The 72089-nt window shown below is 33.3% G+C and overlaps 6 protein-coding genes across 7 annotated transcripts in view; all 6 read left to right on the forward strand.

Moving 5' to 3' along the window:
* The first annotated feature begins 8635 nt into the window (after positions 1-8635).
* LOC136997508 (uncharacterized) lies at positions 8636-15948 on the forward strand. The gene is made up of 2 exons (XM_067348413.1): positions 8636-8735; positions 9209-15948. The coding sequence occupies exon 2, from the start codon at positions 11309-11311 to the stop codon at positions 15110-15112; it is 3804 nt and encodes a 1267-aa protein (XP_067204514.1). The 5' UTR covers positions 8636-8735; positions 9209-11308; the 3' UTR covers positions 15113-15948.
* A 1117-nt stretch (positions 15949-17065) lies between these two features.
* On the forward strand, positions 17066-21970 carry LOC136997509 (THAP domain-containing protein 5-like). The gene is made up of 6 exons (XM_067348414.1): positions 17066-17353; positions 17478-17680; positions 17756-17863; positions 17947-18054; positions 18138-18245; positions 18413-21970. The coding sequence occupies exons 1-6, from the start codon at positions 17274-17276 to the stop codon at positions 19027-19029; spliced, it is 1224 nt and encodes a 407-aa protein (XP_067204515.1). The 5' UTR covers positions 17066-17273; the 3' UTR covers positions 19030-21970.
* Positions 21971-22676: 706 nt separating this feature from the next.
* LOC136997510 (uncharacterized) lies at positions 22677-25703 on the forward strand. Its single transcript, XM_067348415.1, has 4 exons — positions 22677-23645; positions 23712-23991; positions 24175-24301; positions 24386-25703. The coding sequence occupies exons 1-4, from the start codon at positions 23574-23576 to the stop codon at positions 24393-24395; spliced, it is 489 nt and encodes a 162-aa protein (XP_067204516.1). The 5' UTR covers positions 22677-23573; the 3' UTR covers positions 24396-25703.
* A 20033-nt stretch (positions 25704-45736) lies between these two features.
* LOC136997480 (uncharacterized) lies at positions 45737-47790 on the forward strand. The gene has a single exon (XM_067348388.1). It carries the CDS (start codon positions 46001-46003, stop codon positions 47693-47695), a length of 1695 nt encoding a protein of 564 aa, XP_067204489.1. The 5' UTR covers positions 45737-46000; the 3' UTR covers positions 47696-47790.
* Positions 47791-60488: 12698 nt separating this feature from the next.
* Positions 60489-71540, forward strand: LOC105668848 (homeobox-like protein HDP1). The gene is made up of 7 exons (XM_067354480.1): positions 60489-67341; positions 67443-67682; positions 67816-67929; positions 68201-68284; positions 68639-68877; positions 69072-69231; positions 69517-71540. Exons 1-7 carry the CDS (start codon positions 67089-67091, stop codon positions 69675-69677), a joined length of 1251 nt encoding a protein of 416 aa, XP_067210581.1. The 5' UTR covers positions 60489-67088; the 3' UTR covers positions 69678-71540.
* Positions 71541-72050: 510 nt separating this feature from the next.
* The window catches only part of LOC105668839 (telomerase reverse transcriptase-like), a 2918-nt gene continuing 2879 nt past the window's right edge, over positions 72051-72089 (forward strand). The window contains exon 1 of one of the 2 annotated variants that reach the window (XM_012361461.2): positions 72051-72089. This exon is cut by the window's right edge and continues 295 nt beyond it. The gene's annotated coding sequence lies outside the window, so the exon portion shown is untranslated. The other variant, XM_012361459.2, reaches the window with a different exon arrangement.

A 72089-nucleotide genomic window follows, 5' to 3' on the forward strand; every position in this document is an offset into this window, starting at 1 on the left:
AGCTTGTACTGGATTGCAATCCAGTTCATCGTCATCAGATTTGTCTCCGTCTGCTATTTTTAGATCATTTTCACGCTTCTCGATCAATTCAGTAACATCCTCAAAAGCTTTCTGTATTTCTTCGAGCCTTTCGTGATATTTCATTGCCTTCGTCAATCCAGTCTCTGAATTCTTAAAGGCATCCGTGTAAGTTTCGTACGCACCTTTGAGTTCACTCGAATCTCTCCATGGTTTGAACAGAAGAAGCAGCGAGTAAAAGTACTTTTTGGGTTCAGTTTTTACATTGAATCGGTAATGGTTTATTAAACTACACTTTTTTCGTTTCTTTACAAATAAACGCGATACCAGTTCGTAATATTCGACCTCGTCACTTTTTGGCATCTGTTTTACAATGTCCCAGAATCTTGTAAAATCGTACAAATTCAATGATTCTAGTTCTTTAGGTCTGTTTGGATAATGATCATCGATGAGCGACGGACAATAGATATTCGTAGAATTTTTATCGAGAGCTGTAATTTCATTGAATGTTTTAACTTTTCTGTTTCTTACTTCATTGACGTCGATCCATTTGATAATGGTATCACAATCCGTACCATACAAGGGATGCCCTAATAGGGTATCCGCAGCTTCTAAAGCACCGCATTCTCTGTTATTCAAACGACGCATCGCAAAATTCCACAATTTCGATGCCAAAGGCTTATTGGAATCTATCATTTCAAAGTCTATGTTACATTTTTCCGACTTTGTCGTGTATTTTGTTAAATACGAGTTTAAAAACTCTGATTTTTCTCCAACAAATTGTATGTCCATATTTCCCTCCCAAGCCAATTTGATAGCCGGATTATAATCATTAATAAACCTCTCCGACTTCTTGCGAGGAAGATCGTACAACCTGCTTCTACTGCGTAAATTTTTTCTACCCACTATTGAAGTGACAACGTCTCTTAAAACAAAATTTGTCGTAACTGATCGCGGAAAATCAAACCGACACTTTCTGTAAATATTTGTTTCGGTTTTCTTTGTACGCATGCAATACGAGTTATGTTTATGATTCTGATCACTTGTAACCGTTTCGTACAACGTTGGCGAAACGTTTTTATCTGGAATTTCGCACGTCACGTATTTTTGAATAAACAAAACAACTTCTTCATCCGGCGATTTTCCTAGCACAGGAGCATCTTTTATCCAAATCAAGCAATGCATGTGCTGGATACCTCTAGTTTGATATTCTAATCGCCAGAAGTAGTGGATTACTTCCCCTATTGGGTTATCAACTGAACGAATAAAATCAATCATGGCTTTGAATTTTATGCACATGAATCTAGACGTGCTAACAGGGTCGTATGCGATTAGTTCGTTAATGCTTAACTTCTCTTTATCGGGATTCATGTCTCGTAAATATTCACCCAAATCGGACCATTTCCATTCACTAGGACTCAAAGTCAAAAACCACGTTGCTGGGCCGTAATGCAGAGTCATGCATTTCACATTATTGAATGGTTGTCGCCAAAATTGATCCGTATTTCTCAGTTTTCCAAAAATACTCATTAAATTCGATTCCAATTGTTCGTCTTTCAATTCGTTCAAGTATCTATCAGCAGTATATCTCTCTCGTGCGTTAGCAACCATCATCGTATAATATATACCGTTTTTCAATTGTCGGTTGTTAGTATCATGAAGAAGGAAAAACAAGTACTGCGGATTCAATCTGAATCTATTGTGTTTCGACATCAATCGCGTTCTGATGAATAAATATTCCGGTAATGCAAAATTTCTATCTTCTCGTTGTCCATTGATACCCTCTGGATATAAATCGGGGAAACACATGACATCCAGATATTTATAACGATTATTCATTGGAACATCTTCGATTTTTAACATTTGATAAAGTTTGAGTGCAGATTCGTTATCAATCCTTTTCACGCGCATTGGGTATATCGTATACTGATCATTAATACCCGAGTCTTTGGTAATTTGCGTCAGGAAAGCCTTACGTTTCAAAACGATTTGGTCATTATCTTTAATCTGCTGTACGGTGTCCTCAACCACCTCATCTATTTCGTCATTATTGCTCTCCTCGCCCCCATTATCGACGATCTGATATTCTGTTTCTTGCAACTTCTCATTTAATAAATCATCAGATGACGCTGGAAGACGAATTTCCGAATAGTGCGGATTATTTTCTTTTAACCATTGCAAAGCCTTAAACACTTTATTAATATCCACCAAATTTTCCCAAACAACTTTTGATTTTTTAGGCATACCTCGAACGAGAATGTGCAACTCGTGTTTCAAATTTATAGGATTTTCCGGAGGACATATCTTATCCAATGTTTCTTGTAAAGAAAGTGGCAAATGAAATATTCTACCTTTTACTTTACGGATCATTTGTCTGTGCGGCAAATGTTTGTTCGAAACAGCGCCCATTGTTTGCACTACTTGGAAGCTACTCATTCTCTTGATTAACATTTTTTCGTAATCATTGAAATCCGACAAAACATCCGGTAATGGTTTTACGGCAAGATTATTCAAAACGCAAGTAGAAGGCAACATGCCTTTCCGAAATTTGCCCAAACAAAACTTACAAATTAATCCAGTATCGCTATTGTGTTCTGTTACGTAAGTCATCAAGTTTTTCCAAAAAGATCCCTCTACTGGTTTTTTCAGCTTTTTTAGCTCAGAAACGTCACTATTCACACATAGTTTTTCGCAAGAGACACAAGGGAAACGTGGTGTATCCAACAATCTCTTTTTTATAACTGTAAACGCTTCGTAATTTTGCGACAAAATTTTTTCCTCGTCCAAACTAACGGTCAAATTGTTTTTGTAAAATCTTGCTTTAACCTTTGCATCATTGGAAATTTTCAGCAATTTATCCATATTGACAAATCTCAAAGCTGAAAACAAATGATGAAATTTTTTATAATTGCCTATCAATTTGTAGACATTTATTCGAATATTTCTCACGAGAGGAAAATGAGGCGATAAAGTGCTTATCGTTGCAATGTATGATTCGCAAATATTTGGATTTGCATAACAGTCCGGAGGATGTCCCAATCTGCTACTCATATGTGAAACAGAACAATTTTTGAGCCGCGCCATAAATTTAGCATTCATTATCTTCTTTATAGTAGCTCCTTCAAACTCTTCCAACAATTTCACATACTTTTCCAAGGAAATATCACTTATGCGGCATCGTTTCTCGTCACAGTGCCATATTTTTGACTTTTTATCATTGTTATCCATTAACGGTAAAACATTTATCACTCCATGAGAAGAGGATTGTCCTATTATAAGTGGTTGCTCAAACTTTTTCCTTTGCTCGTAAGCAGTTTCAAAAAAGTATGCTTCGGAAGACGAAGTATGTTTGGATGAGCCACAAAGAGCTCTAATTCGATCGCTTTTTGGATATTTCAAAGTCTTACATTCATTGAATCGCAATAGTGCGGTTTCAGCAGCATTTTTCAAATACAAAAACACTTTTCTTGCTGCATTGACGTACGATTTTTTTGCTATCATGCACCACTTGAATATATATTCGGCTTCCAATCGAGCACATATCGCCGGTTTATTAATTTTCCTCGATATCCGTCGAATATAGAACTCTGACCATTTTGGAAAGTTAAAACACTTTTGCCAAGATCGGACAGTACTGAATTTTTCTTTTACTCTCTCGATCGTCTTTGATCTTTGTACGATAGACTTGTTACCACGTTTTGCATAATACTTTTTGTTGTACAGTTTTTTTGAGTCAGAATGTTTGTGTTTAAATTTTCTTCGGCGATCTCTTTCACGTGCAGCATTTTTAAAATAATTTTTTCTTTTGATTTGCCGATTGTACAGCAATTGGTGTGAGTAATTATGGCGTTTTTGAGCTCGTTTATTTTCTAAATCTTTTTGGTACTCGTCGCGTTTTCTTTTACATTGTTCCTCAGGATTTTTTTTGTACTGATTACGCACTCTCTGACGTTGTGTTTCGGGATCTTGTATGTACTGATCACACATTATCTGGCGTTTCAGTTTGGGGTTTTTTTTATATACCTCACACATTTTATAACATTTTATTTTAGGGTCCTGTTTATATTTATTGCGCTTTTGAGTGCATAAAAAATCAGCGTTTTTGGCATATTGTTGTTTGTGAGAAAAAGCATCTTTCTCGAGTCGTTTTGAACGCTGTTCTTCAGTTTCCTTGCTACGTGCAAGCCTTTTTCTCAGTGCATCCGCCTCTCGTATTTTCAATGTCTCCAACGGTAATAACATTAATGGAGCAGTTGAATTACAGAGGTACGGAAAATGAGTGATTGTTTGTCCTGCAAACATTGCAAACAAATGAGGTCTTAGCAAAGATCGATCGTACGTCACAATACAAGGATTTATGCCAAACAGAATCGATGTAGCAAACGCAATCGCCATAGGACCACAATTACAACCGTCGACTTGCGACTGGACTGTAGGAAAGACTATCGGATTGTTTTGAAAATCATGAAAAGGAAATAATCTCTCCACAAAAATTCGAATTTCTTCATTCAAATTTTGCTTATTAGCATTACGACTGCCTTCATGAGAATCATATATAATAACAGACTTTGCGTCGTAATGACAAGTAACCCAATGTCCGCCCGCAAAATTACTGTGCAGTATTTGCAAATGCTTCTTTTTTAGATTTTCGAGTGGAACAATCTGATCAGGAAATATCGTCAACCATACAGGTCGAGGTGCATATTCAGAATTTCTTTCGAGTAACGCATGGAAACTATCTATCATCGTTTCTGTCAACCATTCTTCGGAAATCAAAATGTCTTTTTCTTTATTGCCATAATAGAACTTGTGACACTGATGATGCATTTTGAGCTGGCGCTCGGGGCAGCCTTATACAGATATATGGCGCTTAGGGCAGTCTTTTAGTCATGCAAGTGTCACAATCACCTTAAACGAATAATTAAAGTTACAGAATTCTATATCAGATTTTTTAATTGGGCGCCTAGGACAAGCCAGCCAGGGCCAAAACTCAGCGCTATTGCAGCCGATATTTTAATTCAGCGCTTACGGCAGCCGTTATACAGAGCAGCCGATTATTTTTTCTAATTTTTTTCTGGATCTGAAAAATAAAAAAAGTGTATTAATACGTAAAACGAACAAGTTATAAATTTTAGATTAATAATTGTAAACTTTGTACAAGTTTTTTTGCAATAAGCAAGCGAACAGTTTAAAATAATTTTAATAAACATATGCAGAGATTTAAAATTATTATACTAAATAAAATATTGCAGAAAATTTGCTTATAAAGAAGTGAAGCTACATTTATCTTCTGTATAGTATTTCTGAATAGTTGAAAATCAAGTAATCACATTAATATTTAAAAATAATATTTATTTATTATCACTAAATCATCAATGCAATCTCCTAAAAATTTTTGCTGTTTTTTATTCTATATAAATAAATCCTGTTTATAAACCTTGCTTATAAAAAAAAAATTATTCCATAAATTCTACACTTATATTAAATATCTCGAAAATAAAACATTTTATAGGAAAATGTGTTAGACAAAAGATGTTTGGTTCGAAAAAGGAAAAAAGATGGACATATTAATTTGGATGAAAGCGCTTCAGAGATTTGAAAGTCAATCTAGTTTTTTTAAATGAAACTCTATCTTAATTTTTTTATAAATTGATTCCTTGCAATATCCAGTGTTAAAAGTTATATAGATAGAATGGCCACAAATTAAATAGTTTATGAGATATTTTATACGTTGACATAATTTTACTAAAACAATAAAATATCTTGTAAAATAGTCATTTTTCCATTACCTTATCTGCATACTTGTATGCACAAAATAATAAAAAGAATCAATTAGTGTAAAGAAATAAATAGTTTAAAAAAAAAATATGTACCTGCTTGTTGCAAATTCATGTTTTTTCTTAAAAACAACTATGTGTTTCCTTTACACCAATTTGTTCCTCTCATTATTTTGTGCTTATAAATATTCAGGTAGAAATATTATGTCAAATGAAAATAAACATACGCATATAATATATCTTGAAAACTATTCTCAACTCAGGGAACGCAACTCGGGGAAGTCGAATTCGTCGACTCTTTGCACCTAGTGCGAAAAATTCCTGTAGCGCAACTCACAAAAGTCAAATTCGTCGACCCTTGACACCTGATGCAAGGAATTCCCGTAGCGCAACTCGGGAAAGTCGAATTCGTCGACCCTTTGCACCTAGTGCGAAAAATTCCTGTAGCGCAACTCGCGAAAGTCAAATTCGTCGAACCTTGACACCTGGTGCAAGGAATTCCCGTAGCGCAACTCGGGGAAGTCGAAATCGTCGACTCTTGGCACCTGGTGCGAGAAATTCCCGTAAATTTTAATGATAATGATAATACTCTGGGCCCCGTAAATTCTTCATTCGTCCCTGCGGACAGAGGAGAAGAATAAGGAGACGACGTTTCTTAATTTTTTGCATTACCAACATCACTTTTTGACCGCTTGTATCTCTGAAACGGCTGGACCAATTTAAATTTTTTTTGGCTTAAATTAGTCGTGGCGATGCCGCCTTTAAGGATATACTATGTGTTTTTATAAAATTTTTTATATTTTAGTTGCTACAAATCCCCGAAAAGTCGACTTTGTGCGCGCAGGATAAGAGACTTAGTAGTGTCATTTTCTGAACTTTGCCAGAGATTCTTTTCCTGACTTAGTAGTGTCGTTCTTTGAACTTGGCCGGAGACACTACCGCGTCTCCTGATTATTTGACAACATAAAAATGATATTTATGTTATCTTTGGAACATATTAATTTTGTTGTAATAAAAATTTGACAAGAGTTTTCATCTATTTTCAATCTGAGGGTTCTTAAACTCAAGCTACAATGTACAGTAAATTCACTATTTCTTCAAAATACTAAATTCATTAAATATTATTAGTACAAATATCAATAAAAATGAATGCCCTAAACATATTTTTAGATAGATTAAAGTGTAAAGAATATAAAAATATGTTAAAAATAAAAATTTATGCAACTTTTTTTTTCCGCCCATTGACCGATTTTTAAAGGTTTCGCCCCACTGTGCGTCGTTTCACGAAGAATCGACGCGTTCACGTAGATACGATTCACGGTTGTTCGTTCGAATCGCCACGGATAATATCGTACCTCGTAAGAACAAGAATCCACACGCATGATCGACATCGCGAACGACAATGACGATAAGATCGATAATGTCAATAACAATAATGATAATTTTATCGCGACACACGACATCGTTATCACTGTTAATCGATAGAAACGAGCCACGACGATCGATACCCTTGGACGAATCGATCTTTACGTCGTGGCTGGGGAGCGAAAGAATTCTTTTTAAAGTCATCGGCGTTCCGGCGATACTAGCAACAACGTTGACTGATAACGATGCGAACGACACCACCTCGAGTGGTATGATCGTGGCCGATGATTATTTGGAAGCGTTCGTCGAAAGTAAACTCTACGATTCGCTCAATCGAAACAACGGTTTGTTCAATTTGTCGTTCGACGTTGCCACGGCTGCACAGAGACATCATTTTGTCGTAAAATTTGACGACAGACGGAAACGCGTTCGATTGACGAATGACAATGTCGTGTCGTTACCTATGTGGCGTATATGGAGTTTCGAACGATCGTCTTCTCGATCCCGACAACCGATCGTATCATTGATCGTTGAAACTATCGAGAGATTTGTTCCGACGTTGTCCGGTTTGCGTGCGAACGATCCGTCGTTGAAACGTTCATACGTAGATGGTGTTCTGAAACATTTGAAGAGTGGGAATTGGAAAGCACATTTCTTTATGCTAAATTACATATTCGACGTAAAAATGAACGAATTATTAAACGGGATGCGACGACGCATCGACGTTCTCATTGACAATCTAACAACGATCGATAATCGTTAAATACATATTCATCGCGAGTGTATAACGCCGCATCGTTACCAGTGTACAGTCCTTCGATCGTGGGCGCGACTATTCTTCTTCCGTCGATATCGCTGAACGTTACGACGATTTCATCGCATTCGTTGAACGCGTCTCTGGCTCGAATATCGTATTCCATTTCGTCGTTCAATCCGCGAACAACGTAATCGTAATCAACGTTGTCATTACTCGCGAGCGAAGATATGACGCGTCGGTTAACGATAAAAACCTCGCAAAATTTGTTGGGTGCGTAAATAAAATAGTTTTTTGCGGAATTGCAAACTAGCAACGACGACGCGTTCACCGTCGTTGTGGCGGTGACGTCGAATCTTTTGAAAATCACTCTGCTTCTTCGAACATTCGCGAAAACATTGTCGGTCGCGAAGATTGGCAGAATGTATGGTTAAGTAAATATCTATTAGAATCAAGTAAATATTTATTAGAATCAAGTAAATATTTATTAGAATCAAGTAAATATTTATTAGAATCTAGTAAATATTTATTTGAATCAAGTAAATAATTTTCTTTTTCAGTAAATATTTACGGTAGAAATTTGCCAGAGAAACCTACATGTGCAGTATTCAGTAAAGAAGTGCATACTAGTTCGGTAGCAATGCTCGATAAAACTGATAACAATGCAAAACATACAAATTTTAAATGTATTTGTTTTGACTTGTGTTTTTAGATGCAGATGTCCAGCGCATAAAAATCCAGGAGCTACCAATGTACAGAAACATGGGATTGCTCGAAGCACCGCGGCAAACGTTACGCCTAATAAAGAATATGCTTTCGAGGTAAAATTGTGAGAAAAGTTTACACAAAGAAAGAAAAATTATTAAGTCACGTGTATGATAATATGTCGATTACATCGCACACTTTAAAATTATGAAATCGAAGACCTTCCGCGTATTGAGGAGAATTAAGATAAGGATTGTTTTTAAAGTAGCTCTATTCGCTGTCGCATTTTTGAGTTTCTGATAATCTGATAACCTGAATATTGTAATAAACCATATCAGATGCGTGATTTATATAATGCTCTAATAAATTATTTCTATAAACTATTTCTAAAAACATTCACTCATATAAAATAATACGTGTTTTGCAAAAAATATTTTAAGTAATGCCAAAGTGTAAAAAATTAGAAAAAAATGTTAAATATTCCGTAATCGCTTATTTTCTTGTGCTATTTTAAAATATTTAGTAATGTAATAGTAACAATTTTAATTTATATATTATGTTATTTAGTAAAATTTATATAAAATTTTAGATGGCTTGTTCTACGATAAGATATGGAATAGGTGTTACAAGAGAATTGGGGATGGACATACAAAATATGGGAGCAAAGAGAACATGTCTGATGACCGATCCAAATTTGGTAAACTTAGCTCCTGTAAAAGTTGCTATTGTAACGATAGAATCTCGTTAAATATTCATTTTTCGATTATCTTATCTCAATACTTTTATGCACAAAATGATGAGAGGAATCAATGTTTAAAAAAAAATATGTTACTGCTTGTTGCAAATTATCATACTTTTTCTTAAAAATAACTGTGTTTTTTATATACCAATTGATTCCTCTCATTATTTTGTGCAGAAGAGTATATAGTGTTGAGGCAATAGTCTTATCTCACACTGTATTTTGATTTAGATTATTTATATTGTGTAGCGCTTATAACGCACTCTCTTTTAAATGTGAGGAACTAATTTGTAACGCCCTCTCTCTCTCTGAAGGAGCGCGTGTATTGCGTCACGTAAAACGATACCCGTGTAAGCCAACAAATAAAGATTTACAATTACTACAAATTTTACACGAATTCTATCACCAAAAAATACACGGACAAACACGTCCCCCAACATTGGTCCTTCGAGCCGGATACGGAACAAGATTCATCTGGAATCCTCGGACACAGCAGCCGGCGATTCAGGAAGCTAACCTCTATACACGTGGCCGACAAGGAATCAACGCCATATCGAGACAGGCGACGCAGCTTGCCAAGAGGCCACGTATACGCCACGTTGGAACAAAACGTGTACATCAATATTTCAACAAATCTAATATTCACACAGGAATAAACAGGTTTTCCTACATTCATTTAACACAAACAAATACACGCGATGGCCGACATAAATATCCTCACGCGTCGTCGAGGAACCGAAAAGGGGAAATTGACACGATTCAAAACTTATTTAGACGCGTTTCATGCAAATACCGACGATATTCATGAATTACAGTCGCAGATTAACTCAGTCAAAGAGACCTTTTGCGAATTAGAAAAAATACAATTTGATATTGAAGGCATAGATAATTCTGATGCACAGATGATCGAGCGAGATAATTTCGAAACAACATTTCATTCTTTAATAGGACGCGCAAACCGAATTATTTCGATGAGACAATACAATCCTATTCAAAATGTTAACGCAGAAGAAAATCAAAATCCAAATCAACCAACGAGGAAATTCGCGGTAAAATTACCTACGATGAATTTGCCCACATTTGACGGAAGTTATGAGCATTGGCTCAATTTTTATGATAGCTTCACCGCATTAGTTCACGATAATACAACATTGCCCGATATTCAAAAGCTATATTATCTACGTTCGTCCCTAAAGGGCACTGCAGCAGAAGTAATTGACTCGCTCGAATCATCAGCGCAAAATTATCCAGTTGCATGGGATTTGCTGCAAAAACGTTTTAAAAATACAAAACTCATTACGAATCATCATATTCAAGCACTTCTTGATATTCCCACAATTCACAAGGAATCAGGTATTGTTTTACGTAACACAATCGATAACGTTCAAAAACACGTAAGAGCTCTAGAAATCTTAAAGGCTAATTCATGGGATGTAATCATGTTTATTAACTTTTCTAGAAAAACGCGCGTCAGTACTAGACAATGACTATTCACATAAGACGAGCAGCAAATTCCATGGTAACACGAAACCTCACGCGTCAAAGAAAGCCAATAGCGAAATATCATGTATATCCGTTGCAAATGATAAGTGCCCTGTATGCAATGCGTCACATCGTATCTACGAGTGCGCAACTTTTCGCAATCTCTCAGTATCCAATAGAGTTTCTGAAGCTAAAAAACATAAATTATGTTTCAATTGTCTTAGAAATCATAAAGGACAAGCTTGCGCGCTCGGAGGATGTCGAAAATGCAATAAAAAACATAACACGCTGCTGCATGATGGCGATGCGAGCGAGTCGAGTTCTAGCACGACAAATCAGGCAAAAAATAATCGCGCTGAACAAAAACTATCAGAAAATGCTATTTCACAAACACACTGCGTCACCAAATGTCAGTCTGAGGTCTTGTTGTCTACCGCAATACTACATATTCGTGACAGTCGTGGCCTCATGCATGAGTACCGAGCTTTACTCGATTCGGCATCGCAATCAAATTTCATTTCGCGTGCATTATGTAATAAACTGCAACTTCACAGTGAAAGGATTAATGTACCAGTCTCTGGCTTAGCTCAAATCTCCACCAGAGTATCAGAACGAGTGCACACGATCATCAAATCAAGACTAAACGCTTACCAAGTCGAACTACCATACTTCGTCATCGACAAGATCACTGATTCATTACCATCAACAGCGTTACATCTACTATCATTCCAGATTCCAGACGACATTGCATTGGCCGACCCAACATTTGACATACCAGGAAATGTGGATTTACTACTGGGAGCGTCGATCTTCTGGGAGCTTCTCTGTGTCGGACAAATAAGATTCGCAAACAACATGCCTATTTTACAAAAGACAAAATTTGGATGGATTGTATCAGGACCTATATCACCAAAGGCACAATACTCGAGCATCAGTCAAACTGCTTCATTTTGCGTTTTTTCTCCAGAAATCCAGATACAGCAACAGCTCGAACGATTTTGGATGACGGAAGAATGCATCAAATCCAGACATCTCTCCAGCGAAGAACAAGCTTGTGAAGATCACTTCATGCACACCACTATACGAGAAGAAGATGGTAGATTTAACGTAAAAATGCCAATCAAAAGAAGTATTTCTCAACTTGGAGAATCAAAACACGCAGCTGCGCATCGATTACGTTCAATGGAACGAAAATTCATCAAATCTCCTGAATTAAAGCAACAATACGTTATGTTCATCAACGAATACATATCTTTGGGCCATTGCTCAGAGATATCAGCAGAAGATTCAAATTCATTCCTACATTACTTACCACATCATGCTGTAATGAAGGAAAGTAGCAGCACCACAAAGCTAAGAGTAGTTTTTGACGGTTCCAACAAGACGTCTTCTAATGTCTCAATAAATGACATACTGATGGTCGGACCAAATATTCAACCTGATCTTTTTTCCATCGCTCTCGGCTTCAGGGAACATACGTATGTCATCAGTGCCGACATTGCTAAAATGTATCGGCAAGTAAACATTCATGCAGATCAGCGGAATCTACAAGTTATTCTTTGGAGAGAGGATCCAACGGAATCAATGCGCATACTGAGACTAAACACCGTCACATACGGATTAGCCAGTTCATCATATCTAGCAATACGATGTTTAGATCAATTAGCTCGTGAAAATGCAGTCACGTTTCCACAAGCGAGTCGTGTCATACAACAAAATTTTTATGTTGACAATATGTTATGCGGAGCCGATACAATAGAGGAGTTATCTATTATCAAGCGAGAAGTAACACGAATACTTGAAGATGCAAAATTCGAGCTTCGACAGTGGGTGTCAAATGAACCTTCCATCTTATTGGAGTCTGACGATATTTCTCTTGAATCAATATTACCTATTGGAGAAGAAGTGAAAACACTTGGGCTTTTGTGGAATCCTCCAGAAGATGCTCTTCAATATCGGGTCGAAAATTTGGATGTTCCAATACGAGTCTCTAAGAGAATAATTTTATCAACAATCTCACAAATTTTTGATCCTCTCGGCTTAGTAGGCCCTGTCGTGATAAAAGCAAAAATCCTTCTACAACAACTATGGAAGATTCAAGTTCATTGGGATGAATCTCTTCCTCTTGATCTTCATACCACTTGGCTAAAATATATGCAACAGCTTCCTCAATTGAGCACTATCAGCATTCCTCGCCATGCGATGCAAGCCTGTTCAGGACAAATCGAATTACACGGCTTTTGTGATGCATCAGAAGCTGCCTATGGAACTTGTCTTTATATTAAATGTTATCAAAAGGGGAGAAAGCCTACCGTTCGTTTACTCTGTGCTAAGTCTAAAGTAGCACCATTGAAGAGAGTATCCTTACCACGCCTGGAACTATGTGGAGCCTTATTACTTTCACGACTATACAAGAAGGTAACAGATGCATTAACAAAGAAAATAGATTCTACATATCTTTGGTGCAATTCCACTATTACACTTGCCTGGATATCAGGTCAACCTCATCAATGGAAAACTTTTGTTGCAAACCGCATCGCAGAGATACACGAATTAACAAATCAAGCTAAATGGCGACACATAGAATCCAAGCATAATCCAGCGGATATCATTTCTCGAGGCTTAAATCCAGCAGAACTTAAGCAAACCGAACTCTGGTGGAATGGACCTACCTGGCTGCAACAAGACGTCGATGAATGGCCACACGCAGCTGCCGAGGGAGTGACAGAGCTACCAGAAGCTAAAAAACCAACTACCACCTTTATCATTAATATTGGAGAACTTGCAATTTTCGATCGGTATTCATCATTGTCCCGTCTAAAGCGAGTCGTCGCATACATTCTACGATTTAAATATAACGCTCTTAATTCTGAGTCAAGAAAATACGGATCATTAGATGTAGACGAACTTGAAAATTCTATGAACGTTTTATTGAAATACATGCAAGAAAGAGAATTCTCGTTAGAAATCCAGGCATTAAAGTCAAATCGTGAAATTCGTCAAAACAGTCGTTTATATAATTTGTGTGTATTTCTTGATGCTAACGGTCTAATACGCGTGGGCGGGCGATTGCGTAACGCTAATATACCATACTCGCAAAAACATGGAATTGTTATTCCAACAAAACATAAACTAACTGAATTAATCATTAAGGATGAACACTATCGAACATTGCATACAGGTGCACAAGCGCTACTGGCTCACATTCGCACGCGATTTTGGCCTCTATCCGGAAAAACAGCGATACGACGTGTTTTACAAAAATGTATAGTTTGTTTTAGGACACGTCCAATGATAAAAGATCAATTAATGGGAGATCTTCCAGTAGAACGTATAACACCATCTCGAGCGTTTGAAAAGAGTGGTGTTGACTACGCAGGTGCGTTTCGTATAAAAATATCGCGTAACAAAACTGGTAAAGCATATCTCTGCGTTTTCATATGCATGGCTACTAAGGCCGTACATCTAGAATTAGTGAGCGATCTTACGACCACCGCATTTTTAAACTCATTGAAGAGATTTATATCACGAAGAGGAAAACCAAGCGACATATTTTCGGATAATGGTACAAATTTCGTCGGAGCAGACAACGATTTAAAGAAACTTACAAATCTATTGACAAATTCAGGTCACAACCAACAGATTCTTGACTTCACAGCTCAACAATCAATACGTTGGCATTTCATACCTCCTCATTCACCTCATTTTGGAGGACTATGGGAGTCTGCCGTAAAGTCAGCCAAGACTCATATGAAGCGAGTCATCGGAAACGCTTTATTAAGCTTTGAAAAACTCTATACAGTTTTTACCATGATTGAGGCATGTTTAAACTCGAGACCTTTATGCCCAATGTCAGACGATCCATCAGATCTATCATCATTGACACCTGGCCATTTTTTGATCGGCCAATCGTTAATCAATATTCCTGAGCCCGAGGTACAAGAAATCGCTCCAAATCGATTATCACGTTACGAGTATCTTATACAACTTAAACAACATTTTTGGACGCGCTGGAGTAGAGAATATTTGACACAACTCCAACAACGAGTCAAGTGGAACAAACCTAATTCGAATATGGTCTCTCCTGGAACACTGGTATTACTCAAGGATGATAATCTACCACCTTTGCAGTGGCGCATGGGTCGTGTTGTTGAGACACATCCAGGAAAAGACAATTTGGTACGAGTCGTAAGCATAAAAACTTCCAACGGTATCATTAAGCGCTCATTACCAAAGATATGTATTTTGCCTATTGAAGGAGGCAAAATTTAAGTTAAATATATTAGTAATTTACTAACATTGTCTAGTATCGTTTTAAGTTTAGTATCTACGAGTTAGGCCTATTGATGTAATATGAAACATGCATTTTTTCTTTTATCTGACTTATTTTTATCTTAACTTGCGATGCGATAGATTTGAATTGATTTATAACGTAAACTAGTTTTAAGCTACCGATATTTCTGTTGAAAGTCAGAGCTTTCAAGGGGGCCGGTATGTTGAGGCAATAGTCTTATCTCACACTGTATTTTGATTTAGATTATTTATATTGTGTAGCGCTTATAACGCACTCTCTTTTAAATGTGAGGAACTAATTTGTAACGCCCTCTCTCTCTCTGAAGGAGCGCGTGTATTGCGTCACGTAAAACGATACCCGTGTAAGCCAACAAATAAAGATTTACAATTACTACAAATTTTACACGAATTCTATCACCAAAAAATACACGGACAAACACGTCCCCCAACATATAGATAAGATAATTGAAAAATGATTATATTACGAAATATTTCATACTTTATGCAAAATTATGTCAAATTAAAGTATAAAAATTCTCCTAAACTATTCAATTTTTGGCCATTCTACCATTACAACTTCTTACGTCGAATATGGTAAAGAATCGATTTATAAAAAAATTAGAAGAGTTCCATTTAAGAAAACTTGATTGATTTTCAAATCTTTGAAGCATCTCCACCCAAGGTGTAACTAATATCTCTATCTCTTTTTCTTTTATGAAGCAAACAACTTTTGTTTAAAACATTTCTTTTCATTTTTATTTTTTATACATGATTCTGAAAGGTTTTCTCAAACTTCAACAGCGTATTCTAGCGGTCCTGATGAAAACAATTCCTATAAACATATGTCCTGCAATGTTTCTTTTTCAAGATACAATCATTTTTTAATTTTTAATGAAATTTTTAATTTTATTGGAAAGTGCAGTATTAAATCCAAAAAACAATCAAAGTAAATGTTCGAAATGTTCGCCAGCCGCAATTCAGCGCCCAAGAACAGTATTGTCGAGAAAAAAAGGTATCTCGAAAAGAAAGCGTTGTAGGACACGTTCATAAGAACTTTTTTCATCCTTATGACCGCTAGAATACGCTTTTGAAGTTTGAGAAGACCTTTCAGAAACACCTTGTATATTTTGGAGTCTGAATTAAAATGCCGCACCCTATATATGTATATATATTAATAATAAATAAAATTTTATTAACTAAACAACTGCAATAATTGTTCAATAATAAATTCAACAAATCAATAATAGAAATATGTTCCAAGAAATATGTTCCAAGAAATATGTAAGAAAGCAGTAGACCGTTATATTACAACGATCTCGTTTGTCTAATGCAGTGCTCGAAATTGGTTGAACATTTGAGCCGATTTCCGCGGTAAACGCCTCCTTTCCTCTCCTTACCGCGCGCGCCGCAGCCGCTAGGGCCAGCACCGCTGAGCGTTAGGAGCGGCACTATCTGATTATGAGTGGGTTCTTCTCCCTATTTATTAAAATTTAAAAAAATGTATTAAAATTTATTAAAAATAAATTTTTTATTTTTAAATTTAATAAGTGGAAATATTTCAATAGATTTCTACGTCACTCATAAGGTACTAATGCTGACGCGTTTTTTTTTAAGTGGTTTCTATCTACATTATTGCATCAATTGTTCATTCTCATAAAAGGCCAAGAAAATCTAATTAAGAAAATCTCTTTTATATATTTTTTTTAAATTAAGAATTTGTTATTTTTATCTTTAGTGAAATAGGCCTACGGGGGAAACCACTTAAAAAAAAAAGCGTCAGCATTAGTACCTCATAGGTGACATGGAAATCTATTGAAATATTTCCACTTAATAAATTTAAAAATAAAAAATTAATTTTTAATAAATTTTAATACATTTTTTTAAATTTTAATAAATAGGGAGAAGAACCACAGACTTCTATATATTACTAGACTGCTAACTTCCCAAATTTCGCTTATGTGCTATGGCCCCAAAAAGCATGTGTTAAAGTGTCTCATTGTGCACATGCGCAGAAGCAAAAAGATATATATAGTCAATATATTCTCCATAATACGGTTCTTCTAACCTATAATTCTAATCTTTTTACATGAGAAAAGTGATCCGCGATACGTGATAAAAACGTCATAAAAAAAAGTCAACAATGCCATTTAAATGTGCTGTTTTAAATTGCAAAAGCACAGCAGCATACAGAAAGAAAAATGACAAAATCTCTTTCTTTAAGTAAGTATTATTTAATAAAAATATGTGGTAGAATTATATTGTCGTGACACTGCTGTTTTTTGATCATTAAAAGAAATTCTAAATATATTTAGTATCAATGTTAATAAATTGTTAAATAATTTAGATTTCCTATAAGTATACCTTATTTATTGGAACAATGGATAATAGCAATTAATAGAACAAATTGGATACCAACATCATCAAGCCGTATTTGCCAATTTCATTTTACTGATAGTGATTTTGCAAATACATCAAAAGTGAGAAGATTAAAAGCAGATATTATACCCACTCAAAATTTATATGATCAAAGTTCTGATAAAGATTCAAGTAAGTATATCAACAATTGCACATATAAAAATCAGAAAATTATTTAATATATGAATTTTATTTTGATTTATCTAGATTCAAATGAATGTAATAGCGAGAATTTGGATGTCCAAACTTTAAGTGAAACAGATATTACTGCACAATATGATACTGCTGATACAACATACAATACGATACAGCTAGGTACAAAAATAATAAATTATAATATATATTATATAAAAATCAGAAAATTATTTAATATATGAATTTTATTTTGATTTATTTAGATTCAAATGAATGTAATAGCGAGAATCTGGATGTCCAAACTTTAAGTGAAACAGATATTACTGCACAATATGATACTGCTGATACAACATACAATACGATACAGCTAGGTACGAAAATAATAAATTATAATATATATTATATAAAAATCAGAAAATTATTTAATATATGAATTTTATTTTGATTTATTTAGATTCAAATGAATGTAATAGCGAGAATCTGGATGTCCAAACTTTAAGTGAAACAGATATTACTGCACAATATGATACTGCTGATACAACATACAATACAATACAGCTAGGTACGAAAATAATAAATTATAATATATATTATATGAAAATCAGAAAATTATTTAATTACATGATTTCTTACGTAGCGTATATAATTAGATTTCATGATTTTATTATTATGGATTTTATTACTATATATCTTATTAATTTTTGTAATATAAATTATGTCTTATTTTAGGCTTAACAGAATCTCAAAAACGTGAATCTACAAATATATTACAAAGGACAAACATAAAATGTCGTAAACTGGAAGATGAAAATAAAAAGCTGAAAGCAATGATCAGTTCCTTAACACAAGATTATGAAAAACAATTAAACAATCAAGCAGATATGTTTAAAACTTTTATAGAAAAAGAAAAAAAAAATTGGAAAGAAAAGCTTGTTTTCGAAAAAAATAAAATAAAATTATTAAATAGAAAAACAAATAGAAAAGAAATACAAATTGATAACTTGATACATAAATTAAAAGATTCAAAAACAATTAATGATGAAACGTATGATATGTTAAGTTCTGATTTGGGTAAAGTATCTTCTGAAATATTTAAAAATGATCATAAAAATAAAAATAAACAAAAAGGACGACGTTATTCCGAAGATATTAAAAGGTTTGCATTGACCTTACATTATCATTCCCCAAAAGCTTACGGGTATTGTAAGTCAGCATGTGTGTTTTCTTCTATTTCTTTTTTAAAATTCTTTTATGCATTAAGAAGTATACATAAATATAAATTAATTAATTATGTATATGCACACACACATATATATATATATATATACAAATATATATGTATATAAATTAATAGTAGAAAAATATTGGGCTTGTTTGTTTTAGCTGCACTGGGGCAGCTCTGGGTCTGCTCTAAACAAGATAATACAGGACAAACTATTTATCTGTCCTGTATTATCCTGTGTAGAGCAGAACCAGAGCAGCCCCAGTGTAGCTAAAACGAACAAGCCCATTAACTAAGTATACTTATTAATGTATGACCTGATTTATTACTGTATATATTTGCATGTTTTATGTTTGAACATTTATTTATTATTATTAACTTTAACAAAAAAATCATAGGTAACACATGTTCATTTTATATACCAATGTTTAGGGAATGTATATGAAATGATTATGTCCTACCTAGGATATGTTGGACTTATAATTGAATAAATATAATGTATTGCATGACTATTAATAGAACATGTGCTTATAAAGCTGTTCAATTATAACTGCTTATATCCCAGCAAACGAGAATGGATTAAAAGTAAAAAATTTTTAACCAAGAAAAGGAATTCAGAAAGATTGAAAATTTTTACTTTTAATTTATTCTCGTTTGCTGGGATGTTTATATAAACTATAATATATCCTTTTCCTTTTAAAATATTTATTAGTAATTTATTAATACTTCAGCAACAATTTGTCACTTATTAATTATATCTCTGTGCCCTATTACTAAATTTGTCTGTCTGCAAAATCTGTTTTTTTCTTACATTACTTGCAATGTGCAATGCTATTTTTGTTATACATTATTTACGACTTTATCTATTATTATACTTATCATCAAATGTGCAAATATAAAAAATATATTTAATATTATTGTTATGAAAATAGTATTTCTCATAAAACTGATTTTTTAGAATAATTTTCAAATTGCCACATCCATCATCTATGCGAAATTGGATGTCCAATATAAATATAGGACCTGGATTTCAATTGAAAATATTACAAACTCTCAACAAATTAGATGAAAAAGAAAAGGATTGTTGCCTTATATTAGATGCAATGGCAATTAAGCAACAAATCACATGGAGTGGAGAGAAACACAAGTACATAGGATTTTGTGATTACGGTAATGCTGTATCTATAGAAAATGATGATGTAGAAGCAAGGGAAGCTTTAGTATTCTTATTAGTATCGTTAAAAGGAGCATGGAAATGGCCAATTGCATATTTTTTGGTAAATAAAACATCTTCGACAATGCTGTGTCAATTAATAAAAAATGCGTTAATTCTCTGTTGCAAATATAATTTACGTGTACACAGTTTAACATTCGATGGTGATACATGCAATTGTAGTGCAATAAATAAGCTTGGAGCAGAAATATTTGCTGAAGATTATAGACAAATTAAAAATTCATTTCCATGCCCTTCTAATGAAAATAAAAATGTAAAAATCATATTGGATCCATGCCATATGGTTAAATTAGCTAGAAATGCGTTAGCAGATTACAAAGAATTTAAAACTCATGAAGGTTCTATTAAATGGGATTATATTGTGAAGTTACATGCTTTACAAAAGCAATTAACTTTGAAATTAAAAAATCGTTTATCTTCACAATGTATAAATTGGAAACAAAATAAAATGAAAGTGAAGTATGCTGTACATGTTCTGAGTTCATCAGTTGCTAATGCTATAGAATTTTTAGAAGCTGAAGGCTTTCAAGATTTTCGAGATAGTTTTGCAACAGTCAAATTTTTGAGAACAATAGATCGCTTATTCGATATATTAAATTCTAGAAATCCTTTCGGAAAAGGTTTCAAGACACCCATTTTTTCGAAAAATATTGAATATTTAAGACATATTGTTAATGATACAACAAAGTATTTATTTTCTTTAAAAACATCTGATGGTCGATTACTACATCGCACTGCAAGAAAAACATTTATATATGGTTTGTCAATTGCTGCTCAGTCAATTTTGGATATTTCAACAGAAATTTTTAAAAATAATGAATCTTTTAAATATATTTTAAGTTATAAATTTTCACAAGATCATTTAGAAATATTATTTTCTAAGATTCGTGGGCGACACGGTTTTAATAACAATCCTACTTGCCAACAATTTACGTATGCAATGAAACAAATTTTATTACATACTGACATAAAAGCTTCAATAAATTCGAATTGTTTTGAATTTGATGCAGAATATGCCACATCTATATTTCCTTTAATGTGGAAGAAAAAGAAACAGGATAATATGTTTAATGATTTAGAATCTGAAAACGATGACGAATATAATAATGATTTTCATGAAATATCATTGAAAAAGCACGATACTGTTACTGATTATATAATTTATTATATTAGCGGTTACATTGTTAAAAAATTAAAGTATCTTAACTGCAAATCTTGTATTTTAAATTTAAGAAATATAGAATCTGAGCATAATTATGCTCATGAAGAAACATTTTCCACATTTTTAAATTTCTGCAATAATGGTGGATTAGTAAAACCTTCTGCATCAGTTTTTTCTATATGCAAGGAAACTGAAAAACAATTACATATTATAACAGATCATTTCTGTGAAATAAATATAAAAGAAATAGATAAAAAAGTGATAAATAAAGTAAAAAATGTACTTGTTTTTAATAACAAAATATTTCCTAACTTACAATGCGAAGACATAAATTTACTGGAAATGCCTCATAAAATTCAATTAATAATAGCAGTGTGTAATAAATATATCACAATACGGCTGCATTCATATTCAAAATTTTATCAAGAAGAAATTTTAAAACCAATTCGAAAACGCCATCAGCTGACTAAACAAATCTTATTTTTAAGAGAATAATTAATAAAACAGTTAATATTAAAATAATATAATCCCAGATCAATAGAACTTTTTGTTTTTTATTTTGTATATTTGTTTCTGTATTTTTGTTTTTTATTTTTTTATTTTGTAATAATTTTATATTTTTATATGTAATTAATTAAAATAATATAAAAATAAAATATAAATGTAAAATGTGTGTATTTTTTATTTATCCTTAAAATATTTTATATACATATATCAATCATTTTATAATATCATTTAATAAAAATATTAAAAATAATATATTTTATATACAAAAACATTAAACATTAAAAATAATATTTTTTATATACAATTTTAGTGTTATACATTAGTATTTTTATATAAAATGTTTTGCATACTACACATTTTATAAAGCTTGATTCATTTAAATTAACTTAGCTTAATAATATTATTTAATAATATTATTATTTTTTTAATAGATTTCTGTTTTTTGGACGAGATATTAGTTAATTGTATTATGTATGTGTGTTTATATGTGAATGTGTAGCATGTAGGGACATACATCACAAAGCGCATGCGCAGAAAGGAATACTTTATGTATCGTTTCGTACATAAGAAATGAAGACACCTTATACATAAGGAGTTAGCAGTCTAAGTAATATATAGAAGTCTGTGAGAAGAACCCACTCATAATCAGATAGTGCTGCTCCTAACGCTCGGCGGCGCTGGCCCTAGCGGCTGCGGCGCGCGCGGTAAGAAGAGGAAAAGAGGCGTATACCGCGGAAATTGGCTCAAATGTTCAACTAATTCCGAGTACTGGTCTAATGCATAATATATTACATGGTAACGTAAGCGCAAGAAGATCATATCTACTCAATAAATACCTGTGATAGCTAAGAAAGCATATGTATACAATAATTATACAAGATAATACATAAATAGAATAAATGGAAATGTTAATAATAGTAATTATTTCTTACCTGATTTTAAACTCCAGAAAGTATAGATAATATATAAGTAAGCTTCAGAAAGTCTGTACTATTACAGTATTTGCATAAAAATCTTCAAAGTAAAATAAAGCCGCAGATTTATTTTATTTTATAGCTCAGGCTTCTTCTATGTAACTCCCACAGAACAAATTCTAATGGATAGAAAAACAGAATATCAAAAATTGTTGCACATGTGTCTGTATATCTATAAGTAAATTTAACTTTATTTATTGGTCAAGCAACGGTTTGCTGAATTTTTAAAGAAATATGTTTTCATCAATGATAAATAAATCGCAGAACTAATTTATTTCCTAAGACAATTGAATTGACTCGACGAACTGTATTTTTGTAAGAAGGCAATAGACCATTATATTACAACGATTTCGTTTGTCTAATGTATAATATTAAATGGAAACGTAAGCGCAAAAAAATCATATCGACAAATACCTGTAAAAGTTAGGAAAGCATATACAATAATTACAAGATAATACATAAAATAAATGGAAATGTAATGTAACAATAATAACTATGCATTACTTACTTATGTAGCCACTTCTTTATACCAAACACTACTTAAGCAGTTAACCTGGTACACTCTGTCGTCAATATTTACACTCACTGATCAATGAAGTACTGAACATTGATATCCCGAATTCATAGTCGCGACATATAGATCTACTTATATCGATAATCTCGATGATAACTAAATCCATAATGTACATTTACACGAACTTACTGCAAACTACATTACCGGCTGTCGAAGTGACGACAATATTATTGTGAAAGTTTCAAATCTGTACTAATTATTGATTCAATGATCTTCAATGATCTCTGCCCTGTGGGGACCTATGGCGGACCGCTTCGACATTTGTGAATGCATGAGGATGGAGGACGATGTAAGTAACTCCTTTAATATTGTTAATATTTTATTAACAAATAAAATTAATACAATAAAATTGCAGATACTAATGATGAACGAAGAATCTCTCCTCAACGGCGATGTCGACGTCAACGTCGATTTAATCGCCGCCCGTTCCGTCGCCGCCCGTTCCGTCGCCGCCCGTTCCGTCGCCGCTCGTTCCGTTGCCGTTCGGAACGTGGCCGCCGGTTTCATCGCCGCCGGTCCCGTTGCCGCTGATTCTGTCGCCGCTGGTTCCGTCGCCGCCGGTTCCGTCGCCGCCGGTCCCGTCGCCGCCGGTCCCGTCGCCGCTGGTTCAATATCATCGAAACAAAACAGACAAGGTAACATAATTTTAATCCATTAAAGATTGTACCATATATTAGTACTTAAATAGTGTATAACTATTAGTACTTACGTACTGCATATTTTCCTACACACTATTTTTTAGTACTTACGTAGAATATATTTTTCTTTGTACTATTATAAAAACACATATGTAATTAAATTAATTTTAATAATTACAGATTATAGACCGAGAGGTAGAGCCGCAGGAGCTCGCCGACAGCAGGAAAGATTTATGCAATTTTTATATCAGCTATCCATGGCACCACATCACTGGGGCAGACACAGGAGAAGAGGCAGAGAAAGAAGGTAAGAAAGCATTAAAAAATTTCTAAAAATTACAAGTTATAGTTACATGTATAGTTATTACATTTATTTTACAAAAACAATTAGGTATTATTAAGTCATGGTGTTCAAGCGGCTCGTCGCATTGCTCAAGAAAAAGTTTTTTTTAGTTATTTTCTAATATTACCAATAAAACATCTGTTTCACAGAATGTAAGTGTGATGTGACAAAATACTTGTGTTAGAATGCGAAATAATTTAGTTACTATGTAATTAGGTTAATATTAATGCACAAAATTAATTATGTGACAAAATTGAGATTATTTTTCAATTATTTTTGCACATTTTGGATGTAACATTTATATTAAGTCAGTTGTATATTAACTAAATTATCTTACATTCCAACACAAGTATTTTGTATCACACTTACATTCTGTGAAACAGATGTTTTATTTCGAATATTCAAACTAAACTATTTTTTGTTGTAACATGTCTTCGGTTTGACTGCCCCATTGATATAAAGCCGTGGATAGCTGATATAAAATATCTTTGGTTTGATATTACAGTTTTGTTAAAATTTTTACAAAATATACGAAATAAAACTATAATATCAAATCAAAGACATGTTAAGCATAAAATAATTTAGTTAAAACATTCGAAACGACACTTATTATGTTTTATTTAGCGTAATTGTGATATCAAACGCAATACTTATGTTTTATTTCAAATATTCAAATTAAACTATTTTTAGTTGTAACGTGTCTTTGATTTAACTGCCCCATTCATATGAAGTTATGGATAGCTGATATGAAATATCTTTGGCTTCATATCACGGTTATGTTAAAATTTTTACAAAATATGCGAAAAAAACTATGATATGATATCAAAGACATGTTAAACATAAAATAATGTAGTTAGAACATTCAAATGACACTAATTATGTTTCATCTAGCGTAATTGTGATATCAAACGCAATACTTATGTTATTTGTTATTTTTTAATATTATCAATGAAACATCTGTTTCACATGACTTAAATGCTATATAAAACACAAGACGTGTTATAATGTAAAATAGTTTAGTTAATATGTAATTAAGTTAATATAAAAATGTACAGAAATGTACAAAATTAATTATGTGACAAAATTTAAATTATTTTTCTACATTTTGAATGTAACATTTATATTAACTTAATAACATATTAATTAAATTATTTAAATTATAAGTTTTGCGACTGGATTGATGTCAACGTCGATGAGATGTTCTTCGTTTATTAATACTAATAAAATTCTATTATATGGCAGTTTATTTGTTAATAAAATATTAACAAGATTAAAGGATATAATTTTTTTTTTTCATACTTTTCAGAAGTTTTTTTTAATACTTTTCGAGTTATTTTATATCTTAATCTGACATATTTCAATATAAAATTTAAATTAAAATATTTCTAAAAATATTAAGTTCTGGATAATCTTACCGTAATACTTTTATGATTAGAATAATGAGAATCAAGTGGTATAAAAAAAACGCATAATTGTTAAAAAAGTACATTGTAAATTGCATACTTTTTCTTCAAATAATGGGTTTTTTACACGTATTGATTTGTTTTATTATTCTGTGCATAAAAATATTACGGTAAGATTATCGATAACTAAATATTTTAAAAGATTTTAGATTTTATATCAAAATATGTCATATTTCTCTCTCTCTCTCTCTCTCTCTCTCTCTCTCTCTTTCTCTCTCTCTCTCTCTCTCTTTCGTGTTTGCAAAATTTTCGTAGTGCAACTTGGGGAAGTCGAATTTGTCGAACCTTGACACCTAGTGCAAGGAATTCCCGTAGCGCAACTCGGGGAAGTCGAATTCGTCGACCCTTTGCACCTAGTGTGAAAAATTCCTGTAGCGCAATTCGCGAAAGTCGAATTCGTCGAACCTTGACACCTGGTGTGAGGAATTTTTGTAGCGCAACTCGGGGAAATTAAATTCGACGACCCTTGGCACCAGATGCGAAAAATTCTCGTAGCGCAACTCGCAAAAGTCGAATTCGTCGAACCTTGACACCTGGTGCAAGGAATTCCCGTAGCGCAACTCGGGGAAGTCGAATTCGTCGACGCTTTGCACCTAGTGCGAAAAATTCCTGTAGCGCAACTCGCGAAAGTCAAATTCGTCGAACCTTGACACCTGGTGCAAGGAATTCCCGTAGCGCAACTCGGGGAAATCGAATTCGTCGACCCTTTGCACCTAGTGCGAAAAATTCCTGTAGCGCAACTCGCGAAAGTTGAATTCGTCGACCCTTGACACCTGGTGCGAGGAATTCCCGTAGCCCAACTCGGGGAAGTCGAAATCGTCGACTCTTGGCACCTGGTGCGAGAAATTCCCGTAAATTTTAATGATAATGATAATACTTTGGGCCCCGTAAATTCTTCATTCGTCCCTGCGGACAGAGGAGAAGAATAAGGAGACGACGTTTCTTAATTTTTTGCATTACCAACATCACTTTTTGACCGCTTGTATCTCTGAAACGGCTGGACCAATTTAAATTTTTTTTGGCTTAAATTAGTCGTGGCGATGCCGCCTTTAAGGATATACTATGTGTTTTTATAAAATTTTTTATATTTTAGTTGCTACAAACCCCCGAAAAGTCGACTTTGTGCGCGCAAAGTAAGAGACTTAGGGCGGTATTCATAGTCCGTTCTTATATTCAAGATCGTCTTAAGCACGAACTTATATTCGCTCTCTTCGTCAGACACAATCTATGTGTGACGAAGAGAGCGAATATAAGTCCGTGCTTAAGACGATTTTAAATATAAGAACGGACTATGAATACCGCCCTTATAGCGTTTTCGAATAAACGGGGTTTGAACGATCTAGGGTTGATCAATCACTATTTTACTATAAATGCAAGTCTTTCATTGGTGGAGAGGTTGCAATGACGTCATTAACCAATCTTGGGTCGTTCAAATCCTGTATAATCGAAAACGCTATTAGTAGTGTCATTTTCTGAACTTTGCCAGAGATTCTTTTCCTGACTTAGTAGTGTCGTTTTTTGAACTTGGCCGGAGACACTACCGCGTCGACTACCTGGGGTAGACTACAATGAAACGCCTCAGATGCTACCTGGGGTATATCATATTAAGAATTTCTTTCACTCACGGCAAGGGAAGGTTTGGTGGGGTTGTTTACATACGCTCTGTAGCCTACGTGCTCTATGTCCTCTCTCCTTCACTTCCACGCTTTCTCTCTCGCACGCGTTATCGGCACGCACATTCCTTTCCCCTACTCCTAAATCACACTTGAATCCTTCGACACGACCAGTGATGCCAATTCGAGCTCGCTGGTACCAGAGAGAAGCCTGAGAGACGCCACGGCCAGGTTTTACGTGATCCGCGAAAGCGATACGCCACCTGTGGACCTAAAATGTGGACATTGGAACTACGTAGCCATGTGCACAATTTTTGGTTTCGTTCCGTGCTATGTCCACGAAGGATCGATAATACAGAGTAATGTGCACATTGATGTATATATAACCTTTTCAAAAAAAAAGGTAAAGAAAAAGGCGCCAAGTACACGCTCTTGTCACAACCAAAACAAAATAGTATTGTTTTACATTTAAAAAAAATTGCCGTATATATTAAACCTATCAAAAAACCAGTCGTATATATTACCCTTTCAAAAAAAGCTGTCGTACATATTAAAACCTTTCAACAAGTAATGCTGTTGTGTATATTAAAACTATAAAAAAATATGATATCAGGAAATGACGCCAAGTGGGATTAAAGAACTATGAAAAAAGTTGTAGACTATTTCTAAAAACTCATCAACTAAACTATTTCATAAAACTCTTCTATAAAACTTTTGTACATAAAGCTGTCGTATATATTAAATAAAAAATCTAAAAAAATGCTGTCGTACATATATTATTATATTGCATACTATATTTCACCATATTTTACATATACTATACTATATGTATTATATATATTATTACATATACTATACGATATATATTATTTATAATATTACATATACTATGTATATTATAAAAAATTAAACTCATAAATAAAAAAAATAAAAAAAATATTAAAAAAATAAAAATATTTTACCAAAAAAAATTTTAAAATATTAAAAAAATTTAATTAAAATAAAAAAATATTTATTAAAAAACGCAAAAAAACTTGGCGTTGCTACAGTAAACTACATGTTAACTTACATGATGTCAACTTATTACATTATGTCAATTAATCGTCAATTGTTATATTATTACTAATTTTTTTGCTTTATAATATTTTGAGGTGTAGCAACGCCAAGTTTTTTTGCGTTTTTTAATAAATATTTTTTTATTTTAATTAAATTTTTTTAATATTTTAAAATTTTTTTGGTAAAATATTTTTATTTTTTTAATATTTTTTTTATTTTTTTATTTATGAGTTTAATTTTTTATAATATACATAGTATATGTAATATTATAAATAATATATATCGTATAGTATATGTAATAATATATATAATACATATAGTATAGTATATGTAAAATATGGTGAAATATAGTATGCAATATAATAATATATGTACGACAGCATTTTTTAGATTTTTTATTTAATATATACGACAGCTTTATGTACAAAAGTTTTATAGAAGAGTTTTATGAAATAGTTTAGTTGATGAGTTTTTAGAAATAGTCTACAACTTTTTTCATAGTTCTTTAATCCCACTTGGCGTCATTTCCTGATATCATATTTTTTTATAGTTTTAATATACACAACAGCATTACTTGTTGAAAGGTTTTAATATGTACGACAGCTTTTTTTGAAAGGGTAATATATACGACTGGTTTTTTGATAGGTTTAATATATACGGCAATTTTTTTTAAATGTAAAACAATACTATTTTGTTTTGGTTGTGACAAGAGCGTGTACTTGGCGCCTTTTTCTTTACCTTTTTTTTTGAAAAGGTTATTTTTTGAGATATTATTTCTTTTTTTTTAGTAATTTGTTTTGATTGTGACAAGAGCGTGTACTTGGCACCTTTATTTTACCTTTTTTTTTAAAAAAAGGTAATTGATAGATATTTTTTTTTTAATGATATATATACGACTGTTTTTTAAAGCTAAAATAATGAAATACTAGGTGCGCAATTAAGTTTCCGGGTTTTTTTTTATCAATGCAAAATGGAAAATTTCAAGAGAAATACAAAAAACGGTTTATTCAAAGTATCGTCCCTCGCTAGCTACACATTTTTGCCATCTCTCTGGCAATACATGAATACCGCGACGATAAAACGACGCGTCTTTGCATCGAAACCATTTATCCAATCAGTTTTGCACTTCTTCGAAATTGGCCAAGTGTAGCCCAGCTAAGCCATGTGCCATCGACCGGAACAAGTGATAATTGGAAGGGGCCAGGTCTGGTGAATACAGCGGGTGCGGTAGCAGATCCCATTTCAGCGTTTTGATGGTGTCCTGGACGATGGAAGTGCGATGGCACGGAACGTTGTCGTGCTGCAATATCACTCGTTCGTGTCTCGTGTCCCATTCTGGCCGTTTTTCGAGCAATGCATGGTTCAAATTTATCAGTTGTTGTTGTCTTGTGTTTGCGTATCATTTTCATCCAATAACGCTTGCAGATCGGCGTCCTCAAATGTTTTTGGTCTTCCGGAGCGCTCCTTGTCCTCAGTGTCGAAATCGCCATTTCTAAAGCGTTTAAACCAATCTTCACAAGTAGTTTTCGATTGTGCATGTTCGCCGTAGGCTTTCTCAAGCAAACGGCGTGCTTCAGCTGCATTTTCTTTCAAGTTGAAGCAGAAAAGCAAAGCTTCCCGCAAATGCTGTTTATTTGGCACAAAACTCGACATCTTTATTGTTAGAAAAAATATTTTTGCGTTGCAATATGTGTTGGTATTATGACTGGTTATTGTTGACAGATGTCCAAGTTAATAAAAAAACACAACTTTAGACATGTATATCGACTACATGTATCGTTAGCGCCATTCATGTGTGAAACCCGGAAACTTAGTTGCGCACCTAGTATCAGTTAGATTTTGCTAAAGACGGCCCATTATCACCCCAGTCGTACTTTCAGTATACAGCATACGACGGTCCTCTTTAATTAATTAAGTTATAGAAATACAAAATTCTATAAGTATCATATTGTTTCTAGGCCATTGTGTTTTTCTAATTGAAGCATCATCAGCTTCAATCCAATCATTTTCTTCTCTATGCAGGGTGTCCCATTTAACTTGAGACAACTAAATATTTCGAAAAATAAGCATTGTACGAAAAAATGTCCCAAATAAACTTTTAATATTATCAAGGGGGACGTCTGGCTGTATAAAAATTAACCCGCCCCCACCGCCCCTTGGGGGTGGGGCGGGTGGCAACTTTGAAATTTTAAATGGGAACCCCCATTTTTTATTACAGATTCGGATTCCTTGGAAAAAAATACGTAAGTTTTGTCCGAGACATTTTTTCGAATCGTGATAGATGGCGCTGTAATCAGTGAAAATTAGTTTTTGCCATTTTCTCTCACCATCGGGGTGCTTTATTTCGGTGAGTCCCCTCGCCTGTCACTATTCAATTCCAATAAATGCTCGAAATGATGACTTTCCATTTCGATGCATTTATTAACTCGAGCTTGGAATGCTTGTACACATGTAGAAAGTGTATCTGGCGTTATTTGTGCGCAAGCATATCTAATACGTTCCACCATGTTTTCTCGAGTATTTGGTATTTTTGTATACTCTTTTTCTTTAAGGTAACATAAAATTATTTCAACTTTCAAAATTATTTCAACTTTCTTCTCTAAAGATAAATAATCCATTATTTATTTGCTGAAATAAAGAACGCATCCGTAAAAAAACAAGTAGCTAGCGTACCAAAACTATGAGGCATCTACATATGTAGTAAATTTCTGAAATACTGAAAATACTGAAAAGGAGAAACAAAATAAATGAAAGAAATTAAGTCAGAACAATTCTTCAATAACTGGATTCTTTAAATTTCAAGTCAAGTAAATTTCAGTAATACGTACGCTAGCTACTTGTTTTTTTACGGACGCGTTCTTTATGTCAGCAAATAAATAATGGATTATTTATCTTTAGAGAAGAAAGTTGAAATAATTTTAAAATAATTTTGAAAGTTGAAATAATTTTATGTTACCTTAAAGAAAAAGTGTATACAAAAGTACCAAATACTCGAGAAAACATGGTGGAACGTATTAGATATGCTTGCGCACAAATAACGCCAGATACACTTTCTACATGTGTACAAGCATTCCAAGCTCGAGTTAATAAATGCATCGAAATGGAAAGTCATCATTTCGAGCATTTATTGTAATTGAATAGTGAGAGGCGAGGGGACTCACCGAAATAAAGCACCCCGATGGAGAGAAAATGGCAAAAACTAATTTTCACTGATTACAGCGCCATCTATCACGATTCGAAAAAATGTCTCGGACAAAACTTACGTATTTTTTTCCAAGGAATTCGAATCTGCAATAAAAAATGGAGGTTCCCATTTAAAATTTCAAAGTTGCCACCCGCCCCACCTCCAAGGAGCGGTGGCGGCAGGTTAATTTTTACACAGGCAGACGTCCCCCTTGATAATATTAAAAGTTTATTTGGGACATTTTTTCGTACAATGCTTATTTTTCGAAATATTTAGTTGTCTCAAGTTAAATGGGACACCCTGTATATATTACAACGTTTATAATTATCTATTTCATTTAGTCTCTATTAGGTCCTGACCTATTATCATCTCTTTCAGTTTAATAAATAATTTAATTATAGTTGTTATAAATAGAATTACAAACTCGTATTACATAGTTAAATTAAATTTGCAATTTATAAGTGGCATTCAAAAACGATATTCAAATACATTGAGTACATGAGTTAGATAATTAATTAAATATGTTAGTACGTATTATTCATTTGATTAGTTATTTAAAAACAATATACTACATATATAATTATTTTTAACATGTTCACAATTTATACTGACAATAAGAACAATGAAAAATAGAAACTAGCAGATATTACATTATATTACCACGATTTGGCCGTTCTGCACGTGCGCGACGTCTGTAGCCTGCGTATGGGATATATGTATAGGTACAACGCTTGCGCACAACGCACAGAGTCTGCTCTAGAGTGAGAAACAAATATCATCCGCACCGTAATATTTTTCGAAACTCTCAAGCACAATCAGCAATGTAGGAGTATTACATATATTTTACTTCACACATGTATACCGCTGTGTGGTCAGATTTGATACACAAACAGCAGCAGCAGCAGGAATGGAAGGATTACCGCATATATGCGCAAGTCACATTGTACATGTGAGCTCCGCGCTTCGCATGTACATGGCTTGCGCATGCGTTGCCGGCGATACATGCCGATATGTGTACATCTGAGATACTAGCCATCTATCGGCAAGAATTTATAAAGTACATCCCAGACGACTGAAATAATTTTCATAGTTTTCATGACATTTCGACTTTAGACTTTAATATCTTTATTTATACAGCATATAGAGCAAAAACAAGCATACTTTTATTATATATTTTGGGTATGCGCTATCGATTGAGCCTATTTTTAAATCGATCGGCTCAGGCATTACTGAGATCCGATAATCTCGGCTCGTCTCAACTTTCGGTCTCGCGTAAAGAGACACGGTCGGTCTTGCGCTGCGCGTGAACTTGGCGCGAGACACTGCCGTGTCTCTTGATGTATATAAAATAAATTTTTAGTCTAAACACATGCACATTCATTATTTATTTTTATGTTAAAGCTTTATTTGTAATAAATTGTAAATAAGAATAAAAGTATCACACGTTAAAGCAATCAGGCACAGATTTAATCAAATAATGCTTTTATTAATTAATTTTTTGTTAAGTATAATTAAAAATTATCTGATTTATGTCGTGTTTGATGTCATTTTAATCGCAAAATTCTTATTAATTCATAAAAATTATTTTCAAACCGATAAAATGCGAAATAAAGGTTTTACTTTTCACTTTATAAAATGTTTACATTCGTGACTTGAGGGATGGGGAAGTCCATTGTAAAAGAGTTCGGAACTCTTCTTTGATGATAGGTCATCTCGCTCGCTCTTCACTCGCGGTCTCACTCACGATTCTTCGGCCAGCTTAGACGATAGCAGGAGCGAGCGAGACGATGATGAGTGCGAGCGAGACAATAGCAGGAGCGAGCGAGACGATGATGGGAGCGAGCGAGAGGGAAATAGCAGCGTACAATGAATAGCCAGATCCTCGAGCTTCTTTGCACGCTACTATTTTTATCTCACTTGCTCTTATGATTGTTTCACTCACTCACTCTTATGCTCATCTCGCTCGCTGTCAAGCCCGTCGCTGGCAAGCGGCTGGTGAGAAGACAGTTCATGATAGATAGATAAATGTGATGATAGATAAATTTTTTTAAAGAATATATATTGTATGAGTTAATTATTTTAGAGTTATATATATATAAATTTTTGTTATAGATATTTTTTTTATTTGTTTATGTAATTCTTCGATAATTAATCAAAGGAGTTTGAAATTAAATATTAGGAGTTTTAACTTTATTAATATTAATTATAATGTTTTATTTTTTACCACACACATGAATAAAATCTTTGATAAATATTATAAGATTGCACTCTTTAAATAAAATATTTTTTAAATTTTTATTAATTATTTTATTTTACTAACATTATTAGGATCGCAATCCATTCCATAATATCCATTTTCTTACATATTTTTAAGACAAGTTTTTTTAAGACAAGTATTTTTAAGACAGTCTTATCTTTAATACATTTTATTTACTCATCTATATCTCTTACTATATCTCATCATTTTTCATTATCAAATACTGACATAATAATATTTATTGTTTACATTAATTTTTTATCACCAATACATTTAGATAACAATTTTACTAATAATAGTTAATATCGAAGAATATATTTTAAAAACAATGTGGAAATAATAATTTTCTATTAGCTCTTATTTAATTTATTGAATGTCTGTCTTAACACAATTTTTTATTATTATTATTATTACCATATAATTTAAAAAGACTAAGTAATTTTTTAATATAAATTTATGAATTTATTATAAAACATATCCACAGTAATAATTTCGTTTCAAAATAATTAAAGTCCAAAAAACATTAACGTATTAAACTATTCAAATACCTCAATAAATATTCATCTTATACCTTCAAAAAATAGTTATTTCATATTCCACCATAACAATTAATGCTAATCTTCTAAAATATATTCAAAATTAAAAGCTGAAACAAATTCTGCCAAATAAATTCTAATTTAAAACATCAAAAATATGTACTATTAATAATATCAATACTATATATAAATACTAAATATCTATCAGAAAGAAAGAAAAGGAATCAAAATAAGGATATATTGGATACAGATCAGAGGTTCCGAAATAATAATACAAATACCCAGCTTGGCAAAAAAATGATTTTTAAAGAAATTGCGCTACTTAGAATATAATCAGAAGAAATAAAAAACTTAATAAATTTTTTTTGCGAAGCCGGGCATTAGTCTCATGTAAAGTTTGTGGACAAAATGTTTATTTAGTTTACTGTAACATTAACATGTTTTCATTTATGCTGTAATATGAAAATTTATATTATTTGGAAAGAACATTTTTTTTAAACAAGAAGGCCATTGTTTTACATGTATGTACACATATTTATTTATATTGAGCAGAATTAAACTTTTGAACGTAGAACTTATTTTCAAAAAATGTTTGAAAGGATAAAAATGATGTTTTAATATAAAAAAGAAATTTTATTTATTTTTACTTATATTGCCGTTAATGAGCATGACGTAAAGACCGCAATCACAGTTGAAATAATTGCATAAATCGTAGACTAGCAGGTCTTATCACGGAATTAATAATGAGTCTTAATATGGTCATGCTACGAAATTGTAAAATCATGTATTTTCTTGTTACCAATGATACGAAATAAGATGCAAAATGCAATAATGATTTTAGGAAGTATCTTAATTCTGTAATATGTTTATTAAGTAAGCAAATAATATATTGCCACTTGGTATTCTACAATTAAAAAATATGGTACACATGCGTATCATACACACAGATATACACAGAATACCAAAATCTAATCAAGTAAGATTGTGATTTTTATAAATCACTCGCAATAAAACAGACGTCCTGAGACATAAATATAGAAGAAAAGACGTCAAAAATATAACTGATACTTTCAGTTAAAAGAAGGAAACCTACATCGTAGATTTCCCCGTGATAAGACCTGTTAGTCTACGATTTATGCAATTATTTCAACTGTGATTGCGGTCTTTACGTCATGCTCATTAACGGCAATATAAGTAAAAATAAATAAAATTTCTTTTTTATATTAAAACATCATTTTTATCCTTTCAAACATTTTTTGAAAATAAGTTCTACGTTCAAAAGTTTAATTCTGCTCAATATAAATAAATATGTGTACATACATGTAAAACAATGGCCTTCTTGTTTAAAAAAAATGTTCTTTCCAAATAATATAAATTTTCATATTACAGCATAAATGAAAACATGTTAATGTTACAGTAAACTAAATAAACATTTTGTCCACAAACTTTACATGAGACTAATGCCCGGCTTCGCAAAAAAATTTATTAAGTTTTTTATTTCTTCTGATTATATTCTAAGTAGCGCAATTTCTTTAAAAATCATTTTTTTGCCAAGCTGGGTATTTGTATTATTATTTCGGAACCTCTGATCTGTATCCAATATATCCTTATTTTGATTCCTTTTCTTTCTTTCTGATAGATATTTAGTATTTATATATAGTATTGATATTATTAATAGTACATATTTTTGATGTTTTAAATTAGAATTTATTTGGCAGAATTTGTTTCAGCTTTTAATTTTGAATATATTTTAGAAGATTAGCATTAATTGTTATGGTGGAATATGAAATAACTATTTTTTGAAGGTATAAGATGAATATTTATTGAGGTATTTGAATAGTTTAATACGTTAATGTTTTTTGGACTTTAATTATTTTGAAACGAAATTATTACTGTGGATATGTTTTATAATAAATTCATAAATTTATATTAAAAAATTACTTAGTCTTTTTAAATTATATGGTAATAATAATAATAATAAAAAATTGTGTTAAGACAGACATTCAATAAATTAAATAAGAGCTAATAGAAAATTATTATTTCCACATTGTTTTTAAAATATATTCTTCGATATTAACTATTATTAGTAAAATTGTTATCTAAATGTATTGGTGATAAAAAATTAATGTAAACAATAAATATTATTATGTCAGTATTTGATAATGAAAAATGATGAGATATAGTAAGAGATATAGATGAGTAAATAAAATGTATTAAAGATAAGACTGTCTTAAAAATACTTGTCTTAAAAAAACTTGTCTTAAAAATATGTAAGAAAATGGATATTATGGAATGGATTGCGATCCTAATAATGTTAGTAAAATAAAATAATTAATAAAAATTTAAAAAATATTTTATTTAAAGAGTGCAATCTTATAATATTTATCAAAGATTTTATTCACATGTGTGTGTGTGTGTGTGGTAAAAAATAAAACATTATAATTAATATTAATAAAGTTAAAACTCCTAATATTTAATTTCAAACTCCTTTGATTAATTATCGAAGAATTACATAAACAAATAAAAAAAATATTGTTACGTCCTGATCAGACTTCACGATTCTTTTCCTTTTATTAAATACCAGACCTAGTAAACACGGGACCAACAAAAAACTTTTAAAGAATATTATAACGCCAGAGCTGTTTTTCTCACGAGACACCATGAGCTCGAACTTTCTCACAGAGAAAAATAGCAAGGGGGATAGATATTTGAAAATACCTTGGTCGGTCAGCGTGCCTATCGTCGTCAGAAAAATCATAAAAGTCAAAACTTGCGGTAACCGGAGTCTTTAGTCGACTCCAGATGTTTAAAGTAGGAAATAAAAACTGGCACTAGCTAGCCATATACTTGGATTCTGCCTACGGGAACCCTAATAGATAGGATTTTACCGAGTGACGATCGGGTAATGACCACAGTCGCACGCCTAGAAGGCATGACACCTGATACGGTGCACGTGTTCAGTAGGTCTGGGAAACCGAGATGCATTAATCGCACTCTCCACGCGACCCCAGGGCCACGCGACAGTCGTAAACTGTCAAATTTATTAGATCAGTGACCCAAGGCCTCGCGAACTCATATACCGATTCTCAACCCTCCAATCCGAAAGCCGGGAATCGGGGCAAGCACCTCTATAGACCACCCTTTATTCCGTCGTACGGTCTAAAGACTACGCCCACCTAGATCTTAAGACACTGCGATGCACCCCACCTATACTAATTAACACCAACCGGGTTACGCCACCTCAAAAACCTACCCCCATCGCATATGGACCCGAAACGACGCTATTCCTTATTCGTTAGGGCCCCTTTCTTCCTACCCCCATTCCAAGTAACTTAATTACCTAAACCTAATCCTATTAGTTAAAAATGACGCCATCCTCCCCCACATTAAAAATCTTCTCACAAGGCTAATTCCTATTCGATCCCCGCTTCAAAAACCTAAGATTTTCCAAATGGATCCACCCCAAGGAAAGGGTATAAAAACCCGTGTTTTGGTGGCTCCAAGCGCAATTAAACCCAATCACACACAGTTTTTCAAGCAGTTTGCGCAGTTATTCCGTTTAGCTCAGTTTCTCGAAACAGTTTTTCGAGTAGTTCGGGGGCGCGAATCAAAGAGTAAAATCAGTTGATACTTTGTCGCGACCATCTCGTGGTGCATCTCAAGTAGAAGGCCCATCACCCTGACGACACCATCCCGCAGTAGGGTGCCCACTCGTTTACAAAAGGGTCCGACGCCTATACAACACCTTCCCTCAACGGGGCGCCTGCTCAGAACCACCGAACATATTCAACGCGATCCGAAACTACTCTGCAACGAGTAAGTCAGTTCATTTCTCTTTATTTTATTATTTCTTCTGTCCTCCCTCCGGAAAAATAATCCACACACACACACACACACACACACATTTGTAAAGAATACACAAATAAAATTATTAGCACCTGCAATTAAGAATTAAGTTTTGTATCCTAATTATAAATTCAATCAAATTAAAATGTTGTCTTCAATAAATTAAACTTTTGTTCTTTTTCATTTAACCACACCCTCCTCGTTCGTCACCCCCCTCACACCTTCCCTCTCAAATTGCGCACAAAGGTTCCGCCCCGGGTAATAGGGATTCAATTCCTTGACCCAAAAAGGGAACCACGAGCGGTTGACTTGTTGACGGAGTAAAAACGACTCTTCCAGTCGCTGACCCGTCGCAAGTCCTAAACGTGCCGCTCGGCTCGTGCGGTCAGGTCCGTTTACGTCGATCGCCGAGCCCAACGAAAAAATTCTACATCTATCAGGACGTAACAGACTTGATAGAAAGAATAAAAATTGGGGGCTCGTCCGGGATGAAAAGTGCAATTTTTGAGAGGTAGGAATGACAACGAGGTCTAACTCCGATAAAGATAAAATAGAAGAACAATTTAATGCCGCAATAAAAAGCAAAAAGAAAACTAAATCAGACACATTAGATACACCTTACACATCCACTCCAGCAGCCTCCTCCGCTCGCGTCCCTAAACAAATTAAATTCAACGCTAACGAACCTGAAATTGAAGCGTTTTTAGTGGAACCTAGTGCTCCCGAGTACGATTCCGACGATTCTGGTGACGAGACTATTAGACCGTGTGGTGAGAACGAACACTTAAATTTTAAACTAAGTCCAAGTGACAGTAAAAGGGTGAAAAATATGGCGCAAGGTAATCCGTTTGCTACCCTAAAATACGCGGTCGAAGCCGTTCCATTTTTCGACGGAAAAAATATCCCATTAAATTATTTTATCGAAGGATGCGAAGAGGCAAGGTCTATGTTGCCCCATGAAGCAGAGCCTCAATTTACTAAAATTTTACGAACGCGAATAGTAGGCGAGGCGCGACGAACAATTAGAGATCAAGATTTCGAAACAGTAGCTCAGTTAACTAAATATCTAAAACAAATTTACGGCGGATCTAAAAATGTGTATCAGTTACAGGGAGAATTAGGAAACGTATATCAAAAGAATGACGAGGATGTCGTCACTTATGCTAATCGTGTAAAACTCTTAGGAAAACAGATACGAGAAGCCTATCGTAGTTCAGAACACGCGTTAACAGATCACGACGTGCGAGCATCTTTAGAAAAAGACATGTGTAAATGTTTCATCCGAGGCCTAAAACCCGAAATCGAGCAGAGGATCGCTCGAAACTTAGACGTACAGGCGACTGTAACAGATGCCCTACGCATAGAAAGAGAGCTTCGTGCTATTACAGATTTACGACATGGACCTGCTAACTCCGACCGAAATAATGTACAGGAAAATCGTTCCAGAATTTGTCAAATTTGCTTTAAAATTGGCCACTCAGCAGCTAATTGTAGGAAACTTATGCAAATGGCAGACTCTTTTAAACAAAATAATTTAGGCACTGAAATCCTAATTTGCCAGATTTGTAAAAAACGCGGACATAGTGCAGAAAAGTGTCGATTACGTGATCCTCAAGCTCAACGATCAATAAATATGGTGCAGGAAAATACCATAAAATGTCAATTATGTTTTAAACCGGGTCATAATGCAAAAAATTGCCGCCTAAATAATTCTAATAACCAAATAAGTAATTTTAACAATAAGATCTCCATAATTTGCCAGTGGTGCGACCGACCGGGCCATTCTGCCAATAATTGTTGGAAAAAACAAAACGAGCAAACAAATCTTAATAATCAAAACAGAATCATCTGCCAAATTTGTAATAACTTGGGCCATACAGCTAAAAACTGCCGTTCAAATTCTAATCAACGGGCAAATTCTGCTGACGGAACGTTTTGTCGTTATTGTAAAGAAAACGGGCACCTAATTGAAAATTGTCAATTACGCATTGCAAGCAATAATCGTAAAAGAGAAGGAAACACGGGAAACGGGAACGGCCCCTCGAAATCGGGCGTACCGCAGGGGTCCGACCAGACTTCACGCCCGTCGACCTCACAGAAAAATGCGTAAAAAATGACCCTTCGGAAATTCGGCCCGTAACTGTAAATCTTAACAAACAGAGTCGCGTGCCTACTGTCAAAATAAAAATTAACGAAATGATTTCGCCCATAACCTTTATGCTAGACACCGGTTCCGGTCCTAACATAATTAAGGAAAATTTTGTGCCCCAAAATTTAAATATTAATTATAATAACGTTTTACAGTTAAATGGTATAAACAATTACCCCGTTTATACACTCGGAGAAATCGCTTTTACTCTTTTTGGCGAGTCAGTAAAATTCCACATAGTAGCCGATGACTTTCCGATTACGCAATCAGGAATATTAGGAAACGATTTCTTTAAACAAACAGCTTCAACTATCGATTACGCACACGAACGCCTAAATGTTTTTGGAAATTGCGTGACATTTTCTTCTCCGGAAACTATCGTAGCATCACCCAGATCAGAATCCTTGTTTTACGTAAGAATAGAAAATCCAGAAATAAAAATAGGTTATTTACCAAAAATCAAATTAGCGCACGGAATATATTTGGGAGATACTATCGTGGAAAACGTGTCGGGAAAAGCTTACTTGAATGTCATAAGCACTTTGGACGAAGAGGTTGAAATTCGAGTACCTACCCTTCGACTCAGGCCCCTGAGTGAACTGCTCGACGACCATAAAATTGATCTTAACCAGGATAGTTTAAGGAAAACGCGAGAGACAACAATACAACCTGAAAGCGACGAAACTCTTAAGATGCAAAATGAATTTAACAACGATGAATTCGACGATAGAAACATTAATAACGTTAACATTATTAATAATAATGAAAAATTCGAAGATGGTAATAAAAATAAAGCTAAGATCAAAGTGAACAAAAAGTGTCAAATAATAAAATTAAAAGGGAAATTAAAAATAAAGATAAAATTGAAGATAAAGATAAAATTAAAAATAACGTTGAAAATAAGAATGATCCTGAAAGTAGAGAGGGAAGTTGTCAAGTCCCTCCAAAATTATTGAACAATTCTAAAAACGGGGAGGAAAGCCGTCAAACCTCGTTAAAAGAAATGAGTGACTCTACATCCTTTGAAGGGAAAAGTTTCTGTACTTTTCCGAATCATCAAATCATTCCCGGAGGGGGAAGTTACCAAACCTCTCCAGACCCCGTCGGTTGCGAGGAGGGAAGTTACCAAACCTCGCTACGCAATTCGACACAATCTTCTTTTAAAAATATAAAAGGGAGAAGTTTTCTATCCTCCCTAAAAAATATAAAATTTCCAAAGGTTGGATCACTCTCGAAAATTAATGGAAAAGAAAATCAGGATATATATGTAACAATTGAAGAGCTACTGGATAAAATCCAACATTTTAATAAAAAAATGGCGATTAATGACAGTATTAAGAGTAAAAATAAACCATCTTCGAAAATTTTGGCGTTATCAAAAATTAAGACTCAGGAAATGATAGATAAATTTATGCGAAAGGGGAAATCTAAACATAAACATGAAAATGTGAAAAAATTAGTAAAAGATTGCATGGAGAAGTTAACTCCGCGTGAAAATCTGAGTCAAGACGCTGTTAACACTCCAGTCCGTAGCAAGTGTCTAGTAGTAGCAGAAAAATCTGGAAAGGATCGTCTTACAGAAATCATCGACCTACTACGTTTGAAACACTTAAACGCACGAGAAAAAGAAGGCATAATAAGGCTTATTACACAGAGTCAAGACCGATTTCACATACCTGGAGAAAATTTAACTGCCACTCAAATATTACAACATCAAATTTCAACAACGGATGATCGACCGATAAACACGAGGCAATATAGATTTCCGCAATCTCATAAGGAAGAGATAAATAAACAAGTAGAAGAACTGCTGACAGGAGGTATAGTTAAACCTTCGCAATCACCGTATAATACACCCATATGGATAGTACCCAAAAAGGAAGACTCGAAAGGAAATAAACGCTGGAGAATGGTCTTAGATTTTCGAGCTTTAAACGATAAAACAATCGGAGATGCTTATCCATTACCGAATATTGTCGATATTCTTGATCAATTAGGAGGAGCGCAATACTTCTCCGTATGTGATTTAGCTTCCGGATTTCATCAAATAAAAATGGATCCTGCAGATGGCCATAAAACTGCTTTCACCACTCCTTTTGGACATTATGAATTCGATAGAATGCCTTTTGGATTAAAAAATGCACCTGCTACTTTTCAACGTTTAATGGATCTAGTATTATCAGGACTACAAGGCCAGGAATTATTTGTTTATATGGACGACATCGTTATTTACGCCGCCTCATTGGAAGAACACGAAAGGAAATACAATTTATTAATTGAAAGGCTTCGAAAGGCCAATTTAAAATTACAACCGGACAAATGTGAATTCTTAAAAACAGAAGTAACTTATCTAGGGCATATAATTAGTAAAAATGGAGTTAAACCTGATCCTAAGAAGTTAGAAGCAGTAAAATTATTTCCTAGGCCCAAAACACCAAAAAACATTAAACAATTTTTAGGACTCGCTGGATATTATAGACGATTTATACCGAATTTTTCAAAACTGGCAAAACCATTAACTAATTTGTTAAAAAACGATACACGATTTGAATGGACGATTACTCAAGAAGAATCTTTCGAAATATTGAAACAATTATTATGTAAAGAGCCCGTATTGCAATATCCTGATTTTTCAAAACCATTTATTTTAACAACGGATGCTTCTGGGATAGCAGTAGGAGGAATATTATCGCAAGGAGAAATAAATAAGGATCGTCCAGTGGCCTATGCATCTCGTACTTTAACAGATAACGAACTGAAATACGATACATACGAAAAGGAAGCATTAGCAATAGTTTATTGCGTTAAACATTTTCGACCATACTTATACGGACGAAAATTCACACTGGTAACCGATCACAAGCCTTTAATGTGGTTTAAGAATGCTCAAGATGCGAACATGAGAATATTACGATGGAGACTAAAATTAGCGGAATACGATTATGAAGTGGAATATAAAGCAGGTAAAATGAATGTAAACGCAGATGCATTATCACGAAATCCTATAAACCTTGAAGAAGTCGATTGTAAACCAGTTAGAAAGGGCAGACAGAAACAAAAAATCTCTAAAGATGCTAAAACAACCTTAAAAACGCAAAGAGAATTTGACGAAGAAGAAGATAATTATAAATTGTATCTCTCCGATTCTTCAGAGGAAGATGATAATTACGAACTACGCCTCTCTGACACTGAAGAAAATGATAATTACAAATCGCATCTTTCTGATAGCGAGGAAGAAAATTACGAATTACATTTTTCCGACACCGAAGAAAACGAAAATGCAATTAAAAATAATACAGACTCGATACCATTTACCCAAGAAGAATTAGATGAACCAAATCAACAAATAATAGAGAGAGCATTAATTCACAGTCCACCTACACATGACAAAATACTAACAAGAAGTCGGACAGCACGACGTCGAATTACCGATCAAGATAATTTAATAAAAGAGCAAATAGACGATAACATTATAATGTTAGACGATAGAAATGATCCGCCTGATAAAGAAAACAGTGATGAAGACGAGGAACAAGAAAATATAGACAATAACCAAGAGATCAATATCAAAAATTATAGTAAACCCACTATTAATAATCAGCAAATAATAAAAAATAATATAATTGAATCTCGCGATCTATTATTCTTACGTAAAGACAACATAGCATATTTTGTTGATACAAATGGTAAACCTTTAGATTCCGGTTCGCAAAAGTTATTCGAACGAAACAAACTTCCAAATTTAAATAATCTTATGTTAAATCAACCTAAAACCATTAAAATAAAAAATTATTATCATATAATATTGCCGATAAGCGAAGAACAACGAGAAGGCCCAACATTAACTTTATCTCGAATCATAACCGCTTTAAATAACTTAAAAGAAACTGTTGAAAATTTAAAAATTGAAACACTTAGTATTGCTAAAACGGATTTTATTAACAATGTACCGTGGAACAATGTCAAAAATCGGCTACAATTAATATTCCTTGACGCACCAATTAAATTAATTATTTGCAATGGATTAGTTAAATATCCACCTAGAGATCTACGACCAATAATAATAGGAGAAACGCACTGTTTACCCACTGGGGGACATCGCGGAGTAACTAAAACGTATAATAGAATCAAACATAATTATTACTGGGAAAATTTAAAAATAGATGTACAGCGTTTTATCCAACAATGTTTACATTGCCAATTAAAGAAACTAGTTCGCGTAAAAACCAAACAACCTATGATAATTACCGATACACCCGGATCATCTTTCGATAAGGTCGCCATGGATATCGTAGGACCTTTGCCTAAAACCGAACGTGGCAATGAATATATCTTAACTCTACAAGACCAACTCACTAAATTTAGCATGGGAATACCGTTATCCGACCAAACTGCCGAAACGGTAGCCGAAGCTTTCGTCGATCGATTTATTTGTGTATTCGGTTCTCCGAAAGCAATTTTAACAGACCAGGGTAGAAATTTTATCAGTGACTTAATGAAAAAGGTAGCTAAAATATTTAAAATTCGTAAATTCCGTACAACCGCATTCCATCCTCAATCAAACGGCTCATTAGAAAGATCACATCACGCATTAGGAGAATATTTAAAGCAATATGCAAGAGAACAAAAACAGTGGGATAGATGGATAAGTCTCGCGATGTATAATTATAACACTAGTGTACATGAAGCAACTAAACACACGCCTTACGAATTAATCTTCGGCAAAATAGCACGAATTCCGTCAAATGAACCTTTAGCATCTGGCGATAAATTAGCAACTTACAACGAATATCTTGTAAATTTAGTTAGTCAACTCCACGCAATTCAGAAAAATGCCCGAGAAAACGTTGTCGAAGCAAAAATTAAATCGAAAAGACACTATGATAAAAAGATAAACCCACAAACATTCAAACTTGGTGATCAAGTCTTTTTATTAAAAGGCCCTAAACCTGGTAAATTTGGAGATCAATACACAGGACCCCATGAGGTCTTAGAAATATTGAATAGAAATAACGTAAGAATTAAAATAAAAAAGAACAGTCGCGTTGTACACCCTAATCGCCTACGAATCTCACACATCAAACCAACTCCTAATAATTAAGTAATTTTATTATTGTTAATTAAAATAAGTAACTATAAAAAAAAAAAAAATATATATATAAATATATTTTACAAAAAAAAAATTTTATAAATAAATAAATGATAAATTGATTAGCAAATAAGGAAATAAGTAATAACAACAAGCTTGACAATTAAAGGTGCGCTATATTAATATACCTTAGACGTGCTAAATTTCAGATGGATCTCCGAGGATTTTTAATAATCGCCGTGCTAAATTTTTGATTACGCGGCACTAAAGGCATAATAGGATATGACTGCGGATCTGCATCGACGAACATTACGACTCTATCATTACTGGGGATAGAGGAATGTGATATACCACAGCCAGAAGTAGCAGCTCAAAAGATTTATATACAATTGCTACAAATTAACGAATTTACCTCCGCGAGAGTTATACAATGCAAAATAGAAATAGACAGATTAATCAGGAGATGCGGAATGTTCTCTCACTCCATGGACGTGTACAACGGAAAGCACGCGTATATAGAAGAGGTATCAAGAGACGCCTGCCAACGAATGCATATGTATGGTACTTACGAAATCGGGAATACTCGAATAACAGGATTGAAATCCAATCAAACTGCAACACGACCGGTAACACTGGCCGGACACGTGAACAATGATGGCACCTGTTCCGGAACAACGTATAGCGATCCATTTGGCACATGGGAAAAAGCCGTGGTACTCGCAACCATAAAAATTACACTACAGGATTATATAGCTGACGTGAAGATAAACACGAACCGAGTCCAACTGAGGTCTGGAGTGACCTGCGCGTTGAGCGCAACACATTGCACTGACATCGAGGGTGGGGATACCTACTGGGCATCCATGCCCACGGATACCTGCAGGTTCGGCACTTATGGAGTATTATATGAAGGATATGCACACAGAATAATAGACGTCGTCAACAAACAACAGCAAATTGTTTATTCCATGACTACAGAAGACACAGTTTTTGCATTGGCAAGCAGAGACTCCTATTCGACTTGTGGATACACTCTTTTCCACACGGAACATCCAAAATTAGTAATTTTCGAAACTTCACCAGGCGTAGCAATTTTTAAAAAAGAATCACGCATAGCTAATTTGGACATCTTCACCTATATGAACTCTAAATTTGTATATGTAGAGAAACATGTGCGGACTCAATTTAGTGAACTATACAAGAATATTTTACTGCAACAATGTCAGCTCGAACAAAAAATATTACACAATTCATTAGCCATAGCCACCCAATCGCCGGATGTCTTCGCTTATCACTTCATGAAGGGACCAGGATACATGGCCTTACTAGCTGGCGAAGTAATACACATAGTAAAATGTGTGCCTGTCGAAGTAAGAGTAGCACACACCGAAGAATGCTATGATCAATTGCCTGTGACGCGAGAAAACAGAACACAATTTTTAACACCGCAAACCCATATACTGTTACGACAAGGAACGCAGATTACGTGCAATTTATTCGCACCACCCATGTATCTTCTGGGAGATGCATGGTATAGACTCACTCCTAAACCAATACATACAGTACCGCCGATGACCATGAAACCGATGACAACACCGAGCTGGAAATACATTAGCCCCGGATCACTTGCTACCAGCGGCATATATACTGAAAGAGATTTAAGCGATCTCAGGGATCATATTATGTTTCCTGCTGAGAGACCCGCAATGTTAAACACCTTGGCCAGAGGAATGATGGGCCACTCTACGATTATGCACGATGGAGGATCTTTTGCAAACTTCCTAGATGAGGCATCAGTTGAAAAAATAGCTATCTCGGCATGGCAGAAATTTTGGAATCGATTCCTAATTTTCGGCAATATAAGCGCTGGATTTTTAGGAATTTACTTGGCAGTAAGAGCAGTAAAACTAATACTGGATACCATTGTGCATGGCTATGCTCTACACACAGTATACGGATGGTCCATATATTTGCTTGGAGCCATCTGGGACTCGTTAACTCAGCTCCTATTACACTTAAAACTGAAAAAACCACGCGATGAAAACCGAGAAGCTACACAACCACCCGCAGAACGAAACCCGATAGAAGACTCTTCACAGAGGGGAACCTACCCCCTACTACCTGCAAAGGACGCATCCACTTATACATTCGCACTGAAGGATTGACCGCTTGATTTCTCTTTCCCTTAAAGAAAAAAAAAATAATAAAAAAAAAAAAGAGGGGGGAGACGGAAAGAAAGACAGGAAGAAAAGAAGAGAAATACATAAACAACAGTTTTCCTATCAACTTTACACAAGCGCCAACTTTGATTTTACGCATTTTATTGTTTTATCTATTTTAATCTGTTTCGCTCCTTATCATGAGGTCTCGCAGTTGCGACTCGAAATTCGCACCTAACCCCAACACCACCTTTTTGTTTATAGAAACATGGAGATCGAACACCTCGATACTCAAAAACTGAGCCGCTCGCCGTTTGCTGTTAAAATAGTAAGGGTGTTTTCGCCTATGCTAATTTGGATTCACTTGGAAAATAGTAAAGAATCCTTCCAAAAAATGATGGAGGACTTCAACCAGCGGATGAACAAACGCCGATTTTTCCACTCGAATACAAAACTAGGTGACATTGTTGCTCTTGAAACAAAAGGAGGATGGCAACGCGGCATCGTTACGAAGATGAACGGAGATGAGACAGTGCAGATAGGCCTCCGAGACTGGGGCGTGTATATTCGCCATGCAACAGCTGAACTCTACCATCTCGAGGAGAGGTTCAGAGAACATTACTGGCAAGCTGTGCCATGTAGCTTAGCCTACACAGCCCCCGCCACTACAGGACCCACATGGTCTCGTAGGGCCATAAATGTCACTCGAAGCATCGCAGAACAGCAAACCGGAATTATGCAGATAATCAAACCAATTCGGGACGAAGGTGCACTCATCAAATTAGATATCAAGAATGAAACTAACAACGTTTACCACAACCTCAGAGACTTATTAATAGAATTAGGAGTTGCGCAAGAAATAGCGAATATAGCCACACACACCGTACCATCCGCGTTGAGTTAAAACGCATAAGAATATACACATAATTAGTGCTAAAATCACAAATAATAACTAATAAAAATAACAAAAAAATATACATATGTATATATATATATTATGTTTGTTATTAGGCAAAAGAAAAGTTTTTTTAAAAAAAAAAAAAGGGAAAAAAAATTTATATAACTATCTTTTATAAAAAATTATCTTTAAATTATCGTCTATAAAAAAGGAAAATACATAAATATATATACATATATATTCAATAGTATAAGTAATAACCATAATATTATACACACACATACATACATATATATATATATATATATACACATATATACACGTTTAAAATAATATTAAGAAATATCTATATATACATATATCTCTATATATCAAACATACACTCACTCGAAAAAAAAGCGGTACACTGAAAATGTGGGAAAAATTCATCAAATTTCAACTGACGATAACTTCGTAAATAATAAAGATAGAAAGTTCTATAAAATATGGAAATGAAGCTAAAAATCTCTACTTTAAGAATCAATTTATTTCAATGTTGCAAAATAAATTTATTGAAAATGGCGGATGACAAAGCGCGAGCATGCAAAATTGAAAAATAATGGTTCGAGTTTGCGACGGTGCACGGTATAAACAAAAAATTGTAGCTTATTGGGATCAAAAGCGTACGAAAGTACAGAGTCTCCTCTTTAAAATGCTTTGTTATGCATCTCGATACGATGATTTTTCGCCGAGAGATTCGCATTTGAAGAAAAAGGCAGATTCTTACTTCAAATGCGAATCTCTCAGCGAAAAATCATCGTATCGAGATGCATAAAAAAGCATTTTAAAGAGGAGACTCTGTACTTTCGTACGCTTTTGATCCCAATAAGCTACAATTTTTTGTTTATACCGTGCACCGTCGCAAACTCGAACCATTATTTTTCAATCAATTGTTTTGCATCCGAAGGAGATGTCTGCAGATCTTTTGTGATTTCTCCGCCCTGACTTTTTGTTTATGCTCGGCCGCACATTGCGAGAAGAGTGCTTGATTTCTCTTGATCTTTTTCTTTCGAGACGCGTTACTTATTCGTACGACTTCGTCAAAGTAAACAATAATTAATCTTTTCGCATTGAAATTATTGGTCAATTATGGCGACGATAAGTCCTGAAAAAGCTGCTCAAGTTGTAGCGTTAATTGAAGATGGGAGAAGTCGAAGGTACGTTGCTGAGGCACTTGATTTATCAGTGTCAACCGTGCAACGTGCTTATGCTAGGTACTTGGAGACTAATTCTGTCCAAAGAAGACCTGGTTCGGGACGTCCTCGTTGTACGAATGAAAACGATGACCGATTTATTGTTTTAAATTCATTAAGAGACAGACATCGAACGGCTGTTCAAATTCGAAACAATTTAAGAGATGTCCGCGAATGTAATGTATCCGTTGACACTATTCGAAACAGATTAGCGGAACACGGTCTTTTTCCGCGCAGGCCAGCAAATGTACCTTCGCTTATGCGTCGCCATCGCGTAACTCGACTCAATTTTGCTGTCGAGCATGCAGGCTGGACATATGCAGAATGGAGTACCGTTCTTTTTAGCGACGAATCTCGTTTTTGTCTGTATTCTTCAGACGGACGAGAACGAGTATACCGTCGCGTTGGAGAACGATTTGCAGACTGTACTGTAAGTGAGAGGCCTAGCTACAATGGTGGCTCTGTAATGGTTTGGGCAGGAATTTCTGCGAATGCTCACACAGATCTCCACTTTTTTGACGCAAACATGAACGCAGATGTATACGTGGAAGACGTACTCATACCGTACGTTGTTCCGTATGCGCACTTCATCGGAGAGGACTTTTTGTTTATGCAAGACAATGCTCGACCGCACGTTGCGAGAAAAGTGCTTGATTTCTGCGATGAAGTTGGCATAAATCGACTCGAATGGCCAGCAATGAGTCCAGATTTAAATCCCATTGAACACCTATGGGACAATATTAACAGAAAAGTACGAAATCATATACCTGCTCCTCAGTCATTGCCAGAACTTCGAAGAGTTCTTGAAATAGAGTGGAATGACATTACGCAGACTGAAATTAGAACAAGAAGTATGCCTCGTCGCATGAATGAGGTAATACGCGCACGAGGAGATCATACCCATTATTAATATACGCGCGCGCACACACAATTGTACACGCACCACCGGGAGGGTTTGGAGTCGTAAAATATCGTGGATCTAACGAGCCATGAGGTCCTTATCCCAGTGGTGCACGCGCACACACACGCATGCACGCGCACGCACGCACGCACGCACGCGCACGCACACACACATACACACACACGGACGCACGGACACACGCACGCACACACACACACACACACACATACACACGTGCCTACATGTGCACACGGGATTAGATTTCTGCCACGTCCACGCCGTTGATCCTGGGTAACGCCAAGAGCAGAATTGACACTTATAACCGTAAGGAGAGTTTGGAGTTTTAAAATACCGCGGAGCTGATAACCACAGAATTCTTATTCTTGCAATTCGGTCTGGTTCAAAATTGAATATCTCGGCACGTAATACAGCTAGCAGGATTTTTTAAAAACCATTTTAAAAGTTTGGATGTCTAGTGTTCGAAAATTTATAACGCAATAATGTGTGATAACTTTCTCCAAAATGGCGGATGACAAAGCAAAAGCATGCGAAATTGAAAAATAATGGTTCGAGTTTGCGACGGTGCACGGTATAAACAAAAAATTGTAGCTTATTGGGATCAAAAGCGTACGAAAGTACAGAGTCTCCTCTTTAAAATGCTTTTTTATGCATCTCGATACGATGATTTTTCGCTGAGAGATTCGCATTTGAAGTAAGAATCTGCCTTTTTCTTCAAATGCGAATCTCTCAGCGAAAAATCATCGTATCGAGATGCATAAAAAAGCATTTTAAAGAGGAGACTCTGTACTTTCGTACGCTTTTGATCCCAATAAGCTACAATTTTTTGTTTATACCGTGCACCGTCGCAAACTCGAACCATTATTTTTCAATTTTGCATGCTCGCGCTTTGTCATCCGCCATTTTCAATAAATTTATTTTGCAACATTGAAATAAATTGATTCTTAAAGTAGAGATTTTTAGCTTCATTTCCATATTTTATAGAACTTTCTATCTTTATTATTTACGAAGTTATCGTCAGTTGAAATTTGATGAATTTTTCCCACATTTTCAGTGTACCGCTTTTTTTTCGGGTGAGTGTATATATAGTACAAAAAAAAAAGAAAGAAAAAAAAGAAGGTTTTACTATCTACCTCAATAAATAATCAAACATATATATATACATATATATAGATACCTACTTCTAAAAGCATATATATATATATATCTAAGTAAATAAGCAAAATAATTAACTTAGACGTAGGCTTAACTTCTAGTAAATATTCTACTTAATACATACACAAATAAATAATATCGTATACTTAAGGGATTTTCATATATCCGTAATCCTCTCATAAGTAAATCTTAGATAAAGTGGAATCCTTTTCATTAACAATTTGCTATAGGGAGAATTACTTGATGATCAGTCACAGTATAGAATGTCAGAGTACCAACTTTTACAAATACAAAAAAGAGAGAGAAAGAAGAAGAAATATCTATACATACATCGAGGAGTAATGTGCCACTAATCCATTTGACGCTACACTGAAAGATCACCCTGGAGTCTGCTCGCTGCTCACGGAACTTAATGTACGACTGCCCTGATTGGGAAAATACGTTAATTGTGGTAGACTACCACAATTCCCGTCACCAGTGTTGTCATAATCCGGTGACTAAGGACAAACCTGAGTACGCACCTACCACATCACCCTACCTGATCCATGAGATCAACCCATGTGAAGGATGCGGAAACTTTATTAATAACAATGAAGATAAGAAGACTGTACAGAGAAGTTCCTGTGTGAAGATGAAAGCCGAGCTGGGGCCAAGGGATGGAAAAGATAAGTGACTATCCAGAAAAGCAATAAAAGGGAACATGTGGTTGGACTGACCTGCGGGCCTTCGTACGTGACATTTTGGGACACGATTATCACGTAAATAAAACTCCATCTTTTCTTTTCTATACTCATTTTACCATGTTCTATCAAACATTTAAAGGGATTCCACGGAAGAAGGCTTCACCAAATCCTTTATAGTAGATTTTTATTATTAGAAATAAAGTCGAAAGAAAAATATATATATATATATATCCAGTATGTAAGCGACAGCAAAAAAAAAAAAGAACGAAAGGAATAAGGAAGGGGTTTTGGAGGTCGCCTTTCCTTTCCTTCTCTTTAACAAACAAACAGTGTAAGAACGATTCGGCATCTTAAATGGGAATGTTAACCGAAAAAAAAAGGGGAAAAGAATCTATCTTTAATTTAATTGCAAATGTTGCATACCCCCAACATTTGTCTAAGGTGGGGGGTGTTACGTCCTGATCAGACTTCACGATTCTTTTCCTTTTATTAAATACCAGACCTAGTAAACACGGGACCAACAAAAAACTTTTAAAGAATATTATAACGCCAGAGCTGTTTTTCTCACGAGACACCATGAGCTCGAACTTTCTCACAGAGAAAAATAGCAAGGGGGATAGATATTTGAAAATACCTTGGTCGGTCAGCGTGCCTATCGTCGTCAGAAAAATCATAAAAGTCAAAACTTGCGGTAACCGGAGTCTTTAGTCGACTCCAGATGTTTAAAGTAGGAAATAAAAACTGGCACTAGCTAGCCATATACTTGGATTCTGCCTACGGGAACCCTAATAGATAGGATTTTACCGAGTGACGATCGGGTAATGACCACAGTCGCACGCCTAGAAGGCATGACACCTGATACGGTGCACGTGTTCAGTAGGTCTGGGAAACCGAGATGCATTAATCGCACTCTCCACGCGACCCCAGGGCCACGCGACAGTCGTAAACTGTCAAATTTATTAGATCAGTGACCCAAGGCCTCGCGAACTCATATACCGATTCTCAACCCTCCAATCCGAAAGCCGGGAATCGGGGCAAGCACCTCTATAGACCACCCTTTATTCCGTCGTACGGTCTAAAGACTACGCCCACCTAGATCTTAAGACACTGCGATGCACCCCACCTATACTAATTAACACCAACCGGGTTACGCCACCTCAAAAACCTACCCCCATCGCATATGGACCCGAAACGACGCTATTCCTTATTCGTTAGGGCCCCTTTCTTCCTACCCCCATTCCAAGTAACTTAATTACCTAAACCTAATCCTATTAGTTAAAAATGACGCCATCCTCCCCCACATTAAAAATCTTCTCACAAGGCTAATTCCTATTCGATCCCCGCTTCAAAAACCTAAGATTTTCCAAATGGATCCACCCCAAGGAAAGGGTATAAAAACCCGTGTTTTGGTGGCTCCAAGCGCAATTAAACCCAATCACACACAGTTTTTCAAGCAGTTTGCGCAGTTATTCCGTTTAGCTCAGTTTCTCGAAACAGTTTTTCGAGTAGTTCGGGGGCGCGAATCAAAGAGTAAAATCAGTTGATACTTTGTCGCGACCATCTCGTGGTGCATCTCAAGTAGAAGGCCCATCACCCTGACGACACCATCCCGCAGTAGGGTGCCCACTCGTTTACAAAAGGGTCCGACGCCTATACAACACCTTCCCTCAACGGGGCGCCTGCTCAGAACCACCGAACATATTCAACGCGATCCGAAACTACTCTGCAACGAGTAAGTCAGTTCATTTCTCTTTATTTTATTATTTCTTCTGTCCTCCCTCCGGAAAAATAATCCACACACACACACACACACACACACATTTGTAAAGAATACACAAATAAAATTATTAGCACCTGCAATTAAGAATTAAGTTTTGTATCCTAATTATAAATTCAATCAAATTAAAATGTTGTCTTCAATAAATTAAACTTTTGTTCTTTTTCATTTAACCACACCCTCCTCGTTCGTCACCCCCCTCACACCTTCCCTCTCAAATTGCGCACAAAGGTTCCGCCCCGGGTAATAGGGATTCAATTCCTTGACCCAAAAAGGGAACCACGAGCGGTTGACTTGTTGACGGAGTAAAAACGACTCTTCCAGTCGCTGACCCGTCGCAAGTCCTAAACGTGCCGCTCGGCTCGTGCGGTCAGGTCCGTTTACGTCGATCGCCGAGCCCAACGAAAAAATTCTACATCTATCAGGACGTAACAATATCTATAACAAAAATTTATATATATATAACTCTAAAATAATTAACTCATACAATATATATTCTTTAAAAAAATTTATCTATCATCACATTTATCTATCTATCATGAACTGTCTTCTCACCAGCCGCTTGCCAGCGACGGGCTTGACAGCGAGCGAGATGAGCATAAGAGTGAGTGAGTGAAACAATCATAAGAGCAAGTGAGATAAAAATAGTAGCGTGCAAAGAAGCTCGAGGATCTGGCTATTCATTGTACGCTGCTATTTCCCTCTCGCTCGCTCCCATCATCGTCTCGCTCGCTCCTGCTATTGTCTCGCTCGCACTCATCATCGTCTCGCTCGCTCCTGCTATCGTCTAAGCTGGCCGAAGAATCGTGAGTGAGACCGCGAGTGAAGAGCGAGCGAGATGACCTATCATCAAAGAAGAGTTCCGAACTCTTTTACAATGGACTTCCCCATCCCTCAAGTCACGAATGTAAACATTTTATAAAGTGAAAAGTAAAACCTTTATTTCGCATTTTATCGGTTTGAAAATAATTTTTATGAATTAATAAGAATTTTGCGATTAAAATGACATCAAACACGACATAAATCAGATAATTTTTAATTATACTTAACAAAAAATTAATTAATAAAAGCATTATTTGATTAAATCTGTGCCTGATTGCTTTAACGTGTGATACTTTTATTCTTATTTACAATTTATTACAAATAAAGCTTTAACATAAAAATAAATAATGAATGTGCATGTGTTTAGACTAAAAATTTATTTTATATACATTATATATACATCAATGTGCACATTACTCTGTATTATCGATCCTTCGTGGACATAGCACGGAACGAAACCAAAAATTGTGCACATGGCTACGTAGTTCCAATGTCCACATTTTAGGTCCACAGGTGGCGTATCGCTTTCGCGGATCACGTAAAACCTGGCCGTGGCGTCTCTCAGGCTTCTCTCTGCTGGTACCATGGGTACCGTAGTAGAGGGGATACCCACACAAGCGAAATCGTTGACGTCACATGTCCGTGTGGCTCGGCGAGCACACGGTGGATATCCCCTCCATTACGGTACCCATGGTACCAGCGAGCTCGAATTGGCATCACTGGACACGACGTTATACGAATGAATCCTTGCTCCTGAAACTCTCGGCGAGAGTTATAGCGAATCTATAGATGAACGCATTTTTGCTGTATGACAAATATTGGGACACGATTTTTTTTGACTTTAGGCTTGGCTCGGGGGAGGGAAAGATCGGTTTCAATCATAAATAGCGTTTTCGATTATACAGGATTTGAACGACCCAAGATTGGTTAATGACGTCATTGCAACCTCTCCACCAATGAAAGACTTGCATTTATAGTAAAATAGTGATTGATCAACCCTAGATCGTTCAAACCCCGTTTATTCGAAAACGCTAAAAATCTCCACTACGGCAGGGCAATCTTCGGTTCTACGTGCAGCGCGCTAGTTGTACAGATAGCCGGACTGTCGAAGGTAGTCGAGGACGGCTACCGGAGTTAGTCAAACGCTACCGATTGCTTTTCAGATGTCTTGTATCTAGTCGGTTGATTGGATGACTAATCACCTCATCTTCTTCGAGCTTATCTTTGCCTTCTGTTTTGAGAGAATCGTGCCCCAATTGGTAAATGTGGTCGTCTAAAACGCGGACGGAATTTGCGCGTAACGTCACAGCTTGGACAATTCGATTCGATTCGCCTGTGATGTCGGGAGTGCCGTTTCAAGTATCACGCGATTTTTGTATTCAGGTACGCATGCGAGCAATGCATGCGCCGCGAACGCGTGAGATTCAATGTGAGTGCTTCGAAGGACCACTGAGAGGAGGAGGAGGCTCAGGAGGAGCATCGGGCGCCGGCGGAGCAACTTTACGGTAAACAATAATTTATTTATTTCTTGAAAATATTGTACATTAAAATATTTCAAAGACAAAATATTTACATTAGTTAATATTTATCATTATTAGAATTTATTCGCATATTTTTTTACTTTTTATTTAAATAATTAAACTTTTTTAATAATTTTTTTATTACATATTTGCTTAGAAAACGAATTAAAAGTTCAATGTACTCAATATTTTTTATGATTTCACAAATATTTCATATTGTGAACGCTGTTATAATTTTGATTTATTTCGTGTTTTACAGATTAACTATGCAGATCAACAGAACGACAACTCCGCTGCTGCGCATCGATCGGTGAGTTAGTTTAATTTGTCTTTTATTATTAAGATAATGGATCGAATAATAGTGTGAAAATATATAGACGCGAGACACTTTGCAGGTCGTATAATTTTTATTGTCTTATAGTAATTATATCAAAATTTTATTCTCTCGTATTTTTTAAAAGTATTTTGAGTTGTACGTGCATTTGTTTTTAAAAGAACGAAGTACTTATTTTTTTAGTTAATTTATATTAAATTTAATTATGTGTTACCAATATTATTATATATATCTAGAAAAGATACATGTTATATTAGATTATAATTATAAAAATTATTAAAAAATATGTAACCTGCAAAATGCGTTTTACATTAAAAAAAAGCAAAGTGTTTCTAATTTTGATTTTGATTGAGCCCGAAGTTGAAACAACTTTCATCAGTCTAATTCAGTGCTCGGAATTAGTCTGAACATTTCAGCCGATTTCCGTGGTATACGCCTCCTTTCCTCTCCTTACCGCGCGCGCCGCAGCCGCTAGAGCCAGCGCCGCCGAGCGTTAGGAGCAGCACTATCTGATTATGAGTGGGTTCTTCTCCCTATTTATTAAAATTTAAAAAAATGTATTAAAATTTATTAAAAATAAATTTTTTATTTTTAAATGTATTAAGTGTAAATATTTCAATAGATTTTGACGTCACCCATGAGGTACTAATACTAACACGTTTTTCAAAAAGTGGTTTTTATCTACATTATTGCATCAATTGTTCATTCTCATAAAAGGCTAAGAAAATCTCTTTTACATATATATTTTTTTTTAAATTAAGAATTTATTTTTATCTTTAGTGGAATAGGTCTACGGGGGAAACCATTTAAAAAAAAACGCGTCAGCATTAGTATCTCATGGGTGACGTGAAAATCTATTAAAATATTTCCACTTAATAAATTTAAAAATAAAAAATTTATTTTTAATAAATTTTAATACATTTTTTTAAATTTTAATAAATAGGGAAAAGAACCCACTCATAATCAGATAGTGTCGCTCCTAACGCTCGGCGGCGCTGGCCCTAGCGGCTGCGGCGCGCGCGGTAAGGAGAGGAAAGGAGGCGTATACCACGGAAATCGGCTGAAATGTTCAGACTAATTCCGAGCACTGGTCTAATTGAATCCATATATTTAAATGCATATATATTAAATATTAATCATATAATATTAAAAATATAATTATACACCAGAATACTTTGAATAAAATTATGTAAAGTACATTATTTCTTCGATTCATTATCTTGAAATGGATAGGCTAGGACTTAGATGCGTTGATGAATATTTAATCCTGGAATATTTCCTAAATGTATTTCATGATTGACAGATCAGAACAAAATATATTGAATAATTAACAGAGTTTGTAGAATTTTTTTATGACAGAATTGAAAACAATTTTTATATGTTTATTTATCTTTATTTAATAATGTATGCACAAGTTGTTAAAGATGGCCAAAAATTGTCGAAAACAACGGTGCATATATAATATTACTGAACAAAGATGACTCTAAGCATATAAAAAATGTTTTCAATTTTATTATAAAAATTAATACAAATTGTCTAAATAATCCAATACATTTTTATTCTAAATAATGTAGGGGAAGGTGGGGTAAAACGGACCGCGGGGTAAAATGGTCCATTTGCTAGATCTTATTAGTAAGTACCTCTATCTGCTGGATAAACATAAAATTAATTTCCTTTTTGATGCTTTTTAACTGTTTAAAAATTACGTCATTATATCATAAGACTATCGTAAGTTATTTATAAAGAAACGTCAAATTCTTGCAAATAGATCTCGTGATCTAATTTCTTAGTATTACATTTTAAGTGACTAAGATTGCAAAACTTAATATTTTTAAATTTTTCTACAAGTTCCATATTTCTGGTTATTGAGAAGTAATATTTTATCAGTTACATTTAAAAAATAATTTTGATACAGGTAAATAAAAATAAGATAATATTAATGTTGTCATGTGGGGTAAAATGGACCAATTTAAATGGGGTAAAACGGACCAATTTATATATTTGTTCTACTTATATTTTCTACTTATACTTTCTACTTATAGTTTTCTGCTTATATATTTGCTCTGATTTGAGAAATATTTTACATCTCATTTTTTTTTTACTGAAAAAAACTATGAAAAATAAAAAACGCACTGTTAAAAGTAAAAAAAACTTGAAATTTATTGAAAATAATGTCTTCAAATAAAAACAGATTTTATAATAATTATTTATTTTATTTACATGCTTTATTTTAAAATGTTATATTTAATGTTATATTTAATATAAACGTTAAAAATTATAAAGATTATAATTATTTTAAAGATTTGTGTGTATAATAAAATGATTAATGTTAAATTAATTTCTATTCTTATTCAAAAATATTTATGCTAAATTTCAGTTATTTTTTGTCATTAATATAAAAAATATAGCCATTTTTGCTTAGGGGGTCCGTCTTACCCCACCTTCCCCTACTTATGTTTGTTTATATATTTATTTATATTTTTTTTATATAAGAAAAAATATAAGAAAAAAAATATTGAAAAAAAAGATTACATATAAAATAAAAGAAAAAACTTGTTATTACATGGAAAAAAAGTATTTGCTGCCGCAGTAAATTTTATATAAGCTATCGTAGCAAAATTTCTTACAGTTAATTATTATTTGAACAGCAAAAAGATTTGTTATAGATAATAATTTTATTTACCAAAATTAGTTTTGTTAAATCTGCAAATTATATTGCTAATATATAATAAGAAATTTATTTTTATCTTATTATCAAAGTTTGTATTAGTGGCGACAATTCATTGCAATAGTAAAATAAATTTATTAAAAATAAATTATTTTGTTGTAACAGCGAATTTTAACAGTAACAGCACTTGTTTTCTCATCTCAAAATTTGTCGATTTTTTGAACAAACCAGATTTGTTGCATATTGAATAATCTGTAAAAGTAGTTACAATAGCGAAATTTTATCGCTAACATATTTAACATGCAATAGCAACGATTATTTTATTGCGGCTAGCAAAATTCCTTTTCTGTGTGTAAATGTGTACTTTCATTTCTTCCTTCCCTACGGTAAGTGGTTTATTTTTTTATATCTTTCCAGGATTAAATATTATAAATTGGCGTTGAAAAGCAAAAGTAAGAAAATTTTTAAATACATATGTACCATAAATGTATCACAGATGTAAATTAAAAATGAAAAAGAAAATTCTTTTACACAAACGTAAATATATTAATGAATTATGATATATTTGAAATAATTTATTTAATAAAAAAGGAGTGCATTTTTTATTAACAATTTATTTACAATTTTGAAATATATATTTATTCTTGCTATACGTCAATTTCTTCGCGATCTTTCCTAGCCTACCCATGCATCCGTGGTCCTATGGCTTAACACTAAAACTACCAAAGCGGTCAAAATGACCGGTTTATTCTTTTTAGAATAATTATTTAAATTTATAATGTATTTGTTGAGATTTTTTTCTGTGACTTGTTGCATTGTGTTAAATAATTTAATTGATTAATGTACTTTTTCTCTTTATCACTTTTTATAAAAAAAGAAAAAAGAAATAGAAGTTGGTATATATGTTAATCGTCGGTAGTTCCAGTGTTGATCCCATGGTTGAGCATGGACTTTCGAAATTCGTGGTCCCATTGATGATAGTCGAGCACGGATCTCGAAACATTGATATGATCGAACATTGAACAATGGTCGACTATCAATACAAATTTCGGACGCAACTAGCGGAAACTGAGCCGAGCTCTGCGCTAACGTCCTGCGAGAAACATCGAGACAATCACTCTCGAATTTTCGATGCAAATAGCGGTAACTGAGCTGAGCTCTGCGCTAAGCATCACTCGAAAAACGCCGAGGTTGTTATCCTCGGAATTCTCTCAAGTGAGAGATGTCATTTGCGTACACGAAAATGCGTATAACGTGATATTAAATCGATACTTATAAATTAAATCGTTAATCGTTAAATCATTATCTCTATCCGCGTTTCTCGGTTTATTTGATTTACACGAGTTTTTAGATATCTACATCTTTTATTAGGTAGGATTTTCTATTAGATAGAATTGTTTTATTAAGTAGAATTTTTTGTTAGGCAGGATTAAACAATTTTGTATAAATTTTGTATTTTTTTTATTTCTGTGCATCGATAAATATTGAAACTTCTGCTTTGACAGTGAGTTTGCAGTTTGTCGATGACAAAGAAAATGACAAAACTTTGGGTGGGCAAACAGCAAGATTTTCTTTCGAAAAACGAAAGAAATTTCTTCCGCAAATAAAGCATTATATTGAAAGTAAGGCGTTTAGATGTTTAAATATATAGAAAATAACTTTCACGATAGGAAAGTTTTCTACAGTTTTATAAGATACTTTGCTCTTTTCAAATAAAATTTTTTAAATTTTCCATAAATCTTTTAATTAATTTAATCGTCTTTATTGACATCTTGATAGTAAATAAACTATTATATTAATTTTTATAATTGAAATATCGAGTTCAAAGGAATGATGAGGGTACATCTTCTTTTTATTTAATATTATTTCTGTTTTATGTTATTTTGTGTATTATTTCGGTGAAAAATTAAAAAGGCAATATATATAAGAAAATATATAAAAAGGTAATATAAAACAAATTATTGTTAATTCTATTTTAAATTATTTTGTTATATATTGTTACATATATTTTCCTCTATTTATTTTTCGATAAAAAAATGTTTCGTTTATTTGAAAATTCCATTTGTATTCTTTTGCGATTATCTACTTATCACTTAAGAGATATGAATGTTTTTTCAATTTCTTACATAATTGCGATTACCGTCGTAGTCGATCTCTTATATGTAAAACGCAAATGGAATCTTCAATAAATGTACATACAACATGAATATAAATGTACAAAATAAAATTTCCAATTTGACGATATTCACATTTATTTGTTTTAGGTTATCAAACAATAATATATTGTATTATGACAATGAAAAATGAAGAATAGTTTCTTAAAACAAAATTAATATTTTCTAGATTTTTATTAAACGCTTTTATTTTTTAGGTATAATTTGTCTTGACAACGAATATAAGAAAGATTATTAATAAATGCCATTTGGCTTCAACTCTCTAATGACCGATCGATATTATCGATTGGTCCGTCAGCTGTAACACACACAGCATCAGCGGCGAAATAGTACGGGCGCAACAATATATTTGATATGTATATGTATATCTGGTTAATGCTTTTAAGAAAGTTTTTTAACATGTTGTTTGATGTAGCGTCATGAAAATTTTAATTTTTTATCTATATTTATTTTCAGATTTTAACTTAATATTTTAATTTTTTAGATTTTAATTAAGTTTTTATTTTTTAGGTGTGATTTTGCAGGTATAATTTTTATTTTTATTTAATGTTTTTTTATCTTTTACACACATACACACATTAAAATATATAATTTTGTAATATATGAAAAATATTTTGTATTGTGTTAATTGCAGAGAAAACAAGACTTACACATAGCATTTGGGGGGTTGTTTTGATCGCGGCGTACGCGCTGTTTACGCATTCCTTTCTTTCGCTATCTCTTTCTTTTCTACTATCATATATTATCCTGCTTCGAATTCTCTACGTATTATTTCTGCGCGTGTTATCTTCTAGGCCTGCGCAAAGTCCTTGAGGTATCCTGTGGTATCTTGTCCCTTACCAGTCGCACGGCGGCACTCGTACGATTTGGCTGATGTACATTATTCCTCCTCCTACCACCCTTACTATTTTCCACAGTTTTCCACCCTCCTCCCCCTTTTCCATCATTACCTGTTGCGTACATATTATTCGGTGCGGAGTGTCGAACGCGTATTCCGTGCGACAAGCGATATCCGAGTTATACCTTTGTCCTTATACGACAAAATCGCGTCGGGAGTGTGTAAAATATCGTGTGATCGTCGTAATAAATGCGCGTTGGGAGTGTCGTTCAAAGGTCGCGCGATTTTCGTATTCAAAAACGCACGCGTGCAATGCATGCGTCGCGCATGAGTGTTAATTATCGAGAAAACTATTCGCGTCGCGTGTGAGTGCCTTAAAAAACTGCGAGGACTACGAGAACTCTGAGGACTGAGAGGAGGGGGAGGCTCAGGAGGAGCATCGGGCGCCGGCGGAGCCACTTTAAAGTAAGTAATTATTTGTTATTTATTATTTGCAAAATGCGCACAAAATATTAGAAATATTTAATGAAATATTTGTAATGTTTAATATTCATATTTAATTATTAAAAATTTTTTATATAATTAACCTTTTTTTCAATAAATTTTTTATTAGATATTTGCTTAGATAAATAAGTTAAAAAGTTGAATGTGTGCAATTATTATTTTACAAATATTAATTATTTTGAATGCAGCTTTAATCGATTTACTTTTCTGTGTTACAGATCAGCTTTGCAGATCAACAGAACAACAACTCCGCTGCTGCGCATCGACCGGTGAGTCAGTCCAATTTGTCTTATTAAAATAGTGGATCGAACAATGGTACAATAAATATTCTTTTAAAACATTTTGCAGACTTTGCAGTATAATTTTTCATATTATTCATATTATTATTCATATTATTCAACATATAAATTTGAACACGGACAACTTGTATCGGCTTAATAGTCTTTTGAATTAATATTGTTAGTGTGTTAAAATTCAGAAGCTTATTATAAAAAGGTCTACAATAAGTAGAATGATAGCAGAATATTAAAAATATAATCATATATAAGAATATTTTACATAAAATTATAAGAAATAAAACTATTTCTTTGATCCATTATTTTAAAATGGAGAGGCTAGAACTTAGATTAGTTGCTCGTAATTTAACCCTGGAATATGTGCACGTTATGATACACATACAAAATTATAAATTAAAGCGTACATTGCACGCCAAGAAGGCTGTACGTACGCCAAATTTTAATATGAAAACCATGAAAAAATATTAATTTTAATATGATACATATATTTTTATTTATTTGTATAATGGATTAAACATTTATCTTTAATTCATTAAATTTTCTAGTTTATTACATATTTAAATTCTTTTATAATTATGTACAATAAAGTACTAATTTTGCACAAGATTTTATTTAAGTTTTTATTTATAATTTTTCATGGTATTCATATTACATGTATGTACTTTTATTTATTTATTTATTTATAGATCAGACCCGAATATATTGGGTTAGTAAGTCGTAAAGTTTGTAGATCTTTTTTAGGACAAAATTAAAAACAATTGTTATATGTTTATATGTCGATTTTTATTCACTAATGTATGCTTTGTTGTTAGAGATGACTCAAAGTTGCCGAAACAACGATACATACATTGTTGAATAAAAATGGACCTAAACATATAAAAATTGTTTTTAATTTTGTCATAAAAATTGCTACGAACTCTTCGAATATCTCAATATATTACTTAAAGTATATAATTGTTGGGAATCAACAATTTCAGGTTTCTGCATATATTGTAACATCTGAATTATATATATGTATTTGACTTAGTGCATTGATTAAAATATATGCATCATGAACACATTCTTATTTTCTACATTCTTTAGAATAAGTGTTTTTAATTCTAGAAATTAAGACATTTTTTATGTTATATAGTTCTGGGAAGAATTACGCAGAATTACAGGTCAATAAGATTACACTGAAGAAAGATTAGCTGAAGCAAAAAAATTAGAAGAAAGGAGATAGCAGGAGGTAGCAGTTGTTATATAACTGGAAAATTATAAAATAAAATAAAAAATAAGTGAGTATGCCTAAAATTTCAAGTAAGTATTATAGGCGAGCAAAAGCTAATACAGATGCGTGGATAAATTCAATTAAATCTAATCAAGATTTTGATCAGTGTTTAAATAGAAATAATGATGTGAATATTAATGAACAGTTAAATTGCATTGAATTAGATTATAATAATTTCAATAACAATGAATTTGATAACAATAATATATTAGAAAGTTTTGATTCAAATAATGACACATACAATGATGATTTGATTAATGATAATGATTTGAATGATTTGATTAATGAAAAATGTTTAAATAATAATAAATCAATTAATAATTATGAAAATTTCAATACAGTTAATAAATGTTCGTTAGAATCACAACTTGCTACTTGGTCTTGGAAAAATAAAATTACTCATGTCGCACTTAATGAATTATTAGCTATTTTAAAGCCAATTCATACTGATTTACCTTCGAATGCTCGCGTATTAATGAAAACTCCTAGAAAAACAACATTGAAAATTGTTGAACCAGGACATTATTATCATTTTGGTTTAAATAATTGCGTTCAAAAACTTTCTTCAGTCGTAACGTTTAAAAATTTACAACAAATAGAAGTTTATATAAATATTGATGGTTTGCCACTTTTTAAAAGTTCAAATCAACAGTTGTGGCCAATATTATGTAGTTTAGTTGAAAATCATAATAATGTAGGTATTGTAGGCATATATCACGGGGAAAAAAAGCCAGATGATGCAAATGTATTTTTAAAGGATTTTATTGCTGAAGCTATCGATTTATCAACGCATGGTATTATAATAAATGGATCTAATTATCCCTTTAAAATTAAAGGTTTTATTTGTGATACGCCTGCTAAAGCATTTATTAAATTTACAAAAGGTCATTGCGGTTACTATGCATGTACAAAATGTGTTATAGAAGGGAATTATATGAAAGGTAGAGTTTCTTTCTCAAGTTTAAGGAAATTGCGTGATAGAACAGACTTCGATTTTAGATCAAAATTTCAAGAAGATCATCATGTAAAGTCAAAAACGTCAGATCTTACATTAATTAAAGATTTGAATATGATTAGTGATTTTCCTGTAGAGCCAATGCATTTAATTGATCTGGGCGTTACAAAAACTTTAGTAGTGAATATGTGGTGTAATGGTAAACCATCCACAAAATTATCTTATCTAGAAATTTCACAAATTTCTCATTTGCTAATAAATCAAATTAAAAATATTCCATTAGAATTTAATCGTAAACCAAGAGCATTACAGGAAAGTAAAAGGTGGAAGGCGACAGAATTCAGACAATTTTTATTATACACAGGACCTGTTGTTTTAAAATCTGAACTTAATCGTAATAATTATCTCAATTTCATGTGCTTGAATATCGCTGTCACTATTTTATCATCTCCTTATCATGTTCAATATTTAGATTATGCTCATTCTCTTTTTAATTATTTTATAAAAACTTTTAGTATTTTGTATGGCAAAGCCAATTGTTCAATTAATATTCATAACTTATTACATGTATATGATGATGTAAAAAACTTTGGAATTTTGCAAAAATACAGTGCCTATCCCTTTGAAAATTACATGCAAAAGATAAAAGGATATATTCGTAAAAAAGATAAACCATTACAACAAATAGTTAATCGTATTTATGAAGAAAATTTTGTGGAATTAAGTAAAGAAAATAATTTTGATAAATTTGAATTATTAAATAAACATGATAATGGTCCTTTAGATCAATTTTTGTATACCAGTCAGTGGGAAAAAATAGTATTTTCTAATTTTACTTTAAAAATAAAAAAACCAGATAATTGTTGTACTTTAAAGAATGGTGACATTATTTTAATTAAAAATATTGCCAATAACAATGAAAATATAGTTATAATTGGAAATAAATATGAATCAAGAGAAGATTTTTATTCTGAGCCATGTAAATCTTCTGATTTAGGTATATATTTAGTAGAAAACGTTGCTAACGATCTTCGAAGTTGGAATATAAGTGAAATATCGCATAAATGTGTCAGATTAGAGTTTAATGATAAATTTGTTATTTTTTCTTTACTTCATTCTCTATAATTGGATTATAATAATTTTATTTTTACATATTAAAAAATTTTAATTAAAAATGATTTAAATAATGTCGATTTTATTACATAATTAAAATTAATGATATGCACAGAACCGAAACAAGTGCGTTCGCATATAAACTTGTTAAAATAATTACTTCGTTCAGAATATATATTTTTCGGGAATAAAAAAGTCTTTCTCTTCATTCGTTAACGGTTCGACTTCATAATATTTATTAATGTGGTGTAGAATAATACTGCGTACACAAATTTTTGATAATTTGCAGAAAAAGATAACTAAAACATGGACAATTGTAATTTTTACGGACGAAGATACTGTGGAAGCAGTTCCATCTACTTGGATAATTGATAACAAGTGTTACTGGCCGTCATTTACTTTTGAAAAATTAACTGCTGCAATTAAAAATCATGAGAAACCAAATACTTGTTGGCCATCATATCCTATTCGGATTATACGAAATGGAACTTTCGGTGAATATATTATTATACATATTATGTTTTCTTAGTAAACTAATTGAAAATCCATTTGTTATTGTATATCCTGTAATATTATGTCGTTTATTTTGTTTTAGCCAATTTTTCGAAGGCAACAGAAAAATGTAGCAAAGCTCAAAATTTTTCTGATGTACATTCTGACGTGTCCAGTTGGTCACCCAGTACTAAAAAAAGGAAAGTAATAAGAAAAACCTATGGATCTGCATTTGAGGAGAATAATTCATCGTCATCAGACGATAACAATAATTATAACAATTTGTCTAAGTCCAATAATAAAAATTTGTCTAAATTACCGAGTCCTCCACATTTAACGAATGGTTTGTATGCATTTATGTATTTGATACATTTTATAGAAAGTTTTACCACCTTATAAATAAAATAAAACAGCGAACAATTTACGAATTTAAAATACACTTTTAAATTGTTTAACCCTTAATTGTTTTCTTTCAGAAGTCAGTATAAAAACAATGAAAAAAAAGAGCACTGATAAAACTAATATTGATAACATTAATACATCGCCAAGTACTTCAAAGGAACTTTCAAGAAATCTCTCAACATTATATGGTAAATTATTTTTCATAATACAAAATTATTGATAACTTTTTTCAAAATGTAAAGATATACATAGGTCAGCATTCAGAAACGCGCTTAAAAATGTTAGCGCGTTATTATCCATTAGAAGAATTTGTTTTACACAATACAAATTCTTTTAACAACGCGTTAAGATCTTTATAAGTGCGTTTTGAATACTGACTATATAATATACTTTTTATGTGATATATACTTTTTCCAAATGTAAAAATATATATTATACTTATAATATACTTTTTTATAGATCTTAAAGATAAAGAAGATTTGAACGGCACCGATCAATCATTCACTGGTGAATGCAAATGTCTAGTGCATTTAAAACATTGTGGTATATATTTAATAACTTGAGCGCTAATAGGGGGCACTAACATAATGAAACATATAAAGACCAGGAAATAACATAGGAAAGAAAGAGAGAGAAGCTATTTCTTTCTAACTTCTCTCTCTTTCTTTTCTATGCTATTCTCTGTTCTTATTCCTTATATTTTTTATTGTGTTAAAACTCATACATGTTATCTTTAATTGATGATTAATTAACGATGACGTATAACAAAACTCTTTAATTTATTTTAGATAAACTTATTCTCAAGCATATTATTTGATAAAATAATTTATTATCGAAAATACATACGTGTCCGAAAAGTGATTGATAAATGTTATGTGTATAACTTAATTTTTACAGAAAAATATTTCAAAGAAATCATTCGCCAACAAAATATATTAAAAGCAAACATGTGGCAATACACGGATGCTCTCCAAGAATTAACCACATCTATTAATCACCTTGTTACGAATAATAAGGTCAATCAAGTGCAGGAAACAACCTCATTTTTGACAATTTTTGATTTTCCTGTCCAAACTGAAGAAGACTTAACTCGCGTTGATGGATATCTAAATACAGAGAAAAATTTTAATGCTGCGGTAATCTTCTTTATCTTATAAATAACATCTCATACATATTATTCTCAAATATATGTTATTACATATATACTTTTTAATATACTTTGTAGTAATATAATATGTACAATATTTTAAATGTGTTTTATTAGTTAGTGAAATAATCAAGTTACATATCAAGTTTAATTTTGTAATATTATTTTTATTTTGATTTACAGATGAATGAACTTTCAAAAATTGGTGGGAGTTCCATATATAATTTTATACAAAGAGCTTTGCAAATGCTGATAACAAATAATCTTGCAGCAACCTATAGCTGGTTAGGGAGACGTGCCAAAAAAATATTCAACAAATTAAAATTAGCGGATTTGATAATTGGTAAATAGGTTATTAGATTATCTTTTATTAACTTTTTTTTTTAATGTTAAACCACACATCATTACATAAAGTGATCAAAAAAGTCAATTACAATAATTGATTCGATAATAATTATATATATATAACAAATATAAAATAAATAATATGTATTTAATAAATAAGTATATATAAATATAAAAATAAAAATTAATGTCTATATGTTATAACTAACGTGTATTTTATTTTATAAGAATATATACAATTTATATAATTTTCTTTTTTAACATGTCTTTATATATATTACAGGTTCTGCTAAGAAAAGTATTTCAAATGCGACTAACAAAGATTGCGAAGAAGCAATTAAAAAATGGCTAAGGAGGGCAAAAGAACGCAGCAATAATAATAAAATTAACCACGGAGAAAATATTGAAGAGAATCTCGTCAGAGACGAGAATATTGATGATTAATTTTATCCTGTCAGCTCATGTGTTCGCGTTAATATACACGGTCGGTCTCTTGCGCGTTCCGCGTGACGCGTGAACTTGGCACGAGACACGACCGTGTCTCTTGATTCTTTAATTTTTTAATTTAGTTTTTATTTATGAGTTTATTTTATAAAGTTTATTTTATTTAGAATGTTTAGTTTACAGTTATTCAATTCGCATTTATTTTGTTTATATAGTAAAAATATATGATAATAAGTATATATTTAAGTATAAATAAGTACTCTAGAAAAAAATGTGATTTGTCAAACTGTGATGTCAGACAATATGTGATATGTCAAACATATACATATATAATAATATATAAATCAAAAATAAAAATATTTTTTCAGCTTTCTACAAAATTATCAATTATTATTAATTATTTAATTAATTTATGAATTATACACGCATAATAATGATCCGTAGTATGTCCATTAAATGGGCAAATTTTATCCATAAAAGATCCAAAATTTGTACATTTGAATCCATAACTCGTTCATTTAAGAGCCAAAATTCATCCATTAGATATTCGTAATTTGTCCTTTTGAAATCCATAATTAGTTCATAATTAGTCCATTAATGGTTAGAAAAGAATGTTTTATGGATGTCCATTGGAGTTGCAAATGGACATACAATGGACGTTTCTTGTACGTCCACTTTACTCAATGTGGACGTGCGATGTACGTACACAATGTCCGGCATGGATGTCCAATGTACGTACATAGGATGTATTTGTGCTATTTGGGATTGTTGTATATATTTCTTCTTCATTATATATGTTTTCTGAATTTAATATTATTTATTGTATACTATTATTATATTGTATTTGGTTTTATTAAAATCTTTTCTCGACAAACAATATATTTTATTTCACAACATTCTTTAAATCCTCTTTCCATTGAAAAATAGAAAATGATTGTATCAGAGAGAAACCTGAGAGGGGCCACGCTGCCGTTTTTTGTAAGATGCTTTTTCTAGGCCGTACACTAGCGGCGCGTATATCCATTTTACAGCCTGCCTAGGACTACATGGCCACATCCATTTTCCGGGATGGTAAAAGAGCCCTGGTTGGTTCATGTTCGTGTTACATCCATTTTTCGGGTTGGTAAAAGAGTCATGGTTGGTTCATGTCCGTGTTACATCCACAATTTATTAAGGGGATGCTGGAGTTACCGGCCGGACATTATATTTTTTCGAACAAGAATATCTTTTTATTGGTTGCATAGAATTGTAAATCCTTTTGCAGGAGTAAAGTGTACACAAAAACGGAATTCGGGCTGCTCGACTTTATTTGGAAAAAAAAGAATTAATAACAAAATTTGTTTCTATTCATTAATTTCTGTTCTGCTCTTAGGATAACATATTGTATAGAGCTATCTATTTTCGTTTTTTATAAAAGTTTAACAGTTTTAAGACGCTGAATAAGAGCAGCCCGAATTGCGGACTGCAGAATAGAATGTTATGGAACCATTAAAATTGGGCTGAAAAGTCTAATGTAAAAAATATTCTTGTCCGACTATTTTTACATACGTGTGCGTCCAATATCGGTATAACAGGTGAAAAAATAACAGAAGATTAGTTCCAAGATAATATCAGAGAGGCGCTATACAATAATATGCGAATATATACACGCACCACACATACGCATACACAATACATTCATACTTAGATTATGACTTATGCCGATAATATCACTCTAATTTTTAGTTCCATCGAAATGATGGCGCTTTCGCGTCGGAGTTCGTCAGGCACTCCAGCATCCTCTTAAACAGAAATACGTCTCGCATATAGATATAAATTATATCCATATGTTATAAATTGTATCTATATAAAGGGCTCTTTTATCATCCCGGAAAATGGATGTGACCATGTAGTTCCAGGCAGGCTATAAAATGGATGTACGCGCCGCTAGTGTACAGCCTAGAAAAAGCGTCTTACGAAAAACGGCAGCGTGGTCCCTCTCAGGTTTCTCTCTGATGGAAGAGATATTGCATACATGTGCAAGCCATCTAAGATAAACGTACAAAACAGAATAAGCATCACTTTTTCTCTTTTTCTCGATTCGGAGCTATTTTTAGTCAAGACTTGAACCATTTTTAGCCAAGATTCAAACCATTTGGTTCGAGTCTTGGCTAAAAATGATTTTGTGTCGAGAGAAAAAGAGTTTAAGGGCGGTATTCATAGTCCGTTCTTATATTCAAGATCGTCTTAAGCACGAACTTATATTCGCTCTCTTCGTCAGACACAATCTATGTGTGACGAAGAGAGCGAATATAAGTCCGTGCTTAAGACGATTTTAAATATAAGAACGGACTATGAATACCGCCCTAAGAGGTGATGCTTATTCTGTTTATCTTAGGTAGCTTGCTATACCCCCTCCATTCATGCTGCTTG

The sequence above is a fragment of the Linepithema humile genome, chromosome 1 (assembly GCF_040581485.1).
Source record: "Linepithema humile isolate Giens D197 chromosome 1, Lhum_UNIL_v1.0, whole genome shotgun sequence".
Lineage (NCBI taxonomy): Eukaryota > Metazoa > Arthropoda > Insecta > Hymenoptera > Formicidae > Linepithema > Linepithema humile.

Coding starts and splice junctions, on each gene's coding strand:
- LOC136997508 (XM_067348413.1), top strand. CDS start 11,309: ATGCATGAGTACCGAGCTTTACTCGATTCGGCATCGCAATCAAATTTC.
- LOC136997509 (XM_067348414.1), top strand. CDS start 17,274: ATGCCATTTAAATGTGCTGTTTTAAATTGCAAAAGCACAGCAGCATAC. Junction 17,681..17,755: donor AAGTTCTGATAAAGATTCAA/GTAAGTATATCA, acceptor TGATTTATCTAG/ATTCAAATGAATGTAATAGC. Junction 18,055..18,137: donor ATACAATACGATACAGCTAG/GTACGAAAATAA, acceptor TGATTTATTTAG/ATTCAAATGAATGTAATAGC.
- LOC136997510 (XM_067348415.1), top strand. CDS start 23,574: ATGATCTCTGCCCTGTGGGGACCTATGGCGGACCGCTTCGACATTTGT. Junction 23,646..23,711: donor GCATGAGGATGGAGGACGAT/GTAAGTAACTCC, acceptor ATAAAATTGCAG/ATACTAATGATGAACGAAGA. Junction 23,992..24,174: donor ATCGAAACAAAACAGACAAG/GTAACATAATTT, acceptor TAATAATTACAG/ATTATAGACCGAGAGGTAGA.
- LOC136997480 (XM_067348388.1), top strand. CDS start 46,001: ATGTTCTCTCACTCCATGGACGTGTACAACGGAAAGCACGCGTATATA.
- LOC105668848 (XM_067354480.1), top strand. CDS start 67,089: ATGTGGTGTAGAATAATACTGCGTACACAAATTTTTGATAATTTGCAG. Junction 67,930..68,200: donor AAATCTCTCAACATTATATG/GTAAATTATTTT, acceptor ACTTTTTTATAG/ATCTTAAAGATAAAGAAGAT. Junction 69,232..69,516: donor ATTAGCGGATTTGATAATTG/GTAAATAGGTTA, acceptor TATATATTACAG/GTTCTGCTAAGAAAAGTATT.